This window comes from Sphaeramia orbicularis, chromosome 5 (assembly GCF_902148855.1).
Source record: "Sphaeramia orbicularis chromosome 5, fSphaOr1.1, whole genome shotgun sequence".
NCBI classification, from domain to species: Eukaryota; Metazoa; Chordata; class Actinopteri; order Kurtiformes; family Apogonidae; genus Sphaeramia; species Sphaeramia orbicularis.
Window position 1 is genome coordinate 58,157,704 of NC_043961.1, and position 60,801 is coordinate 58,218,504.

At 34.8% G+C, this 60,801-nt stretch overlaps 1 protein-coding gene across 2 annotated transcripts; it reads right to left on the minus strand.

Moving 5' to 3' along the window:
* Window positions 1–220: 220 nt before the first annotated feature.
* On the minus strand, window positions 221–38,389 carry agtrap (angiotensin II receptor-associated protein). Of its 2 annotated transcripts, none has more exons than XM_030133404.1 (5): window positions 38,237–38,386; window positions 34,817–34,851; window positions 34,513–34,621; window positions 27,542–27,752; window positions 221–956 (listed from the first exon to the last, which is right to left on the minus strand). In XM_030133404.1, exons 1-5 carry the CDS (start codon window positions 38,261–38,263, stop codon window positions 835–837), a joined length of 504 nt encoding a protein of 167 aa, XP_029989264.1. In that variant the 5' UTR covers window positions 38,264–38,386; the 3' UTR covers window positions 221–834. The 2 variants fall into 2 exon arrangements, with proteins under 2 accessions (XP_029989264.1, XP_029989265.1); XM_030133405.1 differs by lacking the exon at window positions 221–956 and adding an exon at window positions 10,517–11,091 and having other exon boundaries at window positions 38,237–38,389.
* Between the last annotated feature and the right edge of the window lie 22,412 nt (window positions 38,390–60,801).

Consider the following 60,801-nt stretch of genomic DNA (forward strand, 5'->3'; position numbering starts at 1 on the left):
TTCTCGCGTCATCTCACAATAATAAATAAACAAATCATCTCATTCGTGATTTAATGGAAAAACCGACATTACAACTTCTGTTTTTTTGACATTTAGTAAATATCGGTAAAGTTTTGTGCAGATGTCCAATGGAAAAGCGACTACAGACACTGTACCACCAACAAAACTACAGTTTGATCATCATTTTTACAACTTTTTAAGGAATTCATCCGATGTTTTATTACATTAAAGGTTCAGTGTGTTATATTTAGTGAAATCTAGTCGTTAAATTATAGATGGCATCACTCTGACTTCATTTCCCACCTGCCCTACAGTGATAAAAAACATGGTACATGGTAAACCTAATACACATAAGAACACAAACCAGAGAAAATGGCAAGACTCTCAACATTTTAGGTGACACATTTATAAAAAAACAAAAAAAAAAAAAAACTAACTCGGGGAAAAAAGTAAACTGATAAATCTGCTGTAGACACAACAGTTCCATTGGACACATCTCTACTAAATACAGTCAGTTTCACAGCAGTAGTAATACAGCATGGGAAAAGAGAGCAGTATTTCCTCTGTATTTATTCAGCAGTCAAGTGCCAAGTAAGCACAAAGTATGAAATTCAATTGGATTTAATTACACCACCTTCCTTCATAAAATGCAGACAGAGAATTAGCGATTTTCCAGCGCGATTAAGTTTGTTTTTCCGCTGCTGCAAACTTCTACAGGCAACTGTACAAAATACAGGAAAATGTGGAACTGATTGTAAAGCTGCCTCTGGGCACTGAACTGCTGCATAAAAAGTCAGAGGAAAGCACCGTCTGGTTCGTCGTCCGCTTCTTCTCTCAGTACGTGCGTGCAGGTTTGCTGTCTTGGGCCTGGTTGAAAGGATTCGCTGAACTGGTCGACTCGTCCTGTTGGTCAATGGACTGGTAGGCATCTCTGTTTCTGGATACAGAGGGGAAACCTGCAAAGAACAAAGCAAAAGTCTTCAACAAGTCTGCTGTTACCTCCACAAATGATGCTCATAAGTAAGCATTTTGCAGAATGCATGTTCAGAAATCTGTAATCAATAATGAAATAATGCTAAATTAATGTAACGTTTTTTTTCTATGTATGTGCTTTGTAAATGTATAAACTGTAATACTTTTAATTAGATAAGTAATCGTTATTTTTAAAACAAATCTGAAGAAACTTGTAATCAATAATAAAACAATGCTAAATTAATGTAACTATGTTTTGTTTTTTGTTTTGTTTTTCTATGTGCATTGTAAATGTATAAATTGTACTACTTTTAATTTGATAAGTAATCAAGTTATTTTTAAAACAAATATCAAGAAATCTGTAATCAATAATGAAATAATGGTAAATTAATGTAATTATGTTTTATTTTTGTTTTTTTTTCTATGTATGTGCTTTGTAAATGTATAAATTGTACTACTTTTATATTGACAAGTAATCATGTCATTTTTAAAACAAATCTTGCTAAATTTGTAATTCATATTGAAATAATGCTAGATTAATGCAACTGTTTAGTTTTTTGTCTATGTGCTTTATAAATGTATAAATTGTACTACTTTTAAACTGATAAGTAATCTTGTTATTTTAAAACAAATCTTAAGAAATCTGTAATCAATAATGAAATTATGCTAAACTAATGTAACTATGTTTTGTTTTTTGTCTATGTGCTTTGTAAATGTATACATTGTAATACTTTTAAATTGATAAGTAATCATGTCATTTTTAAAACAAATCTGTAATCAATAATGAAACAATGCTAAATTTGTGTAACTATGTTTTTTTTCTATCTATGTGCTTTGTAAATGTATAAATTGTACTACTTTTATATTGGGAATGAACCCCAGGAAAAATAGTCTTTACTTTGGTACAGACTAATGGAGATCCTTAAATACAGAAATAAAGAAACACACACACACACACACACACACACACCCCCACTTTGTGAGTATATTATTCACAATCACGTGCTTGGAAACTATGTGGCTGATCTGGGAGCTTTTAATCCTTTATCAGGCAAGTGACTATTTTTGGTCATTTCCACACACATTACAAGACAGTTACAGTGAGAACAGTGAGGTAACAATCTCTCCAGGGTCTGTAAGGTCCGCATCTGCATGAACAGTGAGTGTACCTGCTCTGTTCAGTACCAGGAAGTAATGGTACTAATGTAAGGAACGATGTTCAAAGGGATCATGTGTACAATCACGGAAAAAACTATTAGAGCATTCTGTTCTTATTCCTTAAATTCCATATTTATAAGAAAAGAGGTCAAATGTTTGAATAGCAAGAGTATTTTCTATTTTAATGTTAACTCGACGTTCAAGTGTTTATTAGGTCCATACAGTAAAATCCACAAATGTGCATTAAATCTGATATACTGAAGACAAATGTACAATAGTTAATTACAGATGAATATTGATCCCCAAGAAGAAATGCACTTTTTCAGCTCAATAAAAGTAAATATGTATTATATGTTAATATCATCTACAGTGGCGGAAAAAAATATTAGACCATCAAAAGTCATCAAAAACAATAGTTTTGCAATCAAGTACTAACTCCTGTGTGTATCATGTGACTAAAACAGACAGAAAAGAAAACATGGAATGTCTAAAAGCACTGTTTTTGTCAGGACAATGACATGGATATTGACACAAGAACTGAAGGGATTTTGGTTATTATCAAGAAAACATGGAAAATGGATACAAATCAGCTCTGAAATTAAACTCTTATCATTATATTTGTCCAAACAAATGGACCTTTAGCTGTCCCAGGCATTAAAATGAACAAGAAATAGAAGAAAACAAAGGGTTGTCTAATAATTTTTTCCGCGACTGTATATTGACAGGTGTCTGGATCAGCACTTATATTGGATGTAATGTCTGAATGACAATAAAGAAATCTGAATCTGAATCCTAAATAATAACGATTCTTCTTCATACAAATATACAACTAATTACATACACCACATGTAATCTCTTACAAAGAAAATACAGACGATGAAGCCCAGCCGACCAATAGCAAACAAGATTACAGAAGCATAAATGTGACTACACATATAGTCGTGGGAAAAATTATTAGACCATCAAAAGTCATCAAAAACAGTGTTATGCAATCCAGTCCTAACTCCTGTGTGTATCATGTGACTAAAACAGACAGAAAAGAAAACATCGCACTGTTTTTGTCAGTACAATACCATCAATATTGATGTAAGAACTGAAGCGATTTTGGTTACTCTCAAGAAAACATGTTAAATGGATACATATCAGCTCTGAAATTAAACTACTATGAGCTATTTTTGTTGTTATCATTATATTTGTCCAAACAAATGTACCTTTAGTTGGACCAGGCATTAAAATGAACATGAAATAGAAGAAAACAAGGGGTTGTCTAATAATTTTTTCCGTGACTGTATATTTTCTTCTTTCTTGAGTCTGTTTGCTCATGCTAAATGACACGTGATTAATATAGACTAAAAATGAATGATATTTAAATGTGATTAATCAAAATTAATCCACAGCAACCCTGTGATTAATCTGATTAAAAATTTTAACTGTTTGACAGCACTACTTCTAACTTCTTTCTTCTACTTCTTCTTTAACTACTCTCCACTGAACCTCTAATTCCATACTGACTTTTAATGAAAAAAAAAAAATATATATATATAAAATACACACACACACACACACACACACACACACACACACACACAGATATATCAAAAATATTTTTCTTTTCATAATATATATATATTATGAAAAGAAAAATATTTTTGATTTTGAATACATCTTTTTTTTTTTTCAGAAGTCATCAAAAACCATGGTTATGCAATCAAGTGCTAACTCCTGTGTGTATCATGTGACTAAAACAGACAGAAAAGAAAACATGGAATGTCTAAAAGCACTGTTTTTGTCAGTACAATGCCATAGATATTAATATAAGAACTTAAGTGATTTTGGTTTTTATCAAGAAAACAAGTTAAATGGATAGATATCAGCTCTGAAATTAAACTACTATGAGCTATTTTTGTGGTTATCGTTAAATTTGTCCAAACAAATGCCCTAAAATGAACAAGAAATTGAAGAAAACAAGGGTGGTCTAATAATTCTTTCCACCACTGTATATTGACAGGTGTCTGCATCAACACTTACACTACAAACAAAAAATCAAGGATATTTCTTTTTTTTTGTACATTTTTTTTTCTTATCTTTGCCCTTTGGAAATAAAACTATGTCTGGTCATTAAAAAAATGTGTTTCAATTCAACTCGCACACAAAAAAATAAAAAGCGCTGTGCAAGAATCCCAACTGAAAAAAACTTGCCCAAAAATTAAAAAATACCCTGAACTTTTTGTTTGTAGTGTATTTTGGGCTGACGCTCTGAAAGTGATGTTCGAATGTTCTAAAATACACAATCCTTTCACTTTACATATGTTTTATTTTTTTGTATTTTTTATATGCAGTTCTTGGATTGATTGATTTATTTATTCACTCATTTATTTTGCCACATAAGGGTGAGGAACTGAATACTTTATCGACCTTGATTTTGTACGAAAATAAAAACACTCACAGAAGTAGTTCTTGTTAAGTCCTTCAATAACACACTACGGTTGAAATTTTGAATTTCAGAGTGTTTCTATGAGTGAACTATAAAGGGTTAAACCCCAGATTGGGTTTTTTTTTTTTATTACAGAAGGACGCTTTTATAGAAAATCCCAATTTTGGCTTTGAATTGTGTAGAAATTAAAATGGTGATTTAACACACAAGCTGATGCTTTGTTGTGATTTCAGTGGGTGGAGAAAAAAATATACATTTAAAAAGGGCAGCCAGTTTTCGTGACCTTGATGGCTCCATTGGAAACCATTTTTTTCCCCTTGTTCTGCTTTACATAAGTTTCTCCTCACACATACTGACTCATACCACATCAAGGCAGATTTGTTATCTTGACTCAAGCATCTGGCCCCCTCTGGATAAATATAGACTCAACTGTTGGAAACCATCTTCGCAAGCACATCATAAAGCACCCAGTGACAAATACTGGACGGAGAAAACTACACATTACATGCAAAACATCTTGTTGAAAGCTACCGAACTACCTCCAGTTTCATCCATCTCTGACGGACTTTTAAGAGTCACTGTAGCGTTTGTTATTCGAGATAGAAGAACAAACCTGTTACCCGACTGCAAGTGTAGAAAGAAAGCCTCTCGTGTATCTTGGGCTGCAGAATCCCAGCATCCCCAACGCTCTGTTCGCTGGGGGACTTGACACACATTACAATTCCAACTAAACACAATAACCCATTACTAATTTCTCTGACCATCGCCAAGAAAATCATTTTTCAAAACTGGAAATCCAAACACTCCTGCCATATCACCCACTGGACAAATTTACTCTAAGAACACATATCAATAGAAAAAATAACAGCCTACAAAACAAACAATATATCAGCCTTTGAGGAAACATGGAACCCTTTCACAAACTATCTAAAGTCCACCCAGAACTCGTACCAAAGCAGTAACCAAAACCACAGCCATGTACAGGATCACATATCAGACCACATCCAACCCATAACAAACATTTTTTAATTTACATCATCCACATTAACTTCATTCTTTCTGTCTACCTCCACATACAGACAAACCAGGATCCCTGCTCCCCTTCATTCCCACCTATACTTCTTTCTCCCCCTTTCTCTCCCCTCCCCTCTTTCTCTCTTCAACCAAGCCCCCCCCCCCCTTGCTTTTTTTTTTTTTTTGATTAAAAAGTAATATTTTTATTGTTATCATTATCATCATGTTATCATTATTATTATCATATTGCTATTTACATTTGCCCCAAGGCTCTGTCCTGGGACCAGTCCTATTCTTACTCTATGTCCTCCCACTTGGCCACATTATCCGACAGTATAGTGATGTCTCCTATCATCTATTCGCGGATGACATCCAGATATACTGCTCCTTTAACTCCTCTGAGCCCCACAAACTGAGTTCCTTAATCAACTGCTTGTCAGAGCTGAAGCAGTGGCTAAATGAGAACAGCCTCCAGCTGAACTCCAGCAAAACTGAGACCCTCATCATTGCCCCGGATAGTGCAATCCCAGGGATCAAACATCACCTTGGAGACCTGAGTTCCTCGGTAAAGACAAAACTGAGGAATCTGGGTGTCATCTTTGACCAGGACATGTCTTTAGAATTCTACTCCAAACACCTAGTCAAAAACTGTTTCTTCCACCTACGCAACATCTCCAAACTCAGATCTATGGTGTCCACAAATGAGCTCGAGATGATCGTTCACGCTTTCGTATCTTCTGGCTTAGACTACTGCAACAGCCTGTTTACATGCTTAAACAAGAAGGAGCTGGCCCGTCTACAGTTTGTCCAGAACTCTGCTGCCAGGCTCCTGACCCGCACAAACAGGAGAACCCACATCACTCCCATCCTTAAATCTCTCCACTGGCTCCCTGTTCTATATCGTCTTCATTTCAAAATTCTTGTGCTAACTTTCCGGGCTCTACATGGCCAGGCCCCTGCATACATTGCTTCCCTGATCCAGCCCTACAGCTCGACTCGTAGCTTGAGGTCTTCAGGACAGCACCTGCTGATGGTTCCACGGACCTGTTTTAGCACACACGGTGACAGGTCTTTTAAAGCTGTGGCACCACGTCTATTGAATGACCTGCCTCTACACCTACGGTCCATGGACTCTGTAGAGAGCTTTAAGAAACACCTCAAAACCATCCTGTTCAAAAAGGCTTTTTAGTCTCCCACCTGACCCAGGACCACCACAGACTGATTACACTCTATGTATTCATCATAACGTACTCCATGTGTCATCCCCCCCCCCCAGTCTCTCTATATCTCTATCGCTCTCTCTTTTCTCCTCCTTTACTCTCTCTCTCTCTCTCTTTAACCCCAACTGGTCAAGGCAGACAGCCATCCTTCAGGAGTCTGGGTCTGCTCGAGGTTTCTGCCCGTTAAAGGGAAGTTTTTCCTCGCCACTGTCACCAATCACAAGTGTTTGCTCCTGAAGGATTCTGTTGGGTCTCTGTAAACTTAATTTGATTCTGATTTGAATTGATAAAGCACTTTGTGACTCTGTCTGTGAAAAGTGCTCTATAAATAAAATTTACTTTACTTTACTTACATTTCTGATCTTTTTCATTGTAATATGACGTTGTTTGTCAATACTCTGTCATTGTTGTTGTTTTTTGTTTGTTTATTTGTTTGAGTTTCCTTTTGTTTATGTGTTGTTGTTTTTCTGTCCACATTGTCTTGTTAACTATCACCAAAAAAAAAAAAAAAAAAAAAAAAAAAAAAAAAAAAAGTGTAGAAAGAAAGCCTTGTAGCCTTTCTGATGTCAGTAGTGTATTTAAGAAGTCATCCAGAAAGTGCTTACACTGAAAACCTGCCAGATGCAGCATCCGGGGCGCATTATACACATAAACAAGTTTTATAATGAATTCTATGACGGTGATTTCCCAACATAATTCATCTAAAATACCTATAGGACTCCTTATGATGCGCTACAAGAAAACAGCCTCCACTTTGGCATGGCTAGAATACTGATGAGAGTTCAAAGCCTTACACACTCTTACCTCTGCACGACCCAAAGTCCGTACATGCACGTATTCATTCTAATCATATAAAGCAGGGGTCTCAAACATGCGGCCCGGGGGCCAAATGTGACCCGCCAAAGGTTCCAATGCGGCCCCTGGGATGAATGTGCAAAGTGTAAAAATTCCACAGTTAAGGCTGTGGAACTCATTTTAGTTCAGGTTCCACATACAGACCAATATGATCTACAGTCAAATAATAACAGCAGAAGAACCGACAAAAAATAAGGACTCCATATTTTCTTCTCGGTTTGATGTTCCTATACTACAGTTTTGCATGTAAAAGGTCATCATCTCTCCATTCCTTTCTGTATTTTAAGTTTTCATAAAAACCTATCTAGGGACCGGTGCTGCAAATTAGCTTTTGCTATAAGCACTATGATGCATGCATGGGATTACTGTGTTACAGTTGGTCTATGTCTTTTGTATCGGTCCCTATCAAATAAACCAAATAAATAAATAAATAATATAACATTATGTCAATAAATAATGACAACTTCAAGTTTTTGTCTTTGTTTTAGTGCAAAAAATAACATTAAATTTTGAAAATATTTACATTCACAAACTATCCTGTGACAATTAAATGTGAATAACCTGAACAAATATGAACAACCTGAAATGTCTGAAGAAAATTAAGCACAATTTCAATTATTTTCTGCCTGTTCCTCAGTGTTTAGTGTCTTTGCAGATCCGATCCATAATGCACATGTAGAAATGATAAGTTGAGGCAGAATATTGTTAAATTTGCACTTATTTTTCTTAAGAAATTTTAGTTTTTTCAGGTTATTCACATCTTTTTTGTTTGGATAGTTTATAAAAGTAAGTGTTTTCATAATTTAATGGGAGTTTTTTTTGCACTAAAACTAAAGATAAAAATTTGCAGTTGTCATTATTTATAGGTTATTATGCTATTATTTTACTGGTCCGGCCCACTGGAGATCAAATTTAGCTGAATATGGCCCCTGAAGGAAACTGAGTTTGAGACCCCTGATATAAAGTGTTTGTTTTCATTACACAGGGTTTGGACCAAGGTTCTAAGAGTTTTGGATTTTTCATTATAGCAGTGGTTTCCAACCTTGGGGTCAGGACCCCACGTGGGGTCACCTGGAATTTCTAGTAATTGATAAAAATAAAAATAGAAATTTACTAATAAAAAATGTATGGTGAGTTGAGAGAGACAATCCCAATCCATAAAAGACAAACTGTGAGTGTGAAACTGAAGCACTGTGGTTCTGTTTATCTGTCAAATGTTCATTGTGGTCAGTTTCAGATGCTGCAGCTCTTTCATAATTGGCAGTTTTAGTTTTTTTTTTTTTCAGTATTAATTGTCAGCCTTGTAAATACAAGTTGACCTGACTGTACATATCCATAAAATTCTCACTTTGTGCAGTAATCTACCCCTGGCTTTTCTGCCTACATCCATAAAAATATACATTATATCGACTAAATGTCATCTAAAATAATGTATATTTGCAACATACTATAGCAAACTATTACATGATCAAAAACAAATTAATTTGAGCAAAAAAAAAAAAGGCTCCATTTTGAATGTCTGGGGTCGCCAGAAATTTGTGATGTTAAAATGGGGTCACGAGCCAAAAAAAGGTTGGAAACCACTGCATTATAGTTTAGTTTTATTTAGTTTTGATTTTTTTTTTCTCTAATTCAGTTAGTTTTTATTCGTTTTTAGAGCAGGTTTGCTAGTTTTTATTTGTTTTCATTTTTTTTTCTAAATGCTTAGTTTTAGTATTAATTTTAGTTTTGTCGTATCTTTTCTCTTCTTCTCCGTCGTATTCATATAAATCCCAGACAGGACGCTGCTGCTTTCTCCCAACTTTAGTCTCCATGTTTCCAGGTAGAGTGGGGACCAGAAGACGACTGGAAACCACAAATGATGAGAAGTGACGGACCATGGAGTATCGTATGGTGCCGCTAGCTAAAACAAAATAAATTGCTTTCATATCAATCCGATATTGACAAAGATGAAAAATAAGGGAATTTTATCCATAATTTTTATAAGTTTTAGTTAGTTTTGTAAGCACACAATACAGTTTCAGTTAGTTATCGTTTTTTCTTTTAATTATACTTTTTATTTATTTCAGTTAACAAAAATGTTTTTCCAATTCTAGTTTTCATCATTTCGTGAGTTTTCGACAGGCAATTACATTTTATTCAAAACAATACAATACATAAATAACTTAAAGGACTGCATCATGGCAATTGCCGTCACACCTTAAATCACAGGTGTCAAACATGTGGCCTGGGGGCCAAATCCGGCCCCCCAAAGGGTCCAATCTGGCCCGTGGGATGAATTTGTGAAATGCAAAAATCACACTGAAGATATTAACAATCCAAGGTGTCAAAATCATTTTAATTCAGGTTCCACATACAAACCAGTTAGATTTCAAGTGGGTCAGACCAGTAAAATATTATCATAATAACTTATAAATAATAACAACCCCCAATTTTTTCTTGGTTTTTTTGCTGTAAAAAAGTTAAATTACATGAAAGTGTTTACATTATCAAACTATACTTTTACAAAAAATGTGAATAACCTGAACAAATACGAACAACTGGAAATGTCTTAAGAAAAGTAAATGCAATTTTTACCAACATTCTGCCTGTTACTAAATGTTTTGTGTGATTGTAACGCACATGTGTAAATGATAAACTGATAACCCGAGGCATAATATTATTAAAACCGAACTAGTTTTTCTTAAGACAATTCAAGTTGTTCATGTTATTCAGACTTTTAAGGAAACTTTGTGGATGAAAACCTGATCATAATATAATTTTACTTTTTTCACTGTAATTATTTTACTGGTCTGTCCCATTAGTGGTCAAATTGGGCTGAATGTGGAACTGAACTAAAATGAGTTTGACAGCCCTGCCTTAAATTGAGAGGTGTGCGTTACAATGAGGTGCATTCATTGTTGATTATGAGTCAACATTATGTTGGCTTTAATTAGGCTGAGAAAGTGCACCATCATGCAGCTCCACTTTAAATAAATGCAAATAGAATACACAAACACAAATTAGGTGTCTAGAGATTAAAATATGAATAATACATACATGCAAACTTGCAGCAACATATAAACACATATAACAACACACGAAAATACAAGTATACTATATATGGACAGAAAAGCAGTGCAGGTAGGGGGAGAAAAAAAAACAAACACATATCAACATTAATATATACAGAGGCAAAAAAAAAAGGATGAAAAAGAACACTAATAAGACAAACACAGCAAATCATAAACAGGAAAAGTTGTACAGTATGTGTCTTTGGTCCAGGAGCCTCATTCTTATTATTATTAACCTTACTTCCTGTGTGGAAGGAGATGGAAGGGGATGATTGGAGGACAGAAATGGTAAAAAGGAAGAAGCCAGGCAGTCAACAGCGGCGGCCAATAAAAGCACTGTCAGCACTATCCGTAGTGCAACGACTGTCCACAGAGGTCTCTAAGTCTGAGAGGTCAGAGGTCAGCAGGGGGGAGGAGGAGGAGGAGGAGGAGAGAAAAGACAAGACAAGAAGGGAAATCACAACATGAAAAACAAGACATAACAGGAGAGTCCACTCAAAAAACATGACAAGGGGTGAGGTGAAAGTGTGACAGGCAATGAAGGAAAAATATTAGACCATTAAAGTCATCAAAAATAATAGTTATGCAATCAAGTATTAACTCCTGTGTGTATCATGTGACTAAAACAGACAGAAAAGAAAACATCGCACTGTTTTCGTCAGTACAGTGTCATAGATACTGATGTAAGAACTGAAGTGATATTGGTTTTTATCAAGGAAACATGGAAAATGGATAGATATCAGCTCTGAAATTAAACTACTATGAGCTATTTTTGTTATCATTAAATTTGTCCAAACAAATGCCCTAAAATGAACAAGAAACTGAAGAAAACAAGGGTGGTCTAATAATTTTTTCCATCACTGTATATTGAAAGGTGTCTGCATCAGCACTTACACTACAAACAAAAAGTCAAAGATATATATATATATTTTTTGTCTTTTTTTTTGTCATTTTTGCCCTTTGTAAATAAAACTACGTCTGGTCATTAAAAAAATGTGCTTCAATTCACTTCACATTTATTTTGCCACATACAGGCAAGGAACTAAATACAGTCATAGATATCAGCTCTGAAATTAAACTACTATGAGCTATTTTTGTTGTTATTATTATATTTGTCCAAACAAATGCCCTAAAATGAACAAGAAATTGAAGAAAACAAAAGTGGTCTAATCATTTTTTCCATCACTGTATGTTGACAGGTGTCTGCATTAGCACTTACACTACAAACAAAAAGTCAAGAATTTTTTTTTTTTTTTGTCATTTTTGCAATTTGTAAATAAAACTACGTCTGGTCATTAAAAAATGTGCTTCAATTCAATTCACACACAAAAAAAGTAAAAAGCGCTGTGCAAGAATCCCAACTGAAAAAAACTGCCCAAAAATTTAAAAATATCCATAACTTTTTGTTTGTAGTGTATGTTGGTGTAATGTTCTAAAAGTGATGTTCTGATGTTCTAAAATACACGTTCCTTTCACCTTACATGTGTTTTTCTTGTATTTTTTAGATGTAGTTCTTGGATTTATTTATTTATTCACATATTTATTTTGCCACATACGGGCAGGGAACTAAATACAGTGATAGATATCAGCTCTGAAATTAAATTACTATGAGCTATTTTTGTTGTTCTCATTAAATTTGTTCAAACAAATGCCCTAAAATGAACAAGAAATTGAAGAAAACAAGGGTGGTCTAATCATTTTTTCCACCACTGTATGTTGACAGGTGTCTGCATCAGCACTTACACTACAAACAAAAAGTCAAAGATATTTCTTTTTGTCTTTTTTTTTTTTTTTTGTCATTTTTGCCCTTTGCAAATAAAACTACGTCTGGCCATGAAAAAAATGTGCTTCACTAGAATAATGCTGCTGGCCAGTAAAAAGGCAATCACCAGGAAATGGGGAACGAGTCTGGTGCCAAACATACATGAATGGGAGGATGTTCTGCTCAATATTTATATAATGGAGAAAGTTACTGCATATGTTAGGTTGGAAGTCGATAAGTTCAGAGATATATGGGAAGGGTGGCTACATTATGTAAGACAACATAGATCAGATTTTGTTTAGGGGAAGTAATTTTACTGTTGGTTATGTAGGCTACTTTTCAATGGGCATTAGTACCTACCAACATTTTACATGCACCTTGGTGAGAGACCAATTGAAGGAAATTGATTTTGTTTTTACACCCTGGTTCAATGCTACAAAGGTTGTGATTTTTGTTGTTTTTATTTTTATTTATTTTATTTTATTTATTTTTTTATTTCTATATATTATTTTACATGCTTGTTGGAATGATTAGGTCAGGTTACATGAGTATGTGGAGGTATATCTTTGATATGGAAAGATCTGTATTGAAAAAGGAAATTTTCCAAATGTAAAGGAATTTCTTTTTTGTAAAAGTGAAATAAAATACAAAAAAAAAAAAAAAAAAAAAGTGCTTCAATTCAATTCACACACAAAAACGTAAAAAAGCACTGTGCAAGAATCCCAACTGAAAAAAAATGCCCAAAAATTAAAAAAATATCCATAACTTTTTGTTTGTAGTGTATGTTGGTGTAATGTTCTAAAAGTGATGTTCTATTATTCTAAAATACTCGTTCCTTTCACCTTACATGTGTTTTTCTTGTATATTTTACATGTAGTTCTTGGATTTATTTATTTATTCGCATATTTATTTTGCCACATACGGGCAGGGAACGAAATACAGTCATAGATATCAGCTCTGAAATTAAACTACGATGAGCTATTTTTGTTGTAATCATTACATTTATCCAAACAAATGTACCTTTAGTTGTACCAGGCATTAAAATTAACAAGAAATTGATGAAAACAAGGGCTGGTCTAATAATTTTTTCCACGACTGTAGTGATGATGGAGGGGAAATTTGGGTTTGAGAAACTCTTCCAGATGAGAATTGCGTATTAACTGACGGCTCAGACTACATGGAAGTGGAAGCGACTTTATATTAAATTCTACTCCCTGTAAATTGCTACTTTATTGAGTCGAGCATCATAAAAGACAAACTAAAACCCCAACGGTGATTTAGGACAGCATTAGAAGGCTGTCAATCAAGTATTCTGTGAGCTCCTGTTTCGCCTGCACCGGCACCTGATTGCTTTGAGTGTAGTGCAGCGGGGAATCGTATTAATGCCGGCTTTGCAATCAGACAGCAATTAAAACACACTCCCAACTAAACTAAAAGGTACCTTCACCACCCACTACGCAGTCAATCACAGTCTAATGGTGTACCTGCTGTGTGCCGCGTTCAACTAAAACCAAAGAGAGAGCAGCTTCATCAATATTCAATTATCTGCCGAAAAGTCAAAATCAGGAGATGTGTTTTGTCAACTGCGATGCTGGGGGAGAGTAAGGAAGAGCTGTCATTAACATTTCCCAGTGAGCAGTAAAAGCAAATCACTAGTCGGTTTTCCATTGATCCTCAAATCAAGGTTATTATCGTTAACGAAAACTAACGAAATGACGAAAACTAGAATTGAAAAAACACTTTCGTTAACTGAAATAAATAAAAACTATAATTAAAAGAAAAAAAACTAACTGAAACTATATTGTGTGCTTACAAAAGTAACTAAAACAGATAAAAATTATGGATAAAATTCCCTTCGTTTTTGTTTTGGTCAATGTCGGATTGATATGAAATTGATTTATTTCACTCCATCAATTGTAGCTAACGGCACCAAACGGTATTTCACGGTTCGTCACTTGGTTTAGAGTCGGACACATGGAGACTAAAGCAGCAGAGTCCTGTCTGGGATTTATGTGAATACGACGGAGAAGAAGAGAAAAGATATGAAAAAACTAAAACTAATACTTTCTTTATTGGAAGCTATTTCACAGGCAACAATATGACAGTGCAATGTGACAGAGAAGACTTCCATTTTTAATTTTTCTCCCTCCCACAATCCCACCCTACCCAAAAGAAGACAAATCTTGATGCAAATCCAATATTGACATGTGAACTGTACTGTGTGTGTGTGTATATATATATATATATATATATATATATATATATATATATATATATATATATATATATATATATATATATATATATATATATATATATATATACATATATACATATATACATATATACACATACAGGGTGGGGAAGCAAAATTTACAATGAACATTTAGTTGTATTTTCTCAGCAGGCACTACGTCAATTGTTTTGAAACCAAACATATACTGATGTCATAATCATACCTAACACTATTATCCATACCTTTTCAGAAACTTTTGCCCATATGAGTAATCAGGAAAGCAAACGTCAAAGAGTGTGTGATTTGCTGAATACACTCGTCACACCAAAGGAGATTTCAAAAATAGTTGGAGTGTCCATAAAGACTGTTTATAATGGAAAGAAGAGAATGACTATGAGCAAAACTATTACCAGAAAGTCTGGAAGATACTATTAAAGAAGAATGGGAGAAGTTGTCACCCGAATATTTGAGGAACACTTGTGCAAGTTTCAGGAAGTGTGTGAAGGCAGTTATTGAGAAAGAAGGAGGACACATAGAATAAAAACATTTTCTATTATGGACATTTTCTTGTGGCAAATAAATTCTCATGACTTTCAATAAACTAATTGGTCATACACTGTCTTTCAATCCCTGCCTCAAAATATTGTAAATTTTGCTTCCCCACCCTGTGTGTGTGTATATATATATATATATATATATATATATATATATATATATGTATATATATATATATATATATATATAAAATACATAAACAAGAAAAAATATTGAAATAAATAAATAAATAAAATTTAAAAACAAGAGGAAAAGGCAGGTGTGTTCTATTTATATTATTTATTGCTTTTATCTCTTCACACTTACTTTCCTTTTTTTTTTTTTTTTGCTAGTGTTCTTTTCAAGAGTGTTTTTGTACGCATCTGAGCTATTGTGACCAAGTAATTTCCCTTGTGGATAAATAAAGTTTGTCTAAGTCTTTTATCATTGTGTATTGTGTCTTATTGATTTATACATATTTATGGTATTTGATTAAACTGTTTCTATCTTATAACTTAATTGTGTTTTTAGATGTAAAGCACTTTGGTCTTCTTCTTCTTCTTCATGTTCACACATAAATCCATTATTTTTACAATCTAAAACTTTAAAACTCAATGACCTTGTGGAGTTCAAAACTATTCAAATAATGTATAAAGCAAAGAATAACTTACTGCCGGGTAATATTTAAGAAATGTTTTGTGAAAGAGAGGGAGGCTATGATTTAAGGGGAAAATTAAATTTAAAGATTCATAAAATACACACTAGGTTAAAAAGTTTCTGTATCACCATCTGTGGAGTAAAATTGTGGAACAAATTGTGTGTGGAGATAAAACAAATATCAAACATAATTCAGTTTAAAAAAGATATAAAGAATTGATTCTTGAGAGGTACAGTATTTAATGACAGTGAGGCCTGTTTGTTTATGGATACTGTTGGATTGATAAATCTGCTGTAATTATTGAGGAATTGTTGAATTGTTGAGTCTGTTTGTATGACTGTACTGACATGAACATTTTGTTGTGTATAATTCAGTTACTGCAGTATGGATTTGTTGTGGTTCTATGCTAAAATTAAGAAAATTATATGTTTGATTATTGTATTAAGTTACTGATAAAGGTGTAAAAGTACTGAGGGGTTGGATTAAATAAATTTATACTTCTTCCTGCTCCTTTTCGACCGTGCAAAATTCAGACTTGTATGTGCTTGAAGAAAGATTCTGTTCATTCAAATGTTATTTTTTTTTTGTCTTAATTTGCTTTGTTTTTTTAATTTTGTTTATTTGCATGTTCGAAACAAATAAATAAATAAATGTTGTAAAGTGCTATATAAATAAACTTTGAATGACTGATTGATAAGTCAATGATCAGTAAATAAATTATAGGAAAATACCTGATGTTCACTGAAAAAATGCAAAATACTGAGGATAATGTTATAATAAATGGTGATAAATCACATAAAAAAAGTTAAATATAGAAAAAAAAATAAAAAATTTGGGACTGCCACAGAAGTAGCACCGAGTGTTTATGGGTTAAAAGTGCAGCAGACGTCACAGCTCAGTGGGAATTCTAATGGGAAGGCTCTGAGCAGTGGAACAAAATCAATGACCGCACACCGTTAATCAAAGCATACATCTTGAGTATGTCCTGACCGGTCAATGGAAGAAGTGTACTCGACATTTGTTTGTCCAGGGAGAGTGAGCTACTGTATCCATAAAGGTCAATAATGACACAGACTCAGTATTCTTCCTCCAGGCTTTGCAGACTTCATCTTTGTTTGATCAATCTATTTTCCAGTCACAGCTGATCGTACGTTTTTGTGACTGTACAAACCTGATGTGGTTCCTTCGTGCAGTTACAAATTAGGGGTGTAAGAAAATATCAGATATTGCGATATTTCATTTCGCAATACTGCATCGATATCAAGAAGTACTGTATCGATATTTTGAGGTATTTATTCAGATGCAGATTTTGTGGAGGTTCATTTTTGTTTTTCTTTTTTGTTTACATTTTATTTATTATTATTTAACACTCTTTTATTAAGTAATGTTAGCTCTTTTGTTGGGATTGCACAAAAGTAATATTATGATGTTAGTTCTGAACTAATAGAATATGAACATTTAAGGACATTAGGATCTTAAACTGTAATGTCTGTGAAACAGAATTTTGGTTTGAACACAGGAACATTTTGTGATATAGCATTAGATTATAGATTAAAAGCATCTGAAAAGGACTTTAATTCATGAAAAAATGTAAGGCTGCGTATCACTTAATTTGTATTTGATGATTTGTAATGTGGATTACATTTTTATTGTTTTTACTTTAGTTTATTATTTCAGTTATATTGTATTTTTTAACTTTTTTTTTTGTGTGTTGTTCATTTCGGCGGAGGTATTCATATAAGCCTTCTTTTTGGCTTCTAACCTCTCCTGCACAATTTTGTTACTTGTTTGAATGTTGTTGTTTTTTTCTATTGCTGTTTTATTTTGTGCAAATAAATTAAATGTAAATTAAATTAAATCCTGTTGTGATCAAATAAAAATGTGTTTAGTATTTGTGAATATTTCTGGTGTAATTCAATTTTTCAAGGAAATAATCATTAAAAAAAAAAAAAGAAACAAACAAAAAAATTGCCTTTTTAACCCTTTCATGCATGAATTATTAGAACCTTAGTCGAGATTTTTTCCTGAGTGTTTTATTCCTCTTTAGACATGAAAATAAAAAAAAAACCCAACAGGATTGAAATTTTTTTATGAACCTATTTTTCACGGAGTTACAAAAATATCCACTCAGCTTGACACCGTGTGTTTAATTTTTAAAGCAAAGAAACATGTATTTAAAACCCATCATCAGAAAGTGATACACCGTGTGAAAACTATGAAATAAAAACATTTTTCATGCAGCTAATCTGATATTTTCTAGCATTTTAACATACTTCAATGCTAGTTATTACTCACTTCATGGAGATAATATGCAAAAAGAACAACCTTTTTGATTAAGTAAACTATTAAATTACAGTCTGATAACAATTAGAGAGAGATTGGGGGTAGAAGTACATAAGTTTTTACTTCTTCCTACTCCTTTTCGAGCATGTATAGTTTCATTTCAATTATTTTATTTATATTATTAATATTACACTGGATTACAAAAAAATGTTTTTTGCAAGTTGTCTAGGTTTTTTCAACTGAATTAGGACCATTTTGCACCGCTAAATCCAAAAGTGACATCTGTTTTTCTCAGTCAGGTCAGGTTTTTTTGCTAATTTGATTTTGAAAAATTTGATCTTCTCACAAAATATAATAATTAATACCAAAATAAGATTGGTAAGCACACTTTATGAAACTTGTGACTTGATTCCTGTTAGGTACAATGGTGTATTCACCGCAGATGGAGCAGAATACGTCAGGCTTATTTTTGCAAGATTTTCTCGTCGAAGCCATTTCATTCACCTGTAATATTAAAAAAAACATTAATCATAAATTGGCAAAAGTAAAATCTTCAGAACTCGTTTATTGCAAGAAATATGAAAGAATTTTGTATCATATGATGTGAAAACGCCCATAAATTATAGTTTACATTCAGTTATACATTCATTCATATTCACAAGACTCGATTACTGTAACTCACTTCTGTCCGGCATCAATCAAAAATCACTGTCCCGCCTCCAATTGGTCCAGAACACAGCAGCTAGGCTTCTCACTGGTTTTAACAGACGACATCACATAACTCCTATCCTGGCATCCCTCCATTGGCTCCCTGTGTGTTTTAGAATTGATTTTAAGATTTTACTGATTACTTTTAAAGCCCGAATGGGTCTGGCCCCAAGCTATATAGATGACATGTTAGCTACCTACGAGCCAGCACGCAGCCTTAGATCCTCGGGCAGAGGGCTCCTGGCGGTTCCAAAGTCGAGGCTTAAATCTAAGGGTGAGCGGGCCTTTTCCATCAGGGCCCCTCGACTTTGGAACGGCCTGCCCGAGGAAATAAGGCTTGCGGAATCAGTGGCATCTTTTAAGTCACTTCTTAAAACACACTTTTATAGACTTGCTTTTATGTGATGTTTGTCCCTTTTAATTTTTAATTTTTTAATTTTTTAATTTGAATCTTATCCTGTTTGATTGTTGGTTTATATTCTCATACATGATGTTGTTTTATCTCACGCCTCTATTTCTGCATTGATTTAACAGCATCATGTTACATTACCCCTGCCCTCCTTATTCCAATTCATTTAATCTATTTGAAGTGTCTTGTTTCTGCATTGTTGTACACATCTCTCCTATTATGTTGCTTCTATTTTAGTGTTTTTAGTGTTTTTATTTACATCTTGTATCCTGCTGTTGTGCCCTTTATTTGTTTGTCAAAGCACTTTGTAAACTTTGTTTTAAAAGGTGCTATATAAATAAAGTTATTATTATTATTATTATTATTATTATTATTATTATTATTATTATAAATGTAAGCCAAAATGTTAAAAAGCCAATATGTAGCATAGTTCAGAAAGTTGACCTGATTGAGCAAAATTAATGTGATTTTTGGATTCAGCACACCAAAATTATCCTAAATCAGCTCAAAAAACTTAAACAATAAATTTGTTGTTGACCAGTGTTATTTATTTTAAAAAATGTTTTAACATTTTTTTCTTTTGTTTACTTATCAACCTTTTATATACCAGTACTTATATTTTGTTGGTTGATTTTTGTTTTGATTTCACAGTCTACTTGTTTGAAATAAAGATTTCAATCAATCCATCCATCAATCAATCAAAATTAGCAATTGATTTACACTAAAATATGTCACTGCAAATCAGGTTTATCAAGAACTGCAAAGTTACAGGAATGGTATGAATTGCAGTGTGTGAGATGGTCCATAAGTGTCCGCTGTGTTGGGTAATATGCAACTAACACAACAAAATGCATGAATATAAAGGAGAACAGCTGTAGACTGGCTGTCCACTGTACTGACCACTATGCATGAAAGGGTTAACAGTATCATGATATATCGTGACATATCGTATCGTGATCTTAGTATTGTGATTTGCATCGTATCGCCAGATTCTTGCCAATACACACCCCTATCACAAATGATGGACGAGATGATATACAAATCTTATCAACAACTCGTGGAGAAAGTGTTTCCATGCCCAGACGAATTGCAGCTCAGATACTTTTTTTCCTGCGTTTAAAGTCTTGTGACTGGAACTAATTAGTTTGACTGTGGAATCATCCATAAGTAGTTTAGAACAGAGTCGACTCAGTTTGTGCTTTTCATGACAAACTGCATAAAACAACACACTGAGGATCTCAAAGCAGCTCTGAGCACATAGGTCAGTTTTGGTCACACTGAGAACTGGAGATCTGTTTTGTGGGAAGTGAAAAACCTCAGATATTTCAGATAATTTCTCTCTGGTTACACTTAGTCATCCTGTGATTGGTTGTATCTTTTTTTCTTTCATCAACTACTGCTTTTTAGAATGAAGTAACACGGTTCCTACAAGTTTCTACAAGTTAAAGGGCTCATATTTATCTAAACCCGCTTTTATTAGTCTTTGGTTCATTTATTTGTGTATAGACGGTATGCGTGTACGTCACTTCCCCCCCAGGCCACGCCCCTCTGAGTGGCAAAAACCAACCTGCTCAACATAACGGAGTATAAACACAGCCAGAGCAGGAAAATGTGAAATATGAAATTAAATGAAGGACAATTGGACTGGACATGGATCTGTACGAGCTACCAAAGAACAAGTGGTCCATGAACACTGACATGTGGACACAAATGGAGGATCCAGACCTGATCCAGGGGGGAGGGGATCAGCGCTATTTTGACCTGAAACAAATATACATGGTTTCATCATGACTGACAACCAGGGTCCAAAACTAGGGCCCAGAACCAGCTGATCCAAAGGTCATTTCCAGTAGACCGTGGACTGACCCCAGTGAATATATGCATGATCTACTGGGACTGAGGAGATTTACTGAGTCTAGTTCAGATCCAGTACTTTATCCAACACAGATACTACTGTGGACCAGCAGGGCACCGCTGGATTCTGGGAAATTATGATATTTTTCCCACCTGTTTTTAAATTACGACATTATTCTTGTAATATTATGGCTTTATTGTCGGAATATGACGACGTTAATCTCATAAACAAATGACATTTTTGTTAAATTATGATTTTTTTTTTTTTATAATTACGATTTTATTCTCATAACATTGTGATTCTTTTTGTATTTGACTTTATTCTCATAAAATTACGGGTTTTATATCGATATTTTATGACTTGATAGTCATAGTGACAAGTGTTTTTCTTTTCTTCTGTGGTCCTAATACTCTGTCGTAGCTTTATTCTCCAGTTCCCCCGTATTTGAAAAAGTAGGTTAGCCTCAGTTTCAGTTAGTTTACTAATCATGTAGGAGCACAAGGTTCAGAATCACAAAATGAAGATAAAAACCATGAAAGATCTGATCATGAAACCAAGAGCTGCACTAAGAAGTAACGTTAGCCAAAACAATACATCATTTAAGGTCTGATTTGACCCAAAAATACAGTATAAATTAATGTTAGCTGACACCAAACAGGATCCACAGATCTAGGTTTGGTTTCCTGGATTTGTGGATCCATCTACTTCTCTTTTCTTTGTCTTTCGGTGTCTGTAAAACGATAGCTCCCACTGCTTTAAGAACCTGTTCATACAATCAATCTCACAACAGCTCTGCCCCATTTTTTATTAAATACTGTTCTTCAGTTTAGACAGTATTAAAGCCAACGCTGTCACTCATCTCCCTCTTTCTGCCACTCAGTGGGCAGAACTGCGGTGATTTCTCCCAGCGATGACGTCACGTGCACACCCTCTATTTGGACCCTAATAGTTCATACAGTTTGAATTTGAACCCTCCAGGTGCTGCAAAACTATCTGCTGGTTGCATCAAACAAACATAACAAATGCAAATTATTTTTTTATTTATTGTTAAGAAGACGAAATAACAAAACTACATTCTTGACATTCCAACAGGCCTGGATGTGTTTGATTATCTTGATGAAATATCCAGTTTGGACCTTGAAGGAACAGAGCATGTGCAGAAAGAAGCATGTGGGTTTGGAGAATGAAATAATACTTGGCAGAGTTCAATCACTTAAAGGGCTCATATTTGTCTAAACCCACTTTTCTTAGTCTGTGGTTCATTTATTTGCATATTTGGACCCTAATAGTTCATACAGTTTGAATTTGAACCCTCCAGGTGCTGCAAAGCTATCTTTATCCCTTTCATGCACAAATTATGAGAACCTTAATCAAAAATTTTTCCTGAGAGTTTTTATTCCTCTTTAGGCATGAAAAAAACAATGCGATTGAAAAATTTCTTCTGAAAAAAAAAAAAAAAAAAACCCAAATAATTATTTTTAAAAAATTCAAAAATACTTAAAAAATAATAATAATGAAAAAAACAAATTCTTATGAACTTATTTTTCATTAAGTTGCAAAAATGTTCACTCAGCTGGACACGACATGTTTAATTTTTGACGCACAGAAACATGAATTTAGTGATAAACTGTGTGAAAACTATGGGGAGGGCTTGTGATTCTGGGGGTTTATGCTACATAATGTTACCAATTCATGTCAGAAAAGATATGTAGTGTCTTAAAACTTTAATAAAGATATGTGTAAAAAAAAAAAAAAAAAAGAAAAAACAATGAAAAGAACAACAAAATCCATGAATATACAAGAGAACAGCTGTAGAATAGCTGTCCACTGTAGTGACCAGTATGCATGAAAGGGTTAAATTCATTCCAGTAAAAATTGAGTGGATTTCTACAACCTGTTTGAATTCCTGTTTAATTTGTTACGTCTATTACTAGTTACGACATTTGCACATATAAGGTCCGGACTTCCGACGAACATTTCTCCGAGTACGACATAACTGTTTGTCAGCAGCAGCGGTTGGAGTAAAAACTGAAAATATGTCCAAACTTGGAGCCCATTACCTAAAATGTTCAGTTGTTGGTTGAACAGGACGGAGCAGCACAGCCAACAACCTGAAGGGGGCGGGGCCTGAAGTGGCTCATGTGCATTTAAAGGGCCAGCGCTCCAAACCACCTTTCTGGTGTCAAGCTATCTTTATATTCATTACAGCAAAAAATGAGTGGATTTCTACAACCTGTTTCAATTCCTGCTTAATTTGTTACGTCTATAACTAGTGATGACATTTGCACATATAAGGTCCAGACTTACGACGAACATTTCTTCAGTACGCCATAATTGTTTGTCAGCAGCAGTGGTTGTAGTAAAAACTGAAAATATGTCCAAACTAAGGCTGCACGATAATGGAAAAAACTGACATTACCATTTTTTTTTTACCCTGTGATATATATTGCAATATGAAAAAATACTCAGGAGGATATAATAGCTGTGTGATGCCGATGTAAAATGGTCAAACAAATTAATTGTGTTATTTCTCGTTGTGGCAACACAGAACAGGTGTTTCAGTATCATCCGTCTTGTAGCTGAAAAAATTCCAGATAACTGACGTTGCTTTTCTTTTTGGCACCAAGTCTTTGTTGAAACAAAATATTAAAATTATAAAAGATAATTTTTTAATTTTTTTTTAAGTTATGCAGACCCATATCACTGAATAAGGTGAACATTGACTGTGAAACAACGATGGAAAAAAGAACTGGACATTGAAATAACTGACGACGTATGGCTAAGTGCCTGGAAAACTCAGTTGTCCTCCACTATTTCTTGGACATGGAGGGATTTTTGTTGGAAAAACCTGATCCGTTTTTTTTTTTTTCGTACTCCAAAACAGAAGGCCAAATAAACTGGCACTCAACAGTGCTGCTGGAGAGAATGTGGGGGAACCATGGTGGATCAGAACCATGTTTTCTGATCCTGCCTCTCTATCCAGACTTACTGGAAGGAAGTGTCTAAAATAATTTCTTAAGTTTTGGGTTTTAAAATCAACATATCATTCACTTCCCTCTTTCTTGGTCATAAACCTGATGGTCTCAGTTAGAATGACATTTACCTCTTCAAGGTCTTCCTGGCAACGAGTAAAAAGACCATTACAAAATACTGGCTTTAAGACAGAATGTCGACTGATGACTGTCTTTACCAGTATTATAAAACACCTCCATTTACTAGAACAGATGACCTACGCAATACGACTTCAGAAAGAACTGGGTGAAGAACTTTGGGAAAAATGGCACATTTAAAAAAAAACAAAAAAACCTGTGAGACAAACTTGTAAACCTGGAAAAACTGTAGGGGTGCGCCAAAAAATGGATTCATATAAAAATTGCGATTCTCATTTACTACGGCTCAGAATCGATTTAAAATGTCCCAAAATGATTTTAAAAAACAAAACAAATCCGCCGGCAGTCAGCCTCCGTTTTGTCCTGATGTCATCACGCAGCCAGTTCTGGAACATATGCATGCATGGTAAGCATCAAAAATAAAGGAAACTATTAGAGGAGGTAGGGTTAGCAGTTAGTGTCATTAGCAGCTAGCGCCATCAGCGATTAGCAGCTAGTGCATTGAAACTCGGGATGTAATGATTACCGGTATAACAATAAACCACGGTAAAATTGCAAACGGTTAGTATTACCTGTTTAAATTCTAATTATCATGATAACTGTGTTTGATTAGCGCACTTTTCTGGAGAAAACGCCTATGTAAAGATCTGCTTTTATGTCAAATATTTGAGTATAGTTTTAATTTATTACAATTTTGATTTTATAAACCTAATATTTGGAACCAATATTCACTTTTACAGTCTTTCAAAAGGTTCGTTAAGCATCTGTGTGTTATTTATGCAATAAATTCTATACATTTTTCAAATCGGATTTTATTTTTGTGTGTGTGTGTGTTTTCTGGCCTTTTATTTTGATTTAGTAGGTTAAAGGGAAAAAATAACAGACAAATGATATAAATGAAGTTGTGCTGAAAAAAAAGATCCCAAACATGGGTATAGTAAACATTTGTTTATATAGTATACAAAGGCAAATCAAAAGTACTGAAAAATGGACAAAATAGGCTCAGACCACTAAGGGTTAATATTTGAATGTTTCTGCAACAGAAAGTACATTGTCCCAATTATTTTATTTGGTTTTTTTGTTGTTGTTGTTTTTTTTTTCAAAATACAACTTGGTTAAATTATTTCAGTGTGTATTTAAGTACTTTTTGAACATTTTGAGCACAATTTCAACAATACCACGATAATACAGGGTGGGGAAGCAAAATTTACAATGAACATTTAGTTGTTTTTTCTCAGCAGGCACTACGTCAATTGTTTTGAAACCAAACATATATTGATGTCATAATCATACCTAACACTATTATCCATACCTTTTCAGAAACTTTTGCCCATATGAGTAATCAGGAAAGCAAACGTCAAAGAGTGTGTGATTTGCTGAATGCACTCGTCACACCAAAGGAGATTTCAAAAATAGTTGGAGTGTCCATAAAGACTGTTTATAATGGAAAGAAGAGAATGACTATGAGCAAAACTATTACCAGAAAGTCTGGAAGATACTATTAAAGAAGAATGGGAGAAGTTGTCACCCCAATATTTGAGGAACACTTGCGCAAGTTTCAGGAAGCGTGTGAAGGCAGTTATTGAGAAAGAAGGAGGACACATAGAATAAAAACATTTTCTATGATGTCAATTTTCTTGTGGCAAATAAATTCTCATGACTTTCAATAAACTAACTGGTCATACACTGTCTTTCAATCCCTGCCTCAAAATATTGTAAATTTTGCTTCCCCACCCTGTAATGATAACTGATAATTTTGGTCACAATAATCGTGATATGCAGTTTTCATATTGTTACATCCCTAATTGAAACGCCACCAAATGGCATAAAATAACACATGAAAGGATGAAAATGCGTACACATAGCACACCAAATCCAATAAACTGGCGTCACATACAAAGCGATTTCATGAGCTCAGTCTGTCAGCTGCCTCACCCAGAGTTTAAGGACACGCTGCCACAGTCAGCCACCAGCAGCAAACCAACGCACACTGCAGTACCTCACCAAACTCCTACCAAGCATGGATAAAAGTTTAAAACTTAAAAAATGTCAAAAAGACTTTTTAATATTCACATTTGTCATTCTGTCTTGCAAATCAGACTGGAGTAGATCATGAGGCTCTTTTACACAACTATAGACTGAAGTAGAAATCATTATGAATACAATAGTTTTGAATCGAAAATCAATTCTGAATTGAATCGTAGCCCCAAAAATCGGAATCAAACCGTGAGATAGTAAAAGATTCACACCCCTAAAAAACTGTGTTGTTTGTTTAACTCTTTCATGCATGAATTATGAGAACCTTAACCATGATTTTTCCCCCGTTTTAATTCCTCTTTAGGCATGAAAAAAACAAAAAAATAAAACCAAAAAACAATGCAACTGACAGCTTTTTACGAACCTATTTTTCATGGAGTTGCAAAAATGTCCACTCAATTGGATATGATGCATTTAATTTTTGAAGCGCAGAAATGTGTATTTACTGGTATACTGTGAAAACTATGAAATAAAAACACTTTTAATACCGCTAATCTGATGTTTTCTCATATTTAAACATACTCTAATACTATGATTTTTCCCCCATTTTAATTCCTCTTTAGGCATGAAATAAAACAAAAAAATAAAACAAAAAAACAATGCAACTGACAGCTTTTTATGAACCTATTTTTCATGGAGTTGCAAAAATGTCCACTCAATTGGATATGATGCATTTAATTTTTGAAGCCCAGAAATGTGTATTTACTGGTATACTGTGAAAACTATGAAATAAAAACACTTTTAATGCCGCTAATCTGATGTTTTCTCATATTTAAACATACTCTAATACTAGTTATTACTCACTTCATGGGGATAATATGCAAAAATACTCATTTTGTTAAAGAAAAAATGATAATTACAGTCTAATAACAATTGATTTACACTCAAACGTGTGACTGCAGATCAGGTTTCTCAAGAACAGCAAAGTTACATGATGCATAAGTGTACACTGTGTTGGCTGATATGGAACTAAAACAGCAAAACCCATGAATATAAAAGAGAAGAGCAGTAGAATAGCTGTCCACTGTAGTGACCAGTATGCATGAAAGGGTTAAGCAATGTGATCTATGAAATCCCTTGACCTCATGACCTGTTTGTTTTGTTTTTTGTTTTTGAATCTATAAAAATCACAAAACTCTCATCAATAAGGTGTTCAAAAAAAAAAAAAAAAGTTACGAAGACAAAATGTTGCCGCACTAACCATATGTGATGATACATAAGAAGAAGCCCAGTTTCCACTTACCAAAGTTGACATTGTAATCTCCTCCACGTTCTCGGTACATTTGGTAGACAAAGAAACAGGAAACAGGTTTGAGCAGCAGGTTGAGAATAGCCATTCCTGCGCTGAAACGAAAAGCGTCCCGCCCCCTGTCCAGTGCAAAGTCATTCAGCGGGTAATATATCCCAAAATGGATGATGTCAGTCAATATCGTCACGGCCATTCCCATCAAAAACTGTGTGAAAGGAACAAAAAAAAAATGACAACATCTAGAAAACACATTACAGGGCTTTTAAACTTACAATGTACGAAGAGTGTGAAAGTGCTTTGATGCTGCTGACATGTCTTAAACTGCAGGGGAGGGCCCCTTTCAACTATAGGTGCATGGAAAATAATCTGATTTCAACTCCCTCAACTGCAGAGAAGGCTGTCTTAGAGGTAACGTGATGAAAACCTTCCCTTGAAAATACACTGACAGACCGTCCAAATAAAAAGATGAAAAAAGAAATATGACTTTATGAGACTATCTTCCTGACAAAGTAAACTCATTTTATACACTTGTCAAAATGAACTCACAAGTTGATACTCCAGAAAAACACAAAGTGGGCTACATATTTCATGAGGATATAGGATGATATCATCTACAAGTGAATTATACAGTGAAAGATGTTGCAAAAGTACAAATAAATAAAGTGTCTTTCTATCAACATTTAGTAGCTTTTTTTTTTTGCTGTTTGCAGTAACTGTGCAACCACCAAGGGAAGGTTAACATCTGGTCAAAAAAAAACAAAACACTACAATAATCTACAACAAACTTATATTTTTGGGTAGGTAATTACTTATATTTTCAGGAAAATGTATTTTGAAATGAGAAACAACTGTGAAAAACAATCTGAGGAGTGTTATAAATGTAAATGTTTGGAAAGTGACACAGTTTTGTGCCGTCATTCTGGGTTCATTTTATAAACTCTCATAAATAAACTAAATTCATTCCAAATACAGTGATATTTTAATATTATATTATTTCTGTTGTTTTTACTTGGTATTTTTATTTCACTGTTTTTAAGTGTACAGCTGCTTTTATGTCTTTTTAATCTATTCTTGTATTTTAGTCTGTTATTTTGCTCTTTATTCTTCTGTACAACACTGTTTTAATTGTACAGCTGTTTTTATGTTTTTAATCTATTCTTGTATTTTTCTTTCATTTTTGGTTTTTCCCCTGTAAGTCGCTTTGGAAAAAAATGTCTGCCAAATGCATAAATGTAAATGTAAAATGTAAATTTATGTCATATTCTAAACACACAGTGTTTAAAATTAATAAAAGAATATATCTATGCAAAATGCATTAGAATATAATGTTAATATTATTTGTATGTTGTAAATATTGTAGAGCTGAAACGATTAATCAACTCAAAGTGATAAAAAAAACGCTTATTGTGACGCATAAAGAAGCTTCAGTTCAGGAAAACTGCAATAGAATATTTCCCTTCAATCGATTCGAGTTGATTAATCGAATCAGGAATTTTTGCATTCACTTCAAGCACCTAATTGATTAATCGGTTGCAGCTCTACTTTATATTTTATCGTGTTTTTTTTTTAACCATTGTTGCACTTCATTATGAGCCTAAATGTATAAAAACCTAAAACATTCTCACAAATCTCTGCTTAAAGTTGCTATGCTGTCATGTTACTGGACTTAAGCTGCCATAGTCCAAAATTTGTTTACACAATACATTACAATTAGCATTTACTTACCTGATGACTCACTTTATTTCCTCTACAAGGGCACTTCGATTAGATTTTTTTTTTTTTTTTTTTTTTTACACCTAATTGCTCTTTGCATGGATCACTTATCTTTCTAATAATTGCTCTGTTTGGCGTTATTTGGATTTTATTTCCTTACAATGCCGCTGCAGAAGGTGATAATTTCCACCAATGAATATTCCGGACTTTATATTAGAGCTGCAACCGATTAATCAACTCAAAGTGATCCAAAAAAATCATTCAACCACAATTCTACTGAATCAAAGTTTTGTTTCCTTCATTTCACGGCTGTTAAAGATTGGTTCCACTGTTGTGTTTCACATGGACGCTTATTGTGACCCACAAAGAAGCTTCAATTCAGGAAAACTGCAACCGGATATTTCCCTTCAATCAATTTGAGTTGATTAATTGAATCGTGAATTTTTGCATTCGCTTCAAGCACCTAATCGATTAATCGGTTGCAGCTCCACTTTATATTTTAGCGTGTTTTTTTTTTTTTTTTTTACCATTGTTGCACTTCATTATGAGCCTAAATGTATAAAAACCTAAAACATTCCCACAAATCTCTGCTTAAAATTGCTATGTTGTAATGTTTCTGGGCTTAAGCTGCCATAGTCCAAAATTTGTTTACACAATACATTACAATTAGCATTTACTTACCTGATGACTCACTTTATTTCCTCTACAAGGGCACTTTGATTAAATTTTTTATTTTTATTTCTTTTTTTTTTACACCTAATTGCCCTTTGCATGAACCAATTATCTTTGTAATAATTGCTCTGTTTGGCGTTATTTGGATTTTATTTCCTTACAATGCCGCTGTAGAAGGTGATATTTTCCACCAATGAATATTAGAGCTGCAACCGATTAATCAACTCAAAGTGCTCCAAAAAAATCATTCAACCACAATTCTCCTGAATCAAAGTTTTGTTTCCTTCATTTCACGGCTGTTAAACATTGGTTCCACTGTTGTGTTTCACACAGACACTTATTGTGACGCACAAAGAAGCCTTAATTCAGGAAAACTGCAACAGGATATTTCTTTTCAATCAATTCGAGTCGATTAATCGAATCGTGAATTTTTGCATTCGCTTCAAGCACCTAATCAATTAATCGTTTTAGCTCTAAAATATTGTTAAAAAAAAAAAAAATGTATATAGGTGTACCATTCTCTTCAAATGGAAGGACTCATCACCTCCAACACATGATCAGTGGATCAGAGACATCATGCTTAACATAAAATTAGAAAAAATTAGGCGCACCCTAAACAACTCTATCAATAAATTTTACAAAATACAGGAGCCTCTTTTACACTGTGTAAATATATTACCTGGCCTGGAACTTTAAATACATTTTAGGTGTTTATATCGCTACTGACCTGTTTTGTTTATTTATTTTCTTTCTTTCTTTCTTTCTTTCTTTCTTTCACAGTACCAGAATGCACTGTCATGACTGTCTTTTTATGCGTGTCTTGTTTGTATTGCCTTTTTTTTTTCTCCATGGGTTCTGTTTGTTTATCATGTCCGGTGTCAATCTCTGTATCATGAATATGTTACCTGAAATTATAAATGTTATACTTGTTAAATGAGAAGTCCTATAAATGTTGAAAAGTTCTATAAATAAAGTTTTTTAAAAAATGTATATGGTATTTATAACTGAAATAAAAAAAAATCTTTAATTTGATAATTACTTTTGCTGTCCAAACCATCAAAACTCTTTCTATTTAGGTATGATCAAATATTTTTTTCCTCTAAACAATTATTAGGTCGTAAAATAAAGGGTTTAAGGTACACACTGAATACATTTGAGGATGAAAATGTCAGAGGAACTTCACTTTTGAGAACTTTGTAATTCTTGCAAAAAATAGATTAAATTTTTTGTCCATCCGTGATGCAGTAGTTTTTGATATTTTTCATTTAAAAATATTTGAAACTAAACATTGCCTTTTGAGTCTGTTTAAGATGGCATTTAGACCTTTACAATTATGTGTAATATTTGTCTTAAACTTGTCTGGTTCAAAAGTTATGAATCAAAAAGTAGTGTTTCTGTCCATCTGTCACGTCCCAGTACCATCCTTTTCCTTCATTTTCCATCGTGTCCTTCACTTTTATTTAACGTAACACATACTGAATCAGCCCATTTGTTAAAGGGCTGAAAACAGACATGATACAATTTGTGCAGAAGCTTACATTAGTGAGACTTACTAATGTATTTAACTGATTAAATAGAATAAAATGTGGTCCTTGTAAATGACACAAGCTAAACGGCTCCTCTCTGGCTACTGAAAACATGTCCAGTGGTGTGCAAAAATATTAAAACACTGGTCAAATCTTTAGAAACTGGTGGTTTATTTGTTCCCAGAGCCTGAATAATTTCACTTTTTTGCCACTGTAAAAGGTACTGAGAATATTTCACCTACAAATGTATCATTCCAGTCCTTTTCTTTTACATTTTACTCTAAGATTTAGTGTGCCCCCCCTTGGCAACAATCATAGTAGCGCATCTTTTTCTGGTATTGTGTCGATGTATTTTCTGAGAGTTTCAACCCCATTGTCATTCCACGCTCCCAGAAGCTCATTCCTGAGAGTTTCCTTAGAGTCTCCTTAGATCGGGGGTCTCAAACTCATTTTCTTTGATCTCAAGTGGGCCGGACCAGTAAAATAAGAACATAATAACCTATAAATAATGACAACTCCAAATTTTCGTCTTTGTTTTAGTGCAAAAAACCCCCCATTAAATTATGAAAATACTTACTTTTCCAGACAAAGAAGATGTGAATAACCTGAAAAAAATGAAATTTCTTAGAAAAATAATGGCAATTTTAACAATATTCTGCCTCAACTTATCATCTCTACATGTGCATTATGGATCGGGTCTACACAGACACTAAACACTGAGGAACAGGCAGAAAATTGTTAAAATTGTGCTTTTTTTTTTTTTTTATTTTTTATTTTTTTTAGACATTTCAGGTTGTTCATATTTGTTCAGATTATTCACATTTTATTGTTGCAGGATAGTTTGTAAATGTAAATATGTTCATAATTTAATGTTATTTTTTGCACTAAAACAGACAAAAATTTGAAGCTGTCATTATTTATGGACATAGTGTAATATTTTTTCACATCAAACTGAGAAAAAAATATACAGTCATTATTTTCTGTAGGTTATTATGCTATTATTTTACTGTAGATCATGTTAGTTTTTATGTGGAACCTGAACTAAAATGAGTTCCACAGCCTTGACTGGGGAATTTTTTGCACTTTGCAAATTCATCCCTTGGGCCAGATTGGAACCTTTGGCGGGACGCATTTGGCCCCTGGGCCGCATGTTTGAGACCGCTGCCTTAGATTGTTGCCAAGGGGGGCCACACTAAATCTTAGAGTAAAATGTAAAAAAAAACGACTAGACTGATAAATTTGTAGGTGAACTATTCTTAGTACCTTTGCCTTTACCTTTTGCAGTGGCAAAAAAGAGAAGTTCAGGCTCTGGGAAAAAAATAAACCACCAGTTTCTTAAGAGTGTTCTAATATTTTTGCACACCACTGTGCATGTTTTCAGTAGCCAGAGAGGAGCCGTTTAGCTTGTGTCATTTTACAAGGACCACATTTTATTCTATTTAACCAGTTAAATACATTAGTAAGTCTCACTAATGTAAGCTTCTGCACAGATTGTATCATGTCTGTTTTCAGCCCTTTAACAAATGGGCTGATTCAGTATGTGTTACGTTAAATAAAAGTGAAGGACACAATGGAAAATGAAGGAAAAGGATGGTACTGGGACGTTTTTGATTCATAACTTTTGAACCAGACAGGTTTAAGACAAATATTCCAAATAACTGTAAAGGTCTAAACAGACTCAAAGGGCAAAATTTTGTTTCAAATGTTTTTAAATGAAAACCATCAAAAACTACTGCGTCACAGATGGACAAAAAATTAACATCTATTTTTTGCAAGAATTACCGTTCTCAAAATTGAATTTCCTCTGACATTTTCATCCTCAAATGTATTCAGTGTATACCTTAAACCAGGGCTGTCAAAGTTATTTTGGTTCAAGGGCCATATTCAGCCCAATTTGATCTCAAGCGGGCCAGACCAGTAAAATAATGACTTAATAACCTATAAATAATGACAAATCCAAGTTTTTCTTTTTGTTTTAGTTAAAAAAAAACAAAAAAAAAAAAACAATTAAATTACGAAAATATTTACATTTTACAAAAAAAGATGTGAAAAACCTGAAATTTCATGTGAAAAATTAGTGCAATTTTAACAATATTATGCTTCGACTTATTATTTATTCATGTACATTTACACACAGTGTTACATAAATGTTTGGTAACAGGCAGAATATTGTTAAAATTTTGGAGTTTGGAACTAAAATTTGAACAATTTTTACAATATTACATCTCTTATTATTATGATTATTAACACAACTACAGATCACAGTGGATCCATAAATGCACCAAACATTAGTAACAGGCAGAATATTGTTAAAATTGTACATTTCAGGTTGTTCATCTTAGTTTTTATTTATGTATTTATTTGTATTTTATTGTGAAAGAATAGTTTTGTAAATGCTAATATTTTCAAAGTGTAATGTTATTTTTTTTTCACTTGAACTTTTTCCACATAATTTTTCACAAAGAAAATTTGTCGTTGTCATTATTTATGGGTTATTGTGTTGTTATTTTTACTGGAGATCACATTGATCTGTATGTGGAACCTGAACCAAAAGGATTTGGACAACCTGGACTGTTCAGGTTCATTTTTGCACTTTCATCCCGCGGGCCGGAATGGAACCTTTGGCGGGCCAGATTTGGCCCCCAGGCCGCATGTTTAACGCCTGTGCTTTAAACCCTCTATTTTTCAACCAAATAATTGGTTAGAGGAAAAAAAAATATTTGATCGTACCTAAATAGAAAGAGTTTTGACAAATGGCAGTGTTCTAATATTTTTGCACACCACTTTAGCTTCTTACTGAAAAAAAAAAACAAACAAAAAAACCCTGAGATATGGTGGTTTTGTCTCATCACTGTGGGAATCTACTGCCGTCATTTGACTTTGAAAGCCGAGGCTACTCTGCTTTAAACTGAAGGGAGTTTTGTTTGAAGGGATGCTCACAGATTGGCCTAGATTCCACAGACAAATGGGTTAGCGTGGACTCATGGTACCATGTGTGCAGGCGCATGATGTTAAGATTACAGCTTGTGTGAAAGTACCGAGGTGAAGACTCACCATGAGCACAGCATCGATGGAGTCCCTCTGTGCGATGGCCCAGACCCCGATAGCTAAGACAGTGAAGTTCCCCCAAGAGAAGGAGGGTGGCAGCCACGCCATGCACCCCCTACAGAAAACAGACAATGAACAAACTCCACCGATTATGCAAAAAGATGGTAAGTGGGGTTTAAAGGAAAGGCCTGAATCGTCATACTGGGTTGATACCTGGTGAGTATAACAGTATTTGTGTGTGCATGAGGTGGAGGTTGGCAGAAGAGGAGAGAAATTCCTCAGGTTTGTGAAAAACTGTGCGAGTACTCACCATACTGTAAGCAGCCAATGCACCAGGACTATCGCCTGTAACACAGAGAATAAAAGAGAAAAAACACAAAAAACTGTCTGTAACACAAAGCATCATAATAGAGATTCACTGTCAATTCATGTCATTATTAGTTTTTTTCAATAATTAATTAAAGATTTAGAGTATAAGATGTCGAGATAGATAGATAGATAGATAGATAGATAGATAGATAGATAGATAGATAGATAGATAGATAGATAGATAGATAGATAGATAGATAGATAGATAGATAGATTGATTACAAGCAAATAGTTAAGGATATTTTTAATTTTTTGGCTAATTTTTTTTCAGTTGGGATTCTTGCACAGCGCTTTTTACTTTTTTTGTGTGTGAATTGAATCGAAACACGTTTTAATGACCAGACATACAATAGTTTTATTTACAAATGGCATATATGACAAAAAAAAATTACCCATAAAAAAGAAATATCCTTAACTTATTGTTTGTAGTATAGACAGACAGACAGACAGACAGACAGACAGACAGACAGACAGACAGACAGACAGACAGATAGACAGATAGATAGATAGATAGATAGATAGATAGATAGATAGATAGATAGATAGATAGATAGAAGGGTTGAAAAACACTGGCTTAGCTCATTAAATTGCTTTAGTTTTGTCATATCATTCCGTTGCAAAGCATGCACTGTTCACATAAATTACTGATCACATGTAAAAAGTACAAGTTCAAAACTTCAGAGACAGAACGATAGGTAGGGGTCAAAACACGGTTTTCGAAGTCTCTCTGATGGGACATTTTAGAGACAAGTGGACAGATTAGTGTTGCTAAATGACCTACATTTATACTTTTAAATTCATTTTTGCTTTAGTTGGACCATAAGGGATCATCCCAAAAATTTCTTTTAAAAAACTGAATTTTTTTTGGTTATTCACAGTTACAGTTTTTTCCTGTTATTTTACATTTGACGTGCAAAATCCCAGTCTATTTCTGTCATTTCATTGATATTTTCCTGTATCTTGAAAATACAGGAAAAATCTGTAAAATAAACAGTGAAAATTCTGTTAAATTACAGATTTTTTTTACAGTGTACGTAAACATATGAGCACAACTGTATATTCATGTGCACACACACAGATATCCCCTTGAGACCCAGGATAGATAGATAGATAGATAGATAGATAGATAGATAGATAGATAGATAGATAGATAGATAGATAGATAGATAGATAGATAGATAGATAGATAGATAGATAGATAGAATCTATAACTTCAGAGCACAGACGACAATCTCAAAATGCTTGTTTTAACCGATCAAAATCTAAAATCTGTCTTTCAAACAGCCTAAGGTGTAGAAAAGCTAAATATTTCACATTTGAGAAGGCGAACGCAACCATGATTAATCAGCTATCAAAATACGTAGCTGTTTTTTCCCCACTTTCATCATTTAATCATTACAGCTCTAGGCCAAAACAAGACTAAACCCAGAACATGTGATCAGTTTGTAGCTGCATGTGAAAAATCCTGAATAGGGAAAATGAATGAACACAGTATGAATACGAACATCTGAAGGAAATTACAGGCTGTCCAATGTAGTTGTTCCAACTACAATGTAAATCACATTCTGAAGCCTTCTTTTTTCAACTTTAGGAAACAGGACAAAAGGCATTATTCAGTAATGATGTTCCCTTTTAACAGTTTTGACATGACATGAGTCATGCTTGTTCGCCATTGTATGTTCCTCTTTAAAAACCCAGTAATGATCACAAACACCCTGAAATGTCTCATTTCTAACAAACAAAACAGACAGATGAGATACAATAAGGGGTTAAAGTGAATAATGGAGCAGCATCTGAGTGAAATAGAGGTTTCTGTTTTATTTATGAGTAGACTGATGAGTCTAATAATGCTTTGTAGACTTTTCTTATAATTTATCAGAACACATATGAGATTATAGCAGTGGTTCCCAACCTTTTTTGGCTCGTGACCACATTTTAACATCACAAACTTCTGGTGACCCCAGACAAAATGGAGACATTTTTTTTGGTAAAATTAATCTGTTTTTGATCATGTAAGAGTTTGCTATACTATGTTGTGAATAAACCTTAATTTTAGATGACATTTAGTCTATATAATGTATATTATTATGGATGGAGGCAGAAAAGCCAGGTGTAGATTACTGCACAAAGGGAGAATTTGATTTTCCTTGGTCAGGATATGTGCAGTCAGTCCAGCTGTTATTTACAAGGCTGACAATTAATACTGAACAAACAGGAACTGAAACTATTAATAATGAAAGAGCTGCAGCATCTGAAACTGACCACAGTGAACATTTGACAGATAAACAGAACCACAGTGCTGCAGTTTCAGACTCACAGTTTGTCATGTCTCTCTAAACTCACCATATATTTTTTATTAGCCATTTTTGCTTTTTTTTTTTTTTTTTTTTTTTAATTTAGCAATTATTAGAAATTTCAGGTGACTCTATTTGAATTCCAGGCGACCCCACATGGGATCCCGACCCCAAGGTTGAAAAACACTGGATTACAGTGTCATTTTCTTTACTGTTTAGTGCAGGGGTGTCAAACTCCTTTAGTTCAGGGGCCACATTCAGGCAAGTTTAAACCCTAAGTGGGCCGAACCAGTAATGATAAGTAAATAATGTAAATTCCAAACTTTCTTCTGTGTTTTAGAGCAAAAAGGTCAAAAATGACATCATGAAAATGTTTACATCTACAAACTATCCTTTGAAACAATGTGAATAACATAAACAAGCCAAAATTTTGTAGGAAAAATAGGTGCGATTTTTACAATATTATGCTTCAGTTTATCATTTACACATGTACATTAGAACTTACAGATCACAGCGGATCTACAAACACACAAAACATTTAATAACAGACATAATATTTTAAAATTGCACGTCTTAACACATTTTAGGTTGTTCATATTTCTTCAGGTTATTCATGGTTTTTGAAAAATGAGAGTTTGTTTTAGTGTAAATACAGTAAAATTACATGAAAATATTTACATTTTCAAGGAGAAAATTTGGAGTTGCCATTATTTATAGGTTATTATGACAGTATTTTACTGGTCTGACCAAGTTGAGATTGAATTGGTCTGAATATGGAATCAGAAATAAAACGATAGATAATATTTTATGGGTAAATTTTGCATTTCACAAACTCATCCCACGGGCCAGATTGGACCCTGTGGCGGGCTGGATTTGGCCCCCGGGCCGCATGTTTGACACCCCTGGTTTAGTGGAAAGTGTGTCAAACAGGAGGAGGCTGACAAACAAACAAACAAACAAACAAACAAACAAACAAACCAGATCTGAGCAGCTAAGTCTTAGCAAACACCTGCCACCGACTTACAAACAATCATGTGGGCTTTAAAGTATGGAAACAGCACCCTCACCTTTAGATTTATAGCTGGGATTTCCATAGCGGTCCGTTTGTTCAAAGCAGATCTACTCTGATCCCACTCAAGTGTTTCAACTTGTCGCTACATGAAACAAAAAGTGCGCAGGTTTTCTGTGCTGCAAACTTCTGCCCAAAAACTCCTCCTTTCTCAGATGAGCCTGCAAACACAAACCATGTGACAGCGGCCTGACTGGCGCCCATGTGACCCCCCACCCCCACCCCCACCCCACACACACACACACACACACACACGCACACACACACACACACACACACACACACACACACACACACACACACACACACCCCTACTCCATCCACTCCCACTCTGCGCTGAAACCACATGCGCGTCAACATCGGTCACAGTGCGTGTTTTCCCAGCCGTCAGTGCGCGTGGAGTCCCTCCTGTGGTTCCACTCTGAATGATCAGGAATGTAGCGTGTCTGAAGGTAGAGAAAAGACACACAACACACTTATGGTTTATGTGTCAATCATGTACATAGACATGGGATGCGTGACAGATGGTGAAGGTTGTGTGTGTATAGTTTTTTTTGTTTGTTTTTTTTTTAAATCACGGTCAGATGATTTCAGAAGCTTGTGACCTAAGAGTAATTTGATCAGTAGTGATTTTTTTTTTTTTTTTTTTTTTTTTTTTTTTTTACAAGTGTCTAGATTTATGAGTTGATATTTGACCAGTAAATGAGAGCAGATCTAACCCAGCCAGCATGTCCATATGGGCCCCAGAAGGGTTACAACTGGGCTGCATATAAGGGTCCCATGTGGGTTTGTCTGCAGTTTCCATGGTGACCCCACATGTGTTTGCCCAGATCAGAATCCGAATCAAAGTCAGAATCAGAATTAAAATCAGAATCTCTTTATTGTCATTGTACTCCTTACAGGTCTCCCAAAAAGCAGCACAGACAGACTTCAGCTGATTCAGAACTCTGCAGCTAGGTTATGAACCAAAACCAAGAAGAGAGAGCACATTACTCCAGTGTTGGTTTCCCTGCACTGGCTACCGGTAACCTACAGAACTGATTTTAAGATACTACTCCTCACGTATAAAGCTCTAAATGGAACCGGACCAAGTTACATTGCAAACTCACTGATCAGTTATGTACAAACTAGAACACTGAGGTCATCAAACGCAGGGTTACTAGTGACTCCCAGAAATATTACAAAGAAAATGGGGGACGCAGCCTTTACTAACTATGCACCAAAGTTATGGAATACAATTCCAAAAGACATGAGAGAAGCCAGTTCACTGAATATATTTGAAACCAAATTAAAAACATTTTTATTCTCATTAGCCTTTGAAAGGAGATAAAAATGGGGTCACAATTCAGGAACCAGGAATGTGCGGTTTTTTATTTTTATTTTATTTTATTGTATTTCTGTTTTTATTTTTTCTTTTATTGTATTTCAAATTTCATCTTATTTCTTGCACTTCAAAAATTCTGTGTATAATCAAATATTTTAATGTGCGCTGCTTTTATTTTTATTTTATTGTATTTCTCTCACATTTCATCTTATTTCTTGCACTTCAAAAATTCTATGCATAATCAAATATTTTAATGTGCGCTGTTTTTATATTTATTTTTATTTTATTGTATTTCTAATCAAATCTAAATGTATTTTAATATTGTATTTTTTTTTCAATCAATGTGAAGCACTTTGGGCTACAATTTCTGTATGAAAGGTGCTATACAAATAAAGTTTATTATTATTATTATTATTATTATTATTATTATTATTACTAAGTACAACGAAATTGAGGCAAAGCTCTCAGGTTCAGTGCAAGAATTTACAGAAAAATATCAGTAAAACAAAAACAAATATCAGTAAAAGGCACAAATATTTACATTATAAAATAAAAAGTATTGCAAACTAAGATATTGTAAAACATAGAATTTAAATAGTGCAAATAACATAAAAGATAAATATCGTGGGATAAAATAGTGCGAAGAATAAATACCACTGATCAACAACAAATTTATTGTTTAAGTTTTTTGAGCTGATTTAGGATAATTTTGGTGTGCTGAATCCAAAAATCACATTCATTTTGCTCAATCAGGTCAACTTTCTGAACTATGCTACATATTGGCTTTTTAACATTTTGCTTACATTTATGGGCATTTTCACATCATATGATACAAAATTCTTTCATATTTCTTGCAATAAACGAGTTCTGAAGATTTTACTTTTGCCAATTTATGATTAATGTTTTTTTTAATATTACAGGTGAATGAAATGGCTTCGACTAGAAGATCTTGCAAAAATAAGCCTGACGTATTCTGCTACATCTGCGGTGAATACACCATTGTACCTAACAGGAATCAAGTCACAAGTTTCATAGTTTCATAAACCTATTTTGGGTGAGAACTATATAAAAAATCAACTGATAAAGTCACAAAAATGTAATCAATTTTGTGAGAAGATCAAATTTTTCAAAATCAAATGAGCAAAAAAACCTGACCTGATTGAGAAAAACAGATGTCATTTTTGGATTTAGCGGTGCAAAATGGTCCTAATTCAGTTGAAAAAACCTAGACAACTTGCAAAAAACATACTTTTGTAACCCAGTGTAATACGAGATCTTCAGGTCTCTGATTCTGATTCTGATCTGGGCAAACACATGTGGGGTCACCATGGAAACTGCGGACAAACCCACATGGGACCCTTATATGCAGCCCAGTTGTAACCCTTCTGGGGCCCATATGGACATGCTGGCTGGGAAGTACAGATGTGTGACATGGACCAGACTATGTTCTATGTAGACTATGTAGAACTGTATCGTCTCAAATATTCACACTTAAGGACCCACAACTAGTTTCGCCTTTCAAATTATTTGTTTTTGTAAATTTGTAAAGAAGAACTGTGCACACATGCTGCGGTGTCTGTCACCACATTCAGATGGGCAGTATAATTACATGCCCAGATAGCAAGTACTGTGGCAGTATTATGGCATATATTTGGCATTTTTGACTTTCTTTTGGCATTTTGAAAACCTTTAGGCTTAACTGTGGTACGAGTAAGGTTATCCATAATAGATATGGAGGCACCAGCAGTATATGGCTGAGTAGATCTAAGTACAGATGTGTGACTTGGACCAGAGGATGTTTTCTATGTAGACTATGTAGAACTGTATCAAATATTAACCCTTAAAGACCTACAACTATTTTTGTCTTTCAAATGATTTTTTTTTTTTTTTTTTATCTTTCCTTAATTACTTATTTCCATTTATTGTAATGTTATCCCCTGCATTTTGATTCATTTATTTATTTATTTTTTGGGAAAATCAGGTGGTTTCCTCTATTTAATTTACAGATAACGTAAATGTTCATAAAATCTCAGAGCAAATTTAAAGAAAAAGTGACTTTTTCAACAAAATATACTATTAACTGAACATAAACACAAGTGTCTACAGGGTGTCCCATAACTCTCCATACATAGGAGACATAATACATATGGTTCTAATATGTATTTCTGTATATTTCTTCTTTATAGTTCTTCAGCAGTGGAGGACACACATTGAAATGTGTTCCCGACAAAATGGCAGTCATATAGAGCATGTTATATAAATAAAAATGGTTTATGTCAAGAAACGTTTATTTTTCCTATGTATGGAGACTTATGGGACACCCTGTATAAAGAAGAAATATAAAGAAATACATGTTAGAACCATATCTATTATGTCTCCTATGTATGGAGACTTATGGGACACCCTGTACAACCACTGTCATTTGTTACACTACATGGATTTTACTGGTGAATCAGTGTTGTAGTAGATAACAGTGTTTCCACATTCACTACGGAGTCTTTAACCCTTTCATGCATACTGGTCACTACAGTGGACAGTTATTCTCCAGCTGTTCTCTTGTATATTCATGGGTTTTGTTGTTTTAGTTCCATATCAGCCAACACAGTGGACGCTGATGCACCATCCCATACACTGCAGTTCATACCATTACTGTAACTTTATGTTCTTGATAAACCTGATCTGCACTAACATGACTGAGTGTAAATCAATTGTTAATTGTTATTAGACTGTAATTAACAGTTTTCTTTAACTTTTTTTTTTTTATATTATCTCCATGAAGCGAGTAAGAACTAGTATTAGAGTATGATAAAAGGTGAGGAAAACATCAGATTAGCTGCATCAAAAAATCATTTTGTGTCATAGTTACATATATCACTTTCTGATATTGCGTTTTAAATACATGTTTCTTTGCTTCAAAAATTAAGCACATGGTGTCCAAATGAGTGGACATTTCTATAACTCCATGAAAAAGAGGTTAATTTATATATATATTTTAAAAAATCAATCTCATTGTTTTTTTCATACCTAAAGAGGAATAAAAAGGCTCAGGAAAAAAGATCTTGATTAAGGTTCTCATGCATCAAAGGATTAAATGTTCAAATGAGTCACATCTGATGACCATGAAAAAGCTCAGCACAGTTTTATTTGAAGAAAGGGGAAAAACGCTGTCCATTGCAAAGAACATTCATTACATTTTTTTAAATTAAAAATGTAACTGAAAATAATTGTTACGTCAAGCAGAAACTTGTACTTTCCTGGGTTTCAAGGGGATATGTGTGTGTGTACATGAATATACAGTTGTGCTCATAAGTTCACATACCCTTGCAGAATTTGTGATTCTTTGGCCATTTTTCAGAGAATATGAACGATAATACAAAAACTTTTCTTTCATTCATGCCTAGTGGTTGGGTGAAGCCATTTATTATCAAACTAATGTGCTTTAAATCACACTGACAACAGAAACTATCCAAATGACCCTGGTCTAAAGTGTACATACCCTAGTTCTTAATATTCTGTATCAGCCCCTTTAATGTCATTGACAGCTGGAAGTCTTTGGTGGTCGTTGTGGATGAGGCTCTTTATTTTTTCAGATGATAAAGCTGCCCATTCTTCTTGGCAAAACACCTTCAGTATGACATCAAATCAAATCACATATTATTTATATAGTGACAAATCATAACAAAGTTATCTCATGACACTTTACATATAGAGCCGGTTGCACTTAAAAAAAAAAAAAATATATATATATAAAAAAAATGGGATTATTCTGGCAGCAGGGGCGCTGAAAAAATACTGTTAAACTAACCATCTCATAAAAATATGGTAATTTTCCATAATTACAGGGTGGGGAAGCAAAATTTACAAAGAACATTTAGTTGTTTTTTTTCAGCAGGCACTACGTCAATTGTTTTGAAACCAAACATATACTGATGTCATAATCATACCTAACACTATTATCCATTCCTTTTCAGAAACTTTTGCCCATATGAGTAATCAGGAAAGCGAACGTCAAAGAGTGTGTGATTTGCTGAATGCACTCGTCACACCAAAGGAGATTTCAGAAATAGTTGGAGTGTCCATAAAGACTGTTTATAATGGAAGGAAGAGAATGACTATGAGCAAAACTATTAGGAGAAAGTCTGGAAGATACTATTAAAGAAGAATGGGAGAAGTTGTCACCTGAATATTTGAGGAACACTTGTGCAAGTTTCAGGAAGCGTGTGAAGGCAGTTATTGAGAAAGAAGGAGGACACATAGAATAAAAACATTTTCTATTATGTCAGTTTTCTTGTGGCAAATAAATTCACACGACTTTCAATAAACTAATTGGTCATACACTGTCTTTCAATCCCTGCCTCAAAATATTGTAAATTTTGCTTCCCCACCCTGTAAAATACAGGTTTTTGCCCTAACTTTACATGACATTTTGCATATGTCTTTTCTATTTATGAGATTAAACTGTTCATTTAAAGTTTAATACTGTAAAAAAAAAAAAAAAAAATTAGTGAAACGAGATAAAGTTACTGACAATTAACCGTTAAAGAAGTATTTGTTCTGTAAGTTTAACAAGACTTGTTTGTTAATTGACAAATATTTTGTGTAATTACAGGAGGTTTCACAACAAAAATGTTGAATAAATGTATTTTTGTGAATGTATAACATGTATAAGCACTGATAAACTGTCCAAATACAGTTTTTATCAGTGGATTGGACAACTGAGTCTCATTCAAAATTATTTATATGAGGGTCATTCAATAAATTCATGGCCTCACCCAGAACAGAACAATACAGACTGATAATTTATATTTTATTTTTCAACATAATCTCCATTTACAGCAATGCACTTGGTCCATCGATGTTCAAGCATCACTATCCCATCACGAAAGAATGTAACATCCTGTATTATAGCAACCAGTATTTCTGGGTGAGGCCATGAACTTATTGAACGGCCCTCGTATATATATTTATAGGTAATTTGATTGTTTTAATACATGTAAATATTCTTTATTAAACATTAAAAAGTCAAAAAATATGCAAAATCTCATATAAAGTTAGGGCAAAAAACTGTATTTTAATGATGGAAAATTACCATATTTTTATGAGATGGTTATTTTCTGTTATTTTACAGTATTTTTTTGGCGTCCCTGCTGTCGGAATATTACTGTTTTTAATTTTTTTTTTTTTTTTTACAGTGTACTGTGCAAAAATCTTATGTTCACATTTGATTTGTTGGGTTAGTACATATGCATTTGTCAGTCTGTATTTAGTGAATATAGCGAAGTATCCTATGCACAGCAGTAAAAACTAAAGTTTATGGGAAAAAAAACAGTGTCTATAAACCAGTGATTTAGTTTCATCTCCCTTTACATTTAACATGTCTTTAACCATTTTGTTCAGACAATATGAGGTTTATTTCATTAATTTTCTGGTGTTTTGTACCAGGTTTCATTCAACACATGTCAGATGTTTGTGTTGCTTCCTGTCATGGAGTCAGGGGTCACAATAAATACTGACTTCAACCTTTAAAACCCACTTAGTTCAGTCTTTTGTGTGTCTTTCAAGGCTGTTCACATAATTCCTGTATTTTCTTATTGTGTCCAAAGAAAAGAGAATGAGAAATAACCACGTGTGCTCATTTCAGCCCCGCAAAAATAACAAAGCTATGGGCTGTAAGTCTGAGATGTGGCTTTGAAAAGTGTTAGAACCATCCTCCTACACACAGTACATAGACTTTATTGGCTTTATTAAATTTACACAATGTTAACACACAGAGGCACATATAAACACGCACAATAACATCCCTTTTGGTTAGACGTATGATTATATGGTCTTTACACAAGGACATTTTTAGGCTGTTAATCAAACTTCATTTTTGAATAAAATGTGATCATGTTTCTTGTTAACATAATTAACATGTGTCACAACATTTCATCATAAATAAAGCACCACAGGGATGCATCTAAAAAAAAAAAACAGATTCTGGGAACACGCTTATTATGAACAAACTTCAGCAAAAATCTAATCATATTTTTTTATGTTTTGATGAGTTAAATTATAGTTTAAAGATGAATATTCCCACTAAAATTTGGACTCATGTTGTAGCTTTTTTTTTTTTTTAAATCTCCACCATATATTTGGTGTTATTGTGACAGGTCTGTGATATTCTTTTTTTTAAATTTACATATAAAACCTTAAGAGCTGTAGCTAAAAAAGTTATAGGTGACAAAAGCTGAAGCAAAATGATCATTACCATACTTTAATTTGGTAAGTAAAAGGAAAACATGAACACTAAACCATTACATTTCCATTAAAGGAGTGATATTTTGCTTTTTTAAATGGAATTATGCATTTGCAAACATTTCCCTGTGGTCTACATGCACTATAAATGCTCTGCTTGGGTCTGAATTTTTTATTATTTCAACTCCACAGGTCTATTTTCAACCCTATTTCTGAGTAATGACACCAGAAAGGTGGTTTGGAGCGCTGGCCCTTTAAATGCACATGAGCCACTTCAGGCCCCGCCCCCTTCAGGTTGTTGGCTGTTCTTTCTGTCCCGTTCAACCACTTGTGTTACAACCAGCAACTGAACATTTTAGGTGTCGGCTCAAAGTTTGGACATATTTTCAGTTTTTACTACAACAATTGCTGCTGACGAACAATTATGTCGCATTGGAGAAATGTTGGTCTGAAGTCTGGACCTTATATGTGCAAATGTCATGATGTAACTAGTTGTAAAATGGAACAAATTAAGCAAGAATTCAAACAGGTCAAGTAGAAATCCACTCAATTTTTGCCGGAATCAATATAAAGATAGTTTTGCAGCACCTGGAGGGTTCAAATTCAAACTGTACACTGTAAAAAAAAAAAAAAAAAAAAATTGTAAAAAAAAAAATGGTATTATTCCGGCAGCAGGTGTGCCGAAAAAATAGTTAAATAATGGAAAATTACCATCTCATAAAAATGTGGTAATTTTCCATAATTAAAATACAGTTTTTTGCCCTAACTTTACATGACATTTTGCATTTTTTTCCCAGACTTTTTAATGTTTAATAAAGAATATTTTCATGTATTAAAACAATCAAATTACCTGTAAATATAAATATAAATAATTTTCAGTGAGACTCAGTTATACAATCCACTGATAAAAACTGTATTTGGACAGTTTATCAGTGCTTATACATGTTACATATTCACAAAAATACATTTATTCAACATTTTTGTTGTGAAACCTCCTGTAATTACACAAGATATTTGTCAATTAACAAACAAGTCTGGTTAAACAGACAGAACAAATACTTCTTTTACGGTTAATTGTCAGTAATTTTATCTGGTTTTAATATTTTTTTTACAGTATTAAACTTTAAATGAACAGTTTAATCTCATAAATAGAAAAGAAATATTTGTGAAATTATGATACAATTGCAAATGTATTTTAACTGTATTTTTCTGTGAAAAAAGAAAACAATTCTTTAAAAAAATGGAAATTTTATGGTTATTCACAGTTACAGTTTTTTCATGTTATTTTACATTTGATGTATAAAATCACAGTCTATTTTTGTAATTTCATTGATATTTTCCTGTATCTTAAAAATACAGGAAAAATCTGTAAAATAAACAGTGAAAATTCTGTTAAATTACAGATTTTTTTTTTTTTTTTTTTTTACAATGTATGAACTATTAGGGTCCAAATACACAAATAAATGAACCAAAGACGAATAAAAGTGGATTTAGACAAATATAAGCCCTTTAAGATGATGACTACCTACAGGTTTTAATTTAAAAAAAAAAAAAAGGTCTAATTTTGCTGTTAGACGTGTAGTGGAAGTGTCACCCTATTTTACATAGAAAAAACCCATCGCAATTAAGTCAGAGATATTACTTGGTCTCCCACAGCTGCCTCCACAGACGTCATCCGTCTCCTCACAGGTAATTACATCTCACTTTAATCTTTAATCCCACTGACTGGGGTACCTGCAGACCCCAGAGGTGGACATGTATCCCCATCTCACAACTGCTTCCCTATACTATTTTTATCCTGATGACTTTATAACATTGTCCTCTGTATCTCCTCTGTTTTATTGCTGTTTAAAAAAAAAAAGGAAAAAATATTAATGTATAGGTGACAACCACGAGCACAAAGTTCTGTCTTTGCAGATTTTAAATTTAACCCATAAAGACCCAGCGCTACCTTTGTGGTAGTTCCCAAATTAATTTTTCTCTCTGTTTAACCTTTCTTAAGTGATTTATCACCAATTGTCATAAATATTATCCTCTCCATTTTGCCTTTTTTCAATGAAAATCATACATTTTCCTATAATTATTTTAGTGATCATGTATTTTAATCATCATGCTGACATTACATTTGAGGGTTATCATACGAAAAACAGAGAAAACTTGAGGAAAAGTGACTTTTTCAGTCAAATCTATCACTAACTGAACATAAACCAAGTGCCTCCATCTACTGTCATTGATCCAACTCCACTCCAACTCAGTGTAAACTGCGTATTTTTTTGTATGTATTGCACTGATCATGTATATGTTCATTAAAACTCAGATTAAAGTTGAGGGTTATTAGATCCCAAACAGACAAAATAGAAGAAAAGGGGACTTTTTCGGTAAAATATAACATTAACTGAACATAAACCCAGTTTCTCCATCCACTGTCATTGATCCAACTCCATGGGTTTTACTGATGAATCAATGTTGTAGAAGATGACGGTGTTTCTATGGTAACTACGGAGCCTCTGAACGTCCAAATGGGTCATATCTGATGACCATGAAAAGATCTTTAAAAAAAAAAAAAAAGTTACATTGTTAGAGGCTCCAAAGTAATTGGTCAAACTAAGATCGTCATAAATATGAGGATTTTAAATACTTTTAATACTTAACACATTAACGCTACTTTTGTTTCAGTTCCCACATGATTTTTTCCTCTCTATTTAGCCTTTCTGTGGTGATTTATCACCATTTATTATGACAATATCATCTGTATTTTGTGTTTTTTCAGTGTAAATTGTGTATTTTCTTCTATTTATTTCACTGATCATGTAGATGTTCATTAAAACTCAGATTAAAGTTGAGGGTTATCAGATCCCATCCATCCATCCATTCTCTTCCGTTTATCCGGGGCCGGGTCACGGGGGTAACAGTCTAAGCAGGGATGCCCAGACTTCCCTCTCCCCAGACACCTCCTCCAGCTCTTCTGGGGGGATCCCGAGGCGTTCCCAGGCCAGCCCACAGACATAGTCTCTCCAACGTGTCCTGGGTCTTCCCCGAGGTCTCCTCCCGGTGGGACATGCCCGGAACACCTCCCCAGGGAGGCGTCCAGGAGGCATCCGAAACAGATGCCCGAGCCACCTCAGCTGGCCCCTCTCGACGCGGAGGAGCAGCGGCTCTACTCCGAGCTCCTCCCTGGTGACTGAGCTCCTCCCCCTATCCCTAAGGGTGCGCCCAGCCACCCGACGGAGGAAACTCATTTCGACCGCTTGTATCCGGGATCTTGTCCTTTCGGTCATGACCCAAAGCTCATGACCATAGGTGAGGGTAGGAACGTAGATTGACCGGTAAATCGAGAGCTTCGCCTCTCGGCTCAGCTCCTTCTTCACCACAACCGACCGGTGCAGCGACTGCATCACTGCAGACGCTGCACCGATCCGTCTGTCAGTCTCACGCTCCATCCTTCCCTCACTCGTGAACAAGACCCCAAGATACTTAAACTCCTCCACTTGGGGCAAAGACTCCCCACCGACCCGGAGAGGGCAAACCACCTTTTTCCGGTCGAGAACCACGGCCTTGGATTTGGAGGTGCTGATCCTCATCCCGCTCGCTTCACACTCGGCTGCAAACCGCCCCAGTGCACGCTAGGATCCCAAACAGACAAAATAGAAGAAAAGGGGACTTTTTCGGTAAAATATAACATTAACTGAACATAAACCCAGTTTCTCCATCCACTGTCATTGATCCAGCTCCATGAGTTTTACTGATGAATCAATGTTGTAGAAGATGACAGTGTTTCTATGGTAACTACGGAGCCTCTGAACGTCCAAATGGGTCATATCTGATGACCATGAAAAGATCTTTTAAAAAAAAAAAAAAAAGTTACATTTTTAGAGGCTCCAAAGTAATTGGTCAAACTAAGATCGTCATAAATATGAGGATTTTAAATACTTTTAATACTTAACACATTAATGCTACTTTTGTTTCAGTTCCCACATGATTTTTTCTCTCTATTTAACCTTTCTGTGGTGATTTATCACCATTTATTATGACAATATCATCTGTATTTTATGTTTTTTCAGTGTAAATTGTGTATTTTCTTCTATTTATTTCACTGATCATGTAGATGTTCATTAAAACTCAGATTAAAGTTGAGGGTTATTAGATCACAAACAGACAAAACAGAATAAAGGGGGAATTTTTCATGGAAATACATCATTAACTGAACATAAACCCAGTGTGTCCATCCACTGTCATTAAACAAACTCCATGGATTTTACTGGTGAATCAATATTTTAGAAGATGATGGTGTTTCCACGGTAACTATGTAGCCTCTGAATGTCCAAATGGGTCATATCTGATGACCATGAAAAGATGAATAACTGTATTTTACACCAATTATTTACATGTATGGATTGATAGGATTAGCAGATCAACAGTTTAGATCAGTAGATGCTTTTGGTCGACAGTGGACGTTTGGGTCTTTATGTGTTAAAATCTTCTTTCCTCGTATCATTTTCTGCACGACCTATTATTCTTAGATCGTGATGAAAGCTGACTTATCACCATGGCAACTGAGGAAACACCATTGACCGATGACAGCTTCCAAAGTTGGCAAAAACTGGCACTTGAACAACAGTTTGAACCAACAATGAACTTTATGCTAATTCCATGCATAAATTACATTCACTAAGTAAATATTTCTCCTTTAATTTTCACCTCTGGGTTTTCATATCCCACTCTGGTACATGCACAACATCATGTCATTTGTCATTACAGTGACGTTTGGCCTTTTCTCTCTTACGTTTCTGAAATTTCAGTGCTTGTCATTCTTGATAAAAGCAGAGGCCTAGTCTTTAAAATGCTAATCTCAAATTGCACTGAGTGATTATTTCCTGTGCCACAGTTTTGACTCGTTCCTGCTTCTGACCTCATATATTTTGAGCGCAGAGCCGTCAATCTCCCTTGTTTGACCCCTGACCTCTGAGAGACTTCTGGCCCCTTTGGGATAACACAGGACTCAGTCAGCTTCCTCTTCCAATCAGGTCAATATTTATTTGGACAGTGACAAATTTTGTCATTTCTCTTCTGGACACCACCACAGCAGATTTTAAATGAAGCAGTCAAGATGTGATTGACGAGCAGACTTTAATTTAAGGGGTTTAACAAAAAATACATTAAGCCTTTTGGAATTACAGCCATTTTAAACACTGTCATTCCATTTTCAGAGGCTCAAAAATAATTGAACAACTGACTGACAAGCAGATACATGTCCAGATGTGTCCTGTTCCCTGGTTATTCTATGACAAATGAAGCCGATAAAGAGTCTGGAGTTAATTCCAGATGTTGAATTTGCATTTTTTTTTTTTTTTGAACTTTTATTGAAGAAAATAAAATAAAACTAGAAGCACTCGGAGAGCGCAGACCTCCGCCAAGGCTGATCAGTGGGCCCCCCCGTGGGCCCCCCCACCCCCGATCACCACCAAAATTTAATAATTTCTTCCTTATCCCATTTCCAACAAACCCTAAAAATTTTATCCAAATCTGTCCATAACTTTTTGAGCTATGTTGCACACTAACGGACAGACAAACAAACAAACAAACAAACAAACAAACAAACAAACAAACAAACAAACAGACAAACAAACAAACAAACCCTGGCAAAAACATAACCTCCTTGCCGGAGGTAACAAAAAAACAATGTACAGAGTAACAGCGTTTGTCCTGAGATTGGGCCCAAGATTACAATATAAAATATTTGGTTACAATGAAGAAAAAGAGAGAGAGAGAAAAAAAACAAAACAATCCAGGCTTAAATATCCATTCCAATAAGACTGAATACTGGTCTCCATCTTCTTTCAAAGGTCGGAGTCTTCAGCTGTAGCTGTGCTGTTAGCTGTTCCATTAGACAAACTTGTTTAATTTTTTGTATCCATTGTCCAGTTGTAGGTGATTCAGGTTTCAGCCATAACATTGTTACCATTTTTCTCGCAGTCATCAGAAGAAGATGTAGTATGAATTCTCGGTCGTGGGACAGACTATCAGGGAATATGTCCAGTAAAAATAATAATGGGTCCATAGAGAGGTTCACTTTAAGTAAACTATCCAATATGCCTTTTACATTAGTCCAGAAGTGTTTCACAATGGGGCACTCCCAAAATATGTGTCTGATCACCGACAAGACCACAGTTTCTCCAACACTTGTTGCTAACACCACTTTTAGAGAGAAAAGATTTTAATGGGGTTCTGAAAAATCGTATTTTAACCTTCCATTCAAATTCCTTCCAAAGCTGATTCCCCACCCCCCTGTGACAACCAGAGCAAATATTTCCTCAGATATCCTCATCCAATATTACGTTTAATTCCAGTTCCCATTGTTGTTTTTTGTGCTGTGTATTATCTGAAAAATCTAACAGCTTCTAATATATCAAGGACAGTTATTTTTTCATTACACCATCATTTTCAATCAAATTGAAAAAATGTCTTTCTATGTTTGTTGGTTCTCTTCTGATGTGATCCCAGTCAGCATGTTTTATTATGTAATTTCTTATGAATTTGCATTTTTTAATATGACGTCCAAAGAGTTGTTGATGCAAGCGAAGGAAAAAAAGAGATAGTAGTTGCTTTTCCATTGACCCTCAAATTGTGCAAATATAACTCGCGCATAAAAATTTACCTCATGGAAAAACGACAATTTCGTCAAAAGTCTCATTTTTCGATTAAAAGTTTTTGTGCTGGCAAGAGGTGGTTTTTTGGGCGTAGCGCAAATACTACATCACGCAAAACTGCAATGGAAAGACCTTTTTTCGCAACTAGAGTCAGGTGAATTAAAAAAAACGGATGTTGACAGACGTTACAACAAGCAAAGAAGAAGCAGAAACATGTTGCGGTATGTGTGGACACACCAGGAAACCCAATCATTTTTTAATTTAGTAGGAGATAGAGGGGTAATATATAATAATAATGAATATACAGGGTGGGGAAGCAAAATTTACAATATTTTGAGGCAGGGATTGAAAGACAGTGTATGACCAATTAGTTTATTGAAAGTCATGAGAATTTATTTGCCACAAGAAAATGTCCATAATAGAAAATGTTTTTATTCTATGTGTCCTCCTTCTTTCTCAATAACTGCCTTCACACGCTTCCTGAAACTTGCACAAGTGTTCCTCAAATATTGGGGTGACAACTTCTCCCATTCTTCTTTAATAGTATCTTCCAGACTTTTTCGTAATAGTTTTGCTCATAGTCATTCTCTTCTTTCCATTATAAACAGTCTTTATGGACACTCCAACTATTTTTGAAATCTCCTTTGGTGTGACGAGTGCATTCAGCAAATCACACACTGTTCGACGTTTGCTTTCCTGATTAATCATATGGGCAAAAGTTTCTGAAAAGGTATGGATAATAGTGTTAGGTATGATTATGACATCAGTATATGTTTGGTTTCAAAACAATTGACGTAGTGCCTGCTGAGAAAAAACAACTAACTGTTCATTGTAAATTTTGCTTCCCCACCCTGTATCTGTAAATCAACACCATATTTACGTTCGTCGCCATGTTTATGTTTCGTGATAATAACTAAACAAATCATCGCATTTGTGATTTAATGGAAAAACCAACACTACGCACTTCTGTTTTTTCGGCATTTAGTAAATATCGATAAAGTTTTGTGCAGATGTCCAATGGAAAAGCTACAACTGAGAACTTTAGTAGTAGCCAAATCAGTAATCTAGTGCATTGTAAAAAAGGAAAAAAATCCACTTGGAGGTCAGCAACACCAAAACGGCTTTAAGACCATGGAAGAAAACTAAGGTGGATGATCGCAGAAATCTTATATGGGTGGAGAAAACCCCTTTTACAACATCCTGCTAAATCGATGTTTGTCAAACTGTGGGGCAGTGATAAATCACAACAGAAACATGAAATTGAGAGAAAAATTAATTGGGGAACTGACACAAAAGTAGCACTGAGTCTTTATGTGTTAACCTCCTAAGACCCAGCTATGGGTTTTTTGTCCACATTTCTGGACAAGAGTTTCACAACTTTATACAAAAAAAAAGAAAAGAAAACTGTCCACCACAAAAGACGTTCCATAAAAATTTTAAAAACTGCATCTGAAAAAACTGTTGCATCATGATGTTTCCAATATAGGCACTTATTTAATAAAAAACAAAAAAGCTTGAACTTTGCTGATATTTCCTGGGTCTTAGGAGGTTATGTATTAAAAGTATTGAAAACTATCCTCATATTTATGATGATCTTAGTTTGACCAGTTACTTTTGAGCCTCTAAATATGTAACTTTTTTTTTTTTTTTTAAGGTTATGTTTAATAAACACTTACTGCGACTTTCTTGTTAAACCCCTTGAATTAAAGTTGAAAGTCCACACTTCAGTCACAACTTAATTGATTCATTTCAGATTCACTGTGTTGGTGTAACGTAATAATAATAATGGATTAGATTTATAGAGCACGTGTCTATGAACGCATACTCAAAGCGCATACAGTGGATCCATTCTTCATTCACTCACACATTCACACTCTGATGGTGGTAGATTACATATGTATCCACAGCTGTAACCACAGACTGACTGAAGCGTGACTGCCAGTTAGCGCCTACGGCCCCTCCCACCACCACCAAAGTGACTGCTGCTTGTCTTTCAGACAGGGGAAGCTCATTGTCGGCTTACATCAAAAAAATTGTCAGGTTATTTAAACATAAATTCGTCCCTCCGTTCCTTTTTAAGAAAATGGTCTGTGACCTTATTGTACCAAGTAGGCGTCTTTTCCAGGGACTGGACCAGTGTCCTCTCAATGTCCAGCAGAGTCATATGTATGAAATTATGTTAAACTGAAACAAGGAAGATACAATGAGTGTGTTTTATTTACACTGCAAGAAATGAACAAGTAATTTCATAGTGGTTTCTCTCTCCATTTCACAGCAGAATGCACAACGGTATTAAACTGAACTGTGTCAGTGAAGGAGTAGATCTGAAAACAGCTGTCAATCAAACGGCATTCAGCCTTTCGATTGATCCTCCAATCAGCACGTGGAAGCTCAGCGTCCAGCCCGGCCGAGCTCCGCCCACAGCTCCATTCACCCCCAGAGACACCGAGTGTCCAGGGGCGGGACAACATCGTGGCATTTATCCAATTACCGTCCAGTTTTGAGGCAATGAAAAAAACTGTTCCACTCAGTCCCTTTGAAGTGCATGGATGCTGAACGTCTACGGACAAATGCACTGAGCAGAGATGGAATGAGAAAACACAGACACGGGAATGGAGGAGAAGTGAACAACATCCAGTCCGATGATTTGTGATAAAGCTGATTCTGAATGAACTTGTCTGTGAGATGAACGTGTTCTAACACATTTGCAGTCAATGAAATGTCAACACAACCGTACATATTTGACCATTTAATTTTCATAATTCTAGAGGAAGCTGAGCTTCCACTGCAGTCTGTGAAAAATCACCTCTGCACCAAGCATTCATTCATTCATTCAGTGTGAGTAGCAGCACTGGTGACAAGGAGGGTGAAGTCTCTTGCCCAAGGACACAACAGTGCACGATCAGGACAGAGCGAGATTCGAACCTCCAACCCTTCAGTTACTGGTCGTCCGGCTCTACCTCCTAAGCCACAGCAGTAACAGAGGCAAACCTTATGGAGCTGACTGTATGTGTGCAGTCAAACACCTGCAGCAGTCCTAAACCACTGTGATGAATGCATGCGTATGTCATTCTGGGACTGCATTGTGACAGATGCACATGTTATTTAATCTGTGATCAGACATATTTAACCCTCTGAGAAACACAATTCATAAACTAGAAGTGAAAATAGAGTCACATAAAATACACATAATAAAAAAAAAAATCATGCACCACTTTTCATTAGTGTCTGTTTTCAATACCCTCTCTGTGTTTCATATGATGATTTATGAGCTGGTTTATGGTCGTGGACCGAGCATGAAGACCCTACAGAACATCCTGCAGCTTTGTTTACTCATATGTAAACCGGTCACACTCTTGCACCTGTGTCCTTTTGAGAACTTGCCCTAATCTTGAAGCTTGGGTTACGATTGCAAGTTCGATAATTAATTACTTGAAGAAAGCAACAAGACGTGGCTTTCTGGTTTTGGTGATGTGAAGCTGCAGCTCTGCCGGGATGTGGCTGTGTGTAATCTATCACTTCTCTGGCTGTTGGCCAACTTTCAACAGGGCACTCGAGAGAGCTGTCTGTCAGAGGTAAGTATTAAAAATACATCACTACAGCTTTTATTCCAGGGCCGTAAATCAGGATGGCACAATCATAGTCCGACTGAGCTGGTGGTTAGGAAAGAAAAATGGGTGTTACTTTCTCCACCTTATCAAATATTGATATGGATAGATTTTCAGGGGCTTGTGTGTGTGCTGAAAGTTATTACTTGCACTTGCTCTAATGTGTTGTAAGCTTTTAAGGGCTCTGACACACTAAAGGGTATTTGTATGGTGAGTTTCATGACACTGAGAAGGAGATGGCGCAGTGAAATTTGTCATCTTATTTAGTTGTGGAATGGCCATGAACAAAATTACTTTGGAAACAGTGTTAAATTTTCATCTGTAACATCTGAAAAAAAAAAGAAAAGAAAAAAAAAAACACCCCATTTCAAAGCTTCTGGTGGGAGAATTTTAGATGAAACGAAACACATCAATAAGTTCTTGTACTTCTGTAAGAACAATCTGTACACTAACTTGTTAACCTACTGAGGTATGACGCATCCCTTGAATAACTTTTTTATAAACCTTTGGATGGAATTCATGACTCAAACCTACTAAAAATATACAGTCAGGAACTGAATTTAAATTTATGGAAAAATATTTCTCCTGTCAGAAATATGACATGATTCTATGACTGTACCTGTCAGTATAACAGAGAAGTTACAATGATGGATGTCACATTATCTGTTAAATAAAAGAAAACTAGAGAAGCACTAGGAAAGCGCAGACCCCCCTACCAAAAAAAAATCTAAATCCATCCATAACTTTTTGAGTTATCTTGCTAACAGACAAACAAACAGACAAACCCCAATGAAAACACAAGAAAAGCACTCGGAGAGCACAGACCTCCACCAAGATAGATCTGCCCCCCTTGATCACCACCAAATTTTAAACATTTTTTCCTTGTGGCAGTATCAACATTTCCTGAAAATTACATGAAAATCCATCCATAACTTTTTGAGTTATCTTGCTAACAAACAAACAAACAAACAAACAAACAAACAAACAAACAAACAAAAATCCTGGCCAAAAGATAACCTGCTTGGCAGAGGTAACCAGATAGAAACATATGTAAATGAAAAATGTGTGGTAAATGGGATTTTCAATGTTAAATGTAAATGTCCACAGCGTCCACATTCCACAGTGGATGTGGACAATTTTGTGCCAGATACAAGATATTGTTATAAGCTACAGGTGGATCAAATTGGAGGCTAATCGGAGTCGTTTTGGATTTTTTATGAATTTTCGAAAGTTGCTCAATGATGAGAGATAGGAAAATTGTAGATTTTGTGACCTTGCTGTGACCTTGAACTTTGGCCTACTTGGCCCAAAATTTAATGGTTTCGTCCCAGGGCCTAGGCCTATCTGTGGGGAAGATTTGGTAAAGATGGTTGGAATAGTTTTCCCGTAAAGTTGCTAACAAACAAACACACAAACAAAGACACAAAGCAAAGTGATCACAATACCTCCTGGTGGAGGTAAAAACAATGGAGTACTGTCAGTTTTGTTTTACAGGATGTGTTGTTACATTATAACTATTTCCAGGTGACGTAGGACCAAGGCCAGGACAATAGAACATTTGCCATACTACACTGTGGTATCCTAATACCAGTCCCTTAAGTTATTATAGGAATACCCAAGACTGCAGTCAGGTACGCTCCGTTATCTATTCTGCACTTCGACTAAGAAGGGGCCCCATATTTTTACAGTTGTTTGATTTTAATGCAATATTTGAAATAAACAAATAAACAAACAGTGCCAAAACAATCTTGTCCCAACTTTTTGGAGATGCGTTGCTGCCATTAAAAAAAAAGGTTCCATTTTCTCAGTTTAAACATTTTCTATGTTCTATTGTGAATGAGTTTAGGAGATTTACAAGTTTTATTTACATTTTACACAGCATACCAACTTTTTTGGAATGGAGATTACACATACATTTCAATTTCTAATTCATCACCTACAGTATGTACTGTAAGTAATATCAAAATAAGATTAAAAAAAAAAAAAAAAAAATCACTGTTTTGGGGACTAACATGTTGGAACTTCCCCTTCAAGGCAGACAAAACAGTGAGACTCACACATGCCTAAGGTAGATAAAGCTGCAAGTACAGGCAAGTTCACACCATGAAATCCTAGTAATTCTTTAATCAAACCAAAACAGCAGAAATACACAATATATAGACAAACATGTTTAAGGACAGTATAAATAAAACATATTAAGACATGTAAAAGGAAAAGTCAGACAAGCATTTTTTTTTTTTTTTTTTATCATACTACTGTTTAGTACATTTAAAGACTTGTGTTATCAATTAAAAAAAACAAACAAAAAAGTAGGTGGCACCCAGTCGTTCATATTTACGAAACAGGACGGCAGACTGGGTCAAACAGAATGTAGAAATAATAGAAATTATATCTACACATTTTTTTTAGAGTGAGATCAGTGGCTTTCAATAGATGAAATGTAGTAGAAAGTCAACACGATCACTGAAACTATTCCAAGGTCATTTGTATCAGAATTTCTGCGAGTGGCGACTTATTTTACCTGATTCACATTATCCTGAATCAGCACTAGCCGCTCATTTGTGGCTCAACAAATACTAAAACTTTGCAAACTTCGACTTAGTAAGACAGGGACAATCAAGATGCAGGCAAACAGTGAGAGACGTCAGAAGGACGACTTCCAAAAACTCACATCATCTGCTCATGTTCAGCCAAACCTTTAATGCGGCAAATGTTAAAGGAGTGATATTTTGCTTTTTTTAAACGGAATTATGCATTTTACAACATTTCCCTGTGGTCTACATAAACTGTAAATGCTCTGCTTGGGTCTGAAGTCTTCATTAATTCAACTCCACAGTTCACACTTCAACCCTATTTCTGACTAATGACACCAGAAAGGTGGTTTGGAGCGCTGGCCCTTTAAATGTAAATGAGCCACTTCAGGCCCCGCCCCCTCCAGGTTGTTGGCTGTGCTGCTCTGTCCCGTTCAACCAACAACTGAACATTTTAGGTAACGGGCTCCAAGTTCGGACATATTTTCAGTTTTTACTACAACCGCTGCTGCTGACAAACAATTATGTTGAACTCAGAGAAATGTTCGTCCGAAGTCTGGACCTTATATGTGCAAATGTGGAGACGGAACTAGCTATAGACGTAACAAATTAAGCAGGAATTAAAACTTGTTGTAGAAATCCACTTGATTTTTACCAAAATGAATATAAAGTTAGTTTTGCTGCACCTGGAGGGTTCAAATCCAAACTGTATGAACTATTAGAGTCCAAATACATAAACAAATGAACCACAGACTTGTGCTGCGTTCCAGGAAGGTTTTTGAGCCCGTAAGTCATGACTTCAAACCACGACTCATAACTTTGTAACATTCCAGGCAAGTCACGCCAAACTGCCTGAGCGCAAGGAATTGTGGGAGCTAAATTTTTAGTTTAGTTTAGTTCGAATATGCAACAAAACAAAGTAATCCTACTTAGTCTTTACAAATGAAACAGACTGTAAGAAAACAAAACAAAACAAGTGTTCAGAGAACGCAAACCTCCGCCAAGCACCCCGAACAGTGTGCATGTGCGGATCGACTATTTCTTTTTAAATTAAACTGTTTCAAGGTTGTTCCAAACAGAAGAAACAGTTGAAGCTTGGTACTAGTCATGTGTATGTCCAATTATATTAAATTCCAATCAATATTTGTTGAGTTATGACGAAAAATGTGTGGTAAATGGGATTTTCAATGTTAAATGTAAATGAGGAGGAGGTGTCTGGGGAGAGGGAAGTCTGGGCATCCCTGCTTAGACTGTTACCCCCGCGACCCGGCCCCGGATAAGCGGAAGAGAATGGATGGATGGAATGTAAATGTCCACTGAGTCCACATTCCACAGTGGATGTGGACAATTTTATGCCAGATACAAGATATTCTTATAAACTACAGGTGGGTCAAATTGGAGGCTAATCAGAGTCGTTTTGAATTTTTTATGAATTTTTGAAAATGGCTCAATGATGAGAGATAGGAAAATTGTAGATTTTGTGACCTTGCTGTGACCTTGAACTTTGGCCTACTTGGCCCAAAATTTAATGGGTTGGTCCCAGGGCCTAGGCCTATCTGTGGGGAAGATTTGGTAAAGATGGTTGTAATAGCTTTCCCGTAAAGTTGCTAACAAACAAACTAACAAACAAACAAACATACAAAGCAAAGTGATCATAATACGTCCTGGTGGAGGTAACAAACAAAACAAAAACCTATACATATACATGAAAACAAAGTATGACTTCATTTGCACATTCAAAAAGGAGTGGGAGGAAGTATAACTTATTTAATCTCACCCCTTCTCCACAAAACAGCCTATCGTTTAGCTTACTATCAGCATGATATATCAAAAATCAAGTCCCTTGGATCAGTTAACCTCATTTATCATCTTCAAATGCAAACAAACCAGCATGGCAGACTGTACGTTATGCTAATTTAAGATCATTTGAGGGCTTATTTAAGGGAAACAGAGAAGTGAAAACGGCGCATTAGGCAAGAGAAGCTGTCATACCTTTTATGTTATGTCATTTGTATATTTTGATATGTACGTATTTGGTATTAATTTATTCTTGCCCTAACACTAGAGCAGCTGCTGATTATGCAGAACATTTGCAGATAAATAACGTCAGAGCAATACCTTGTTTTAAATAAACAATTTGCATAAATACCACATCCATGGGGGGGCGCCATTGTTGTTTGACGGGCTATGTGACGTCAGAGCTCAGAAATGGGAGT

Excerpts from the sequence above, each read along its gene's own strand:
- agtrap (XM_030133404.1), bottom strand. The coding sequence starts at position 38,263 with ATGGAAATCCCAGCTATAAATCTAAAG. Across the intron at positions 34,852-38,236 it reads TCCCAGCTATAAATCTAAAG|GCGATAGTCCTGGTGCATTG; the intron begins GTGAGGGTGCTG and ends TCTGTGTTACAG. Across the intron at positions 27,753-34,512 it reads CCATCGATGCTGTGCTCATG|TTTTTGATGGGAATGGCCGT; the intron begins GTGAGTCTTCAC and ends CCTTTCACACAG.